At 34.9% G+C, this 72,089-nt stretch overlaps 1 protein-coding gene and 1 long non-coding RNA gene across 2 annotated transcripts; both read right to left on the minus strand.

The window, feature by feature from the left end:
- Positions 1-2,805: 2,805 nt before the first annotated feature.
- On the minus strand, positions 2,806-27,406 carry LOC149577957 (ACT domain-containing protein ACR10-like). Its single transcript, XM_089826795.1, has 6 exons — positions 27,048-27,406; positions 19,940-20,158; positions 19,743-19,848; positions 4,324-4,675; positions 3,934-4,218; positions 2,806-3,567 (listed from the first exon to the last, which is right to left on the minus strand). The coding sequence occupies exons 1-6, from the start codon at positions 27,199-27,201 to the stop codon at positions 3,424-3,426; spliced, it is 1,260 nt and encodes a 419-aa protein (XP_089682921.1). The 5' UTR covers positions 27,202-27,406; the 3' UTR covers positions 2,806-3,423.
- LOC149577958 (uncharacterized) lies at positions 22,203-23,374 on the minus strand. The gene is made up of 2 exons (XR_016364105.1): positions 22,770-23,374; positions 22,203-22,615 (listed from the first exon to the last, which is right to left on the minus strand). It is a non-coding gene; the product is annotated as an uncharacterized LOC149577958 (long non-coding RNA).
- Positions 27,407-72,089: the final 44,683 nt, after the last annotated feature.

Raw genomic sequence — 72,089 nt, forward strand, 5'->3', positions numbered from 1 at the left:
ACATAAGTTTCTACAATTTATAATTTCCTTTCAATAGACTTTATAAAGTTATAAATTATGTTTTAGATTGCACTAAGTTTAATATAGAGGAAAGACTTCAAATGTAACGTATTATTATGTTATTTATAATGCTAATTGCATCATTTAATAAAAAGTCAAGTCAAATCAAAGGAAGAAGAATTTAAAAAATAGGTGATATAATTTTAACATTATTTTTTAAAAATATAATTATTCTTAATAAATTTAATTATCTATTAAATATTTTAATATTTTAATAATTAATAATTAATAATTAATATAATAAAATAATAGTAAAAGTATATTTTAATAAATAATAATTAATATAGTAAAATAATATTATGAATAAGGTAGAAGTCTACAACATAAAGGTAATTTGTGAGCTTTCATGTGGAAGGTCTTGGGTTTGAATTCGCTTAAGTCGTTTACCGATATATATATATTAACAATATTGATGCACTGACTAAATAGCTGAATAAGCTATGGGAATAGCTGAAAAAAAAAGACAGAGGCAAAAAGCTTGTGAGCTACCAACCAAAGGCCACCACAAACATTTTAGGGACCCAATACAGACCCACTCATGCTGGAAATCTCTTCAGCTTAGACCCAAGGACTAAGGGGCATTCACATGTCAAAATCATCCTGACCTCATCCCTTATGATGTCAGATCAATAGACCAAGGGCCCATTGATAGTATTATTATTTTGAATAACTCATATTTCAAATTCCCACCCTATCATAAGACCAATAGACAAAGGGCCCATTTATAGTATTATTATTTTGAATAACTCATATTTCAAATTCCCACTAGTTCCACAAATGATTTTCTAGAAATATTGAGAAGCCATTGCTAGCCAAAATAAGCTAAGCAAATATGCTTAAATATTTAAACTTTATTTCATCATTTTTTTTACTTTGTGATATATTTTGAGATTATTTTAAACTAGGAGATTCTATGAATTTTTTTGTGAATATATGTTTAATTGAGCCTCACAATATTTACCATATTTTATTTGACTCCCACTTGTTAATCATATGAATATGCTAAAATAAGTCATAAAAATCTCAACCCCTCCATAGGACTGCACCCTTACTGAGGTTCCATGTAATGGGCCTCTTTAAAATCAAATTATGGTGTTTAGAAATGAATCAAGAAAATATATTTTCTTTCTTTAAAAATTGACTTCCACTTGCCTCCAGAATTTGTTGGAGGGAATCTTTTATTTTTAATGGAAACTAAAGAGCAATAAAAACTCCTATGTTGGTGGATCAATTTCTATCCTTGCCTCCTATTTACTAGCTTAAATTCGGAAATATAAAAAGTAGTAGCTCCTTTCTTAGCAAAATATTTTAAATAATTATGTAGCCAAAAAATAAGCTCATAATAAATAAGCTCAAGCCCCCTCCATCGGACCCCTGCCTTATTGGACAGAATTTTTCCAAGTGCACATTTGGGAGCATTTGTATAAAATTCATTGATGCACTGACTAAATAGCTGAATAAGCTATGCAAATAGCTGAAAAAAATAACTAACTATTTATTGCCAAAAATATAACATGGTTCCACACAAACAAACAAACAAAAATCTTCTTTTAAAATATTTTATTTCTAATTTTTGTGTAAGAGTACTAATATTTTTTTCTTGATGGAGGTTTCAAACCTGCAAGACAGAGGCAGAAAGCCAACGAGCTACCAACCAAGGGCCACCACATAGACATTTTAGGGACCCAATACAGGCCCACTCATGCCTGAAACCTCTTAAGCTTAGAGCCAAGAACTGAGGGGCATCCACGCCGTCAAAATCATCCCGACCTCATCCCTTATGATGTCTGACCAGTAGACCAAGGACCCATTGATAGTATTATTATTTTGGATAACTCATATTTCAAATTCCCATTAGCTCCACAAATGATTTTTTAGAAATATTGAGTTGTCATTGCTAGCCAAAATAAGCTAAGCAAATATGCTTAAATATTTAAACTTTATTTCATCATATTTTTACTTTGTGATATATTTTGAGATCATTTTAAACTAGGAGATTCTATGAATTTTTTTGTGAATATATGTTTAATTAAGCCTCACAATATTTACCATATTTTATTTATGTGACTGTCACTTGTTAATCATATGAATATGCTAAAATAAGCCATAAAAATCCCAAACCCTCCATAGGACTGCACCCTTACTGAGATTCCATGTAATGGGCCTCCTTAAAATCAAGTTATGGTGTTTAGAAATGAATCAAGAAAATATATTTTCTCTTCTTTAAAAATTGACTTCCACCTGCCTCTAGAATATGTTGGAGGGAATCTTTTATTTTTTATGGAAACTAAAAAGCAATAAAAACTCCTATGCTGGTGGATCAATTTCTATCCTCGCCTCCTATTTACTAGCTTAAATTCAGAAATATAAAAAGTAGGAGCTCCTGTTTTTTAGCAAAATATTTTAAATAATTATGTAGCCAAAACATAAGCTCATAATAAATAAGCTCAAGCCCCCTCCATGGGACCCCTGCCTTCCTGGACAGAATGTTTCCAAGTACACATTTGGGAGCATTTGTATAAAATTCCAAGGGTTCTGAAATCAAAAGTTTGTACATATTATCTGCATTTCTGAGCAGTGTTATTCCCTGGCTGTGCATAAATCCATAATAGTGCTTAGGTAGGCGTTTAAAGAGGATTTTTTGCCTCTAGCTGATCTTGTCAGCCTCGTTAGATGTATGTCATTGATTTTATTTGTTTTTGTTTTTGTGTCCAGGTGCACCAAAAAATTAGCTTGGTTGCGAGCTTTGGTTTTTAATTTTGGCATATGCCTTATTTGATAGCTCCAGTTTATGCAGAACACCATTGTAAAGAAGGATTTCTGTTTCTGAAAGATTAGCCCTATTGAACCCTCAATTGACCTATCCTAAAGCATTTGTATCTAAGAACAACATGAAGTAGCCAACAACTTCAAGGTTAAACTTATACTTCTCAGTACAAGCAACAAATCTGAATTTTGGAGTACAATTTCAATATGTGTTGAAACTTGCAAGGTCTGCCTTAATCTGAATAATAACCAATATATTCAGAAAAAGATGAAACACTTGCAAGTTTGACGTTATCATCAACTACACCATCATCAACTGCATTCCTATATCCAATACCTGCTCCTCCCCATGCGGAAAGCTTCTTTTTGCTGACAGATCCCATTTGGTGAACTAAGTGTGATTAATTTTTTCTAGGAATGACATCATATCACAACGCAATGCATCCCTTCAAGAACAAAAGGTCAAAGATGCCATTCTGCTGATAAGAATAGAAATTTGTACACAGCCTTTCACGTTGATCATATGGAATGAAGTAAGAGAGAAAAACCAAGCACATGTAATCATCCTGTAAAACATCTTCAAAGATTTCCCAGATTTCAACCTACTAGCATTTTCCAGACATTCTCTGCCACTTGTTTCCTCGTGTGACTATTCCCTAGGGAAAGATCATGTCTGTCATTCAGAAGAAATCTATAAACTTCCCACTGGTAACCACCAATAATATTCCTCCCAATATCCGCCTGCCAAAACAATCAGATCAGACTTAATGCACACACAAAAAGTGGAATTTTCTATGGCCCATTATGCTACAGAAAATAATGCCACAATGACTAGAACGGATACCATCACTTTTAAAATAAAGCAGCTGCAAAAAAAATACCATTCAAGTAACAATAGAGTAAAGTTAAAGAAATAACCATATGACTATGCCTACTATTACTCTGACTAGTAGTACATTAGATATCAATGCAGATTCAAGAGAAATCTTTTCCCTATCAAACTGCACTCTTCCATGTTATGAATGAGAGACTTCTGGAGAAGGAAATGAGAACAGGTAGTCTAAAAAATAAGCACCATTAAAGAAAATTATGGGAATAAAGACACACCGTAAAAATGCAGATGTCGAGCATTTTCAAAGCTAGTGTTACATCATACAGAACCCGTGGTCTACCCCTTCCAGAGAGTTCTATGGGTGTAGCAACCAGAAGCTCAGTATCTGGGCCTCGGTTTGTCAGCATCACTCGTACTGGATTGGAAATTTCCATTTCAAGACGAGAACAGAAAGCATTTTGTTTATCATGGTCCAAAATCTTTTTCCCATCTGCTTGCAAGACAAACAAATCCATCTCACAGATTCCTTTTGCATTTGTTGATAATCGCACATAAGACCCCTGAAAATATTATGAAACCAAAACAAACAAGCCAAGGAAATGAGGTTTCAGCTAGAATTAAGTGGAAGGAAAAAAACACTCCAAAATGAACTACTTAGAACAAACCTGGATATTATAGTCCTTCAATGTTCTCATCACATCATAAAGAAGGCCCTTTTGACTCTTGCATGATATTTGGAGCAAAGTATGTGCAGGACTCAAGGAATTGTCAAGGGACACAGAAGCACCAGTTTTTCTCCCATAACCTACTCCACTTTTCAAATCTGTCGCAAGATCAGATAGACAATGACTAAACATATTCTCTGCCACTGATGGGGAAAGTGATGTAGTTGTACACTCCAAGCCTCCAAATTCAGGACTGCTTAACCGAAGCTCACAGTAAGTACTAGTTTCACCTAGCATCTTCTTCAAATAGTTGCAAGTAGCTTCCTGTCTCTTTTCAGTGTGCAAGAGTTCCCTGCAATTGTCAAGGTAATGCTTGTGATTATTAGCACTAGCAGGATTTCAAGTCAGAGATTTGAATCTCAAGTTAGCTATTCTCTATAATTATAGATAACGTCTTATTCTTCTCCTAGACATTAAGCAATGTACACTCCAGTGCATAATTATTATCCTTGAGTGAATCTATCATGCTACTTTGACAATTATGACCCAGCGTTAACCATCAACCTGTTCCTATGCTCTTAAATACTAAGTAGGTACACACTAGTGAATAACTAGAAAACTTATGTGGATCTTTTTGTTACTTTGACAATCACATGCCTTGCCAGAAAAATACAACCAGAAAGGCTCTTAACATAGTAAGCATAGTGCAGGTATTTAATAGGGAACTGGACAATTGAGGCTGATTTTAGCTCTAGTTTCAAATTCCATGAATATCAAAGTTGCCACAACCTCTAAAATACATGTGTTAAAGCTCTTGCAAGCATCACTAATCATATCAATGCTGATTATGTTATGTTGAGACTATGAAATAGCTGATCAATGTCAAGCCATCTACAATATTTACGATATTGCTGGGATGAGACTCTATTTGTTTCATGTATTTTCAAGTAGAGAGAGAGAGAGAGCAGATCAAGCTTTTCTGCATGGGGAGGGGGCGGGTGCGGGGGGGCAAGTGGCACATGTAAGACATCACAGATAAGCAATGACAGGAATTCCTCTACAGTAACATTAATAGGTAATTAAATATTTTCCTGAAACAATGTAATGAAAGGCAGTTAATTTTCAGTATCTTGATTAAAGGAGTGTAGAGGTAAGTAGAGCATGCAATTAAAGATAGTGAATTTTGATGCCTTCAAACTAGAAAGCTATGAAATCTTGGTGGAGACATTCCAAGCCAAAGCCTGCACCTAGAAAGGGCAACAGCTAACTCGGGCAATCTGCATCCAACTTCTTCAAGTGACTTTCCAAAGTCCTCCAATTTATCCAATGTCAATTCTGAAATTGCTATCAAACATTCAGTAACAGATCAATGGAATACAAAGAATACTCCTGTGGTCAGAGCCGTAGAGACAAGTAAACTGCAGCCATATAAATAGTGCCCGACCCAAAGTACTATGGATGTGCAGCCCTTAAAGCAAATACTAACTGAAAAATCAATGAAGCTTTGGGAGTTAGCTTGTAGGCCTTACATTCAAATTAGTGTCTGGGAGTAAAAACCACAAATATCACTGCTGGTATATAGGTATCTCAGTTGTAGTTTGGAATAGAAGAAAGCGTGGATTTCTGGTATAAATCATGGTTGACAAATTGAAATAAATCAAGTGTCAGGAAACTTCAGAACATAAGCATATACCAGGTTGAAGATTACAATAAAAATCACCCCTTAACCGGCCAATCCATCTTTATCTTAGATCTAGGCAGATTTGACAATGTTATTGAGAAACTGAATCTTCTCATTACTGTCTTGAATATCTTTGTCTTAACTCAACATAACTGACTTATATGCACTTCAGTTAACGAAAAAGGTGTACTGTCAGAGAAGAATACAGATTTTTTCTGGAAATAAATTTCAATAAAATAGGAGCTTCCAGAAAATAAATATTTTACAATTGTTTGCAGGGAAAAACAAGATTCAAACACAAGGAAATATTTTCAACAGGGAATTTATAGGGACCCCAGTGCATTCAATGTAAAATGCATGAAAATTGATCATCTGCTATCCACCACCACCCCAGTCTAAAGTTTCTGCAATTCCTAAGACTGAATATAGATTAGATTTGATCTTCTTCTTCTCCTTGTGATTTGCTGAGAATAACTTCAAAGTATTGCTTTCAATTGAATTACAAATGTAATTCAGAATTCTGTCTTTTACTTCTGCAATTCAAATGTGGGCAGTAATGACTAAGGAGCAGACTTGTCTTTGTTCTTGTGTGCTCTTAGACTTCATCCTTACCCTCTATAAGTATAGGAACCAAGGGACATGTCCTTAGAAAGGACATGTCTCTTCCAAAGTTATTTGCCTGACCTCTAGAAGTCAGCGACTTTCTAAGAATGATAAAGTTTAATCATAAACATAAACAATGAAGTTTAGTTTAGTGTTAAATCAAAATCCTAAGGATAGACACCAATCTTATAAAGGAAACAAAGCAAAAACTTAGTCCTTTAATTATCATGCCATATCAGATCGGAATGATCAGATCAATATGATAGCAAGTTACAAAATTAACACTCCCTCTTAACTTGATAATCATGCTGAGAGATATCATATATAGCAACATCAAAAAAGATGAACGAGCAAGAATTGATATTCTATATCTACCTGAATCTCCTTGACATGTGGTATCATAGAACACGTGATACAATGTCATATTACTAAACTTGTAGTATGACAAATCACTACTACTAGTGAAAACAGTATTGCAAAGAATACAATCTACAGGATAAATCTGAAGAGTAATTTAATTTCTTCATTTATCCAAGTTGTGACTCATAGATACTGGTATTTCTATATCACAACATGATCTTGAGTTTAAGATCTACCAAAATACAGGATAAATCCGAAGAAAAATAAAATTCTTCCTTTATCCAAATTGTGACTTATTGACATAGCAATGTCAACATCACAATATAATTTTGAACTCATCTAGATCTTACAATAGAACTCTATTGTTTAGCACATTATCTAAGAGATCGTCATCTCTCATAATGTCTTTTATACAAGTGTTCATTATCTCAGAGATCGTCACCTCTTAAATAATGAATACAAATGGTGGAGCCCATAATAGTCGATAGCCTGACAAATAAAATTATTTTATTAATAATTTAAAGAATACAAATGGATTACAATTCAACCATATCAAGTTTCTCCTGAAGTGGTCTATCTTTGCTCTAGATAGAGGTTTGGTGAGTATGTTGTTTGATCTATAGTGCAAATGTATTCTAATTTTACAGAATTCCTGTCTACCATTTCTCTTACATAATGGTAAGGAATTTTAATATGCTTGGACCTGTCATGAAAACTGGATTCACTGAAAGCTTGATGGAACTCTAATTATCACAATGAATAATTGTAGACAGTCACACAAGTAACTTTCTAAGCCAAACTGCTTCTCGAGAAGCCATCGCTGCTGCAATGTATTTGACTCCTGTGGAACTTTGTGTTACTGAAGACTGCTTTCTGCATATCCAAGATATCATTGCTGATCCTAGACTGAAACAACATCCTAAAGTTTTTTAGTTTTTTTTAACACTTCCACCCCAATCTGAGTCAATGAATCCATGTAGGTTTAAGTCAATTCTCTCATACTTGAGCCTGCAAACAAATATTTTAGGGTTATGAGTTTCAAATCCTTCAGGTTGTTTCAAATATACCTCTTCTGTAATCTTTCCATCTGATGTACTTTACATCCCTTCGAAGCTGCAATAGCTAGGATTGTTCTTACAGAGGTGTATCTAGCAACTAGAGCAAAGGTTTCTTCATAATCAATTCCCTCCTAAGAGAATCCTCTGGCTATGAATTTGGCTTTAAAATTTTCAATGCTACTGACAATAGCATGCTTGATTTTAAATATCCATTTAGAAAAAACAACAGATTTTTCCTTCAGGTATTGAAACAATTTCCAAACATCATCTCATGATGTAAAACTCATATATAGATCTCAAAGTTATCATCATATGCTCTTAAGTATTAGTCTCTTGAGTCTAACTAACTCAATAGATATCAAATCCATTATATTAAAAAACACTGGCCGAATATCAAGTTCATGATATTCACTAAATGCTACAAGTAATGGCTTCTCAACATCAAGTCCATGATGTCACCATGTACTTAACTTGTGCATTAAAGATCCACGAGTCACAAGACTCAATTGATATCAAGTTTATGATGTCACCCTTACTAGTATCCGAATATCAAATACATGATATTCACTAAATGCTTCTAGTACTAGTATCCGGACATTAAGTCCATCAAGTACTCAATCCTTGAGTCGAGAAGACTCGAACCATGGATTATCCACAAACCATAAAAGTATAATCACAGAGGAATTTAGCCACATATGCATACAAATAATATAGTCTATGCTATATTCACATATCAAAGAAATGATCATGCAAAATATCCATATATCTCAATTATAGACAACTATATAAAAGAGGTTAGTCTTTGCTATAACATAGCCAATGATTATAACAAACACAACCAATAATGTAGCCTAGGCTAAATATAGTCTTTGAAAAGAAATGCTAATACATATGAATCCCCAAAGGAAGACTTTATAATGCAAAACTAGGTGAAAGTAGGCCCATATATAAACTACCTCTTAGGTTCGATCATCTCTAAAGGTTGAGTCAATCCATGTATGCAAGTTCTCGATTTATCCATGACTGTATTTGAACCAAATTGAAGTAACTGAAGTCCATGACACTTAAAGTGATCTACTCTCTTAGTGAAGTGTTCACAAGTTTCCTATCTGCTTCCTCTGAAGTTTAGGTTAACTACTTTTGGTAGGACTCCCTCTCAATGTGTACATTGTAAGATCCCCTCCCATTATCTAGCCAAAGTTTACGGATAACTCCTCAAGGGGTTACATGTCATTATCAAACCATGAGAATTTCTGTTTATGTCACTTAGTCCAGATTTATCTCAGAATTAGTGGTTTAACCAATTTTAATTCTTTAACTCAGACTCGGAAATGAATATAATGTAATATCCCTATTGACATTCAACCTTAAAAAAAATATTCTACAATGTTTAGAATGCACCTGGAAATGTTCAAATGCTCTTGGAAATAATTCCCTTTGACATTTGGCGGCTTCCTCTATGCACTTTGATTTAACAATTCCATAACAAACCATGGCAGCTAATCAAAAAATTATTTTGAGATGCTGATTCAACTTAGTTGAATAAAATCATGATGATGGCTTGGTTTAGGACACATGATATCCTATGTTATCAATTAACTCAAATTATGGCTTGGGCAGCCTCCATGTCCCAGTCACGTCAACAAATAGTACTAGCCAGAACAATGGTCTGAACTGTTGTCCCACAAATCATTCTTGTCCATATCCACAGTCATATACATCTTCTTTAAACCTCAGTTGTATCACTCTTAATGGGAGAGTGGCTTATAAAAATAAAAATGAACACCGCCAAATACAATTAACTTCCAATATAAACTCAATAACAGTAATCACCCACGCTCAAGAAAGAACTGTCTGATTCAAGACGACAGTAATATAATATATATGAATCATCTTCGATAACACCCTCTATGTGAGCTCTGTCGATGCACCTTCTCAAATAAATGATTGAATATTTAATCCCTCGCCCCACTAAATAAGAGGATTCTCAAATATATCATCATTACACAGCTTCTGGTGATGGATCTGCATTCCCAATACAGCCACAATTCCAAAGAACTCCACCCACATGCCTCAATAATACTGACGCCGGTATTAGATAATGCTCATGCTAGGACCAGGATGCCCGCCGATGCTGCTATTGGCATCCATTAAAGACACACAGGGCTCAATAATGCCCAATTCACAGGGCCAACAGCAGCAAGTTGGTGGGCTCTAATCCCACATTGAACGGCCAATAGTGACGCCTAGAACTCAGCGACGTTGGCTTGAATATGTAGAGGAAAGAAACGCCAAGGAAGAAACAATGAATACGAATAGTTCGTGAGCAGTGAGCCTCAACATTTGACAATAAATTTCAGACGCCCACCAATACATTTATCCAGTTGTAACTTCTCACAATTTGCAGACGAACAAATAACCAGCCACAATGTCTTCCAACCACAGTAAATACGGCCACAATGTCTTCCAACCACAGTAAATTCTCAGCACCCAAATCCACAATACCTCATCTTTGGATTTAAATACGCTTCTCAGTCCAAGCAGTTGAGCACGCAAAGGAGGAAGGACAGTTGCCTCTTAACGGTTTCTACAACCCCAAGGACATTGTGCTGTCGATCCAGCAGCTCCATGCTATTGTATACAGAAATTGGGAATCCCTTCTCAGCAATATTGAGCGCCAGATTCTGACCCATGACCGGGAATCCGGCCAGGCCGATCTTGGAAATGGTTGTCGCCTCCATTGCTCTCTGCTTCTGCTGCCCTACTTCTGCTCTTTCGATCTACAGGGGGGTCTCTTATCTCTTGCCTCAGCAGCAGTATTAGATTCAGCACCTCATAAATGTCACCAATGAATCTGAATGGATCTACCTTCAAGCAGTTAAGCTTCCCACGAAGGAACTAGGCTCTGATAACATGTAAAGTTTCTGAAATTCCTAAGACTGAATATAGATTAGATTCGATCTTCTTCTTCTCCTTGTGATTTGCTGAGAATAACTTCAATGTATTGCTTTCAATTGAATTACAAATGTAATTCAGAATTCTGTCTTTTACTTCTGGAATTCGAATGTGGGCAGTAATGACTAAGGAGCAGACTTGTCTTTGTTCTTGTGTGCTCTTAGACTTCATCCTTACACTCTATAAGTATAGGAACCAAAGGACATGTCTCTTCCAAAGTTTATTTGCCTGACCTCTAGAAGTTGGCGACTTTCTAAGAATGATCAAGTTTAATCGTAAACATAAACAATGAAGTTTAGTTTAGTGTTAAATCAAAATCCTAAGGATAGATGCCGATCTTATAAAGGAAACAAAGCAAAGACTTAGTCCTTTAATTATCATGCCATATCAGATTGGAATGATCAAATCAATATGATAGCAAGTTACAGAATTAACACCCGGGTCAGAAGAGCTATGGAGATAGTTCATCTCATTATTCCATCCCACAACATGGATTATGGAAGCAAGGTTGCATCATACCATGAATATCAGATAAAATTTAGGAAATCTGGAAAGCCTATCTGGGTATATGAGCTGGAACATTGGTCAGATAATTAATAAGAGAATTTTCCAAAGCCACTCTTCCTAACTGGTAGTATTATAAAATTTGGATGTAAGCAAGCTTAGAGAGTCTCTCCAGACATGGCCTTCAAAGAAAACCAATGTGGTGCTTGGATGAACATCTGCTACATGCAGATGGGATGCCAAAGTGCTACAGCCTCACATCCTATTTAAACTCTATAAAATTTTGGAGAATAAGCAGGATGCACAAATGATGATCCTTCCGAGCTGTGTCACTTCTATAGAGTCATCAAGCTTCTTCCTCTTCTATTTCTATTTCCTCAACCTCAACAGAATCACAACCAGACTGGAACCTTGTAATCTTCCATTTCTCAGTGGAAAAACCCTCTAAGGGAGCTGGTTTCACTCTTGAAGCAAGATTGTAAATCTAAAACCCCTTCGTCATTTAGCTCTCTGTTACCTCAGTTTCCACCTGCAAAACATTCCTCTTTGGAATATGAATCTAATGATTCTTTTAATGATACTACCTATTTACTTACTGCCAAGCTCTTAAACCTGTTATGCAGTTCCAGTCTTTATTTCTAGTAGGCAACAAATTGTTTGTTGTATAATGGACAACTTTGGCTACTATTAACCAGCCTCAACCCCATAATGCAACACAGGCCTTAAAAGCAACGACCACAGAATTCAAAAAAGGGTTTGAATTCAAATGATTAACTTTTGATCCATTAAGATACCCAACACTTACATACGGTATTAATTTTCTCCCACCAATTGGAAGGTTGGCAACCAAATAGTGTGCTTCCGAACACTCTTCCAAGTCTCCTCTAGAAGTACATTCAAGCCAGATCCATTGTCAACAATGTTATTTGTAAGTTTGCTCCATACCATTTTCATATGCACAACTATATGTATAAACCATTGAGATAAGTTCATCACAATGAGCATATTGCCAACTACTTGATCACCTAAGAGCTCCGATTCCACTATAGATTGCTCCTTTTTCTAAAATCCTCCCCCTCTCCTGATTATTTGTCATCTGATACCACGCATGCATGTGTAGCCTTCATGTCTAGGCTAGTGCCTTCTACATTAGAAGTCATACAAACCTTCAACTCTGTAATGCCATGCAATAAATACATACCATTTATAGGTATAGTGGAATGCAATACTTGCCTTTTAACAGCCTTACCAAAAGTAAGCTTGCTTGTTGCTACACTTGCATGTGATTTTCATTGCCCTTGCATTATTTCTGTCCTAACTTCATCTCTAGCTTCAACCAATATTTGTTTCCTGATGGGTGGAACTAGTCACTCAACTTGCTTTGCTTGCAATGTGGTAATGACCATTACCTAGTCCTGAACCACGTCAATCAGTCCACACCATTGACAGGAGTCCCATACCTTGACTGATAGGGCAACCCTTACAAAATGGCCCCATTTCTGCATAGGACAATTGGTCACTCTTGACCATCATACTAGATCCAACCTCTACTTCCACTGATTTCTAACATCCATTATATTTTTGATCTGGGTAACCATCTATTGACATACTTGCAGATTTAGTAAATGATACAATTTTCTTATTTGGTATCTTTGTCAGGGTGTTAGGTGGGATTGAGGCTGCCATTGAGCAAAGAGAGCTTGGGCAATACCATTTTTTATATTGCATGGGCAATCTCTAATTGTAGGGCCCACAACTTGGCAACATCTTCAAAAAATTGACCTTGATACAACCTTCTATCTTATAGTCCATGACCCAAAGATCTCTTTCCTCTTCTTTAGCTCTTTCATCATCCATGTGTATCCCTCAAAAGAAATTGAATCATCACTTGCCTCCTCATATGATGAAGGTGGTTGAACATCCATTTTTATCCGAGGACGGCAGGGACAGTTATGTAAATATCTTGACAGCTAGCTCTTGGGATAATTTATTCAGCAAGGAGACTGTTAAGAAGTTTGGGGCACTCATGATCACATTGCATACGAAAGGGTTGAAACATAGAAATCGGCCTGTGAGGTGCAATGTCCCCTAGGCTATTTCCAGCCTCATGGATGTTAAAATAATTTCTTCCTTCTTCTACTCAATAATGATGGTGTGAGATCTTTGATAAACCAGCATTTCCTCAACCGATTTGTTGGTTCTTTCACTAGTTTCCAAGGTAGTTCTTTAGTTCTTTAAGAATGCAGTTGAATACTCTTACATTCTCTCGCTTCCATTGTGTTTTATATTATACAAAAATTACATTGTGCTGATGTCAGTTTTTGTACCACTACATAACATATTAGCAATTGAATATCTGATACAGAGTATCAAACACACAATTCCTCTCTTGAAAAGTTAATACTTATGAAGACATAAGCAAGAACTCCAATGTTCCTTACACCTGTGGATACTAACTCAGTTATCGATGTGATTTGCTGGTAATCACGTAGGCGGCCTTACGCTATTCATTCGAGTATGACTTGGGTTTTTGGTGAGATGGTGATGATTTTGAATGAGTGTCAGGTGATGTTGATGGTGATAGTGATGGTGGAGGGTGTAGCGCCAGATAATGTTGATTGCGCAAGGAGGCAATAATGCCTCTAATGACTTCTACCTTCCTAACTTTCTTAGAATGAAATCCGACTACTCGACTACTTGCTATTCTACTCCTACTCCTCTGAATGGAAAGATTAGCAAATGGACAAGGATCGAATCTAATGAACGCTAACCAGTGGCTCCACCTCCATAGATGCAATGATTCAAAAGAAAAGAGAACTAGTTTACCACACAAAGCTCCCTAATCGACAGCTAAGATGCTAGTGGCCTAGTTGTAGATCCTTATCAAACATTCACTAATCATCACCATACAATTAGCCATCTACTTCTACTCTAACAACATGAAATAAAATCCTACTTTAATTTGAGAGATAAGAAAAACCATGCAATACACCAAAATGATCATGTATATCCACCATGCAAGCCACAACAATGAATAGAGAACAATTTTGATAGTATCTTCGCAACAATTATCCAACATAACTCTTTTACAAATGAGTGCAAAATGGCCTTATATAGAGGCCAAAATGTACAACCGACGATAGAGATAAAGAGGCAAAACCGATGATCCAGATTGAATCCTAGAAACCCTAATTAGGATTGCCACCCCATCGGCCAATGAGAAGATGCCACCTCATCAATGGACCAATGAAAAAAGTGGAAAAGTGGCAACCAATGAGAAGGCACCAAAATGGTGGCCAATCAGAATTAGACACTTGTCCTATTCTAGAAGAAAGAGAAATTGTCGCTTGAGCTTACATCAAATGATCTTCTAATATAACTCTCCCTTTTTCTTTCATTCTCTTAGCTAAGGCAATGAACCTAGCTAGCCTTTCATTGACTTCTTCCATGGGAGGACAAGGTGTATGCTTTATCTTGAGCTTAGCTGATTTCATCATGCTGCTTACTGCCTGTAGTGTCTTCTCGTGATCCTTCTCATATTCTTTTGCAAATCTGATAAAGGCATTGAGGGTGGAAAGGGTGTTCAAATGTTTCTTCTTGATCACAACCTTTCCTAACTCATCCAATCTTGATCCAAGTCTTGTCTCATTGATATCCTCTTCTCTGATGTCTTCAAAATCAAGTGCCACCCCAACACCGCTCATCATGGTTGAAATGGAAGTGTCAACGCTTGGACTATGATGTGCAACCACCTTCTGTATCTCCTCTTTGCCAAAGGTGATTGTCCTTCCTTTAGTCTGTCATTTACCTGTATCATGTTTACTGTACCGACATTGGTATCGGTTATTTGCCTCATTTTCGAGAAGAAAGTTGTTTTGGGCATCCTATTCTCTTTGTCTTTCTTAGTGTTTGTTCCCTTAAGGTTCTTGCTTGCACTAACATCTACCATCTTGTCAACCTATGATAGGATGGTAAAGTGGTGGATGATGAATGCGAGAAGAACCAAGGGAGACAATATCTAGAGAAGAACCAAAGAAGGAAATCAAAGTTACCTTTACCAATAGCCGAATCTTCCTTTTAGAATTTAGGATCAAACTTAAAGAATTTCAAATCCCTTGCAAATCTTGAGGCTCTAGCTGGAAAAAATCAGAATTTAGTGCTCTCGGAATTGTCCACCATTTGCCCGAAAAAATCAGACCTTTGATCACAATCACCTCCTCCAAATAAAATCGCCCAAATTAGGGCAGAAATCGTAGCTCCTTGGCAAAATCAGACTTTGCAAAAAAAAATCGCCTAGCAATGGAAAGTTTCAGATCTGCCCTAGAGAAGATTGCCAATCATGAGAACTTTGCCTTTTAATCATGAAAAATCGCCAATATAAAGTGCAGATCTGCCCTCAACCATGGAAAATCACCAAACATAGAGATCTCTACCATGAAGAAATTTGCCAACAATAATGCCAATCTGCCCTAGCTGGAAAAATCACCCAAAGAAGATGCCAATCTGCCTTAGGAAAATCGCTCAAGGAAGAGAAAATCTGCTCCTAGCCAAAAATCGCCTAAGCACCAAAGAGTGTTTCCTCTTATACCCTACTTGCTCATCCTCCCTAGCTGGCCGACTGGGACCCTAGGGGCAAAAAAATATCAATTAGAATACAAGACACGGCCACCAATTAAATGCTTAGCTAAAATTTAACTTTGCCAAGATGAAATTTATTTTTAAAAATTGCCAATTAGACCAAAATTGCAAAAAAAAAGTAAATAGTACCTTGGAGATGTTAAATGTTTCCATTTAATGATGATTTAGCAATTAATATATCGTTAAAATCGGATTTTGGCTAGCCAAAAGCCATTTTTCAATATTAAATTACCAATTTCATTAAAGGCTTAAAAATTTTCAAGACAATTTAATCCATTTAATGCCAATTTTTTGCAATTCAATTCAAATCGATTTTGCCAAGCAATTTAATTTTTTGACGAAAATAAAATCATTTCTAGAGTCTAAAATTGATTTTGCAATTTAATTTTATCTTCACAAAAGAAAAATTTTCTCACCAAAGAAATTCAAGATTTCCCAAAACAACTCAAATCTAACAAAATTTCACCTTTTGAAAATTATCCAAATTTATAAAAGTACATCCAAATTTTCAAACAAATCGTCTAAGTACGATATTTACAATTTTATCCAACCAACTGTTACTCTTTGAATTTTGTCTGGCCTAAGGATGAAATTGGTGGTTCTGGAAAATCAAGTTGAAACCGGGTGAAAATAAACCTAGCCCTCTCCCCACTGGCCCTGAAGGTGTGTCCAAGGCTCAAAAGTTTAAAAAATCGAATTAAAATTTTTTGGACAACTCAAAAATTTGCCAAGGCGATCAAAAAAGGGGGTCCCCAAAAATTTTGGGGCGATGGTGTGAAATCCTCACAACACATTGTCATCATAGAAAAACCTAAACTCTTTCTCAAAGGGTTTCCTTAGCTTATCACTGGTACTTCAATTAGCTAGATGGAATTTGGCATACCAATCAATTATCACTACTTGTGAGGGTGGCTGGAAATGATGCGACCAATCAGATCTAGTTATCCCATTGGCAACCCAGATGGTTCCAAAGGTTTTGCAATGTTGTGTTGGATCTTAAAATCCATCTCTAATAAATTTTGACAAATTGGCTCCTCAAGAGATATATTACATGCATTAACTCTAGCATTTCTTTGAGGCAACCCTCTAAATTTGATCCTCCAAAAGGTTTCTGTTGGACATTCCTCACCACTATCAATATTCCCATACAATCTAAATAGTCTCTTATTTATTTTTCATTCTTTTTTATTAATCCTTCCCTAATTCATGTGCTCCTTTCTTTATTCCTTCCTCCATCCATTAAATCTTTCTTGATTCACATCTTCTAACTATGTCTTTTCTTAACAAATTATCCTTTAGGCCTGTATATACTTTCCTTCTCAGTTTGCTTCAGTATATTCTTTTATATCTACATATATTCCTCTTTTATGTGTATACTCTTCTTACAATTTTGATATAAACTCTTCTTACACTTATGCCTTCAACCTTTCCTTGATAGTCTTCCCTTTTATCTTCTCATTTGCAGATCTGCAAATGTAAGTCTATCAAACTCTTGCTCCCTGAAATGCTTCTTAATATATCTTCCCCTTTGTGATGTCTCTTCCACTTTCTTAATTGCTCTTTAAATAATTTCAACTGCTGTTCTTTATTGCTAATTCAAGTTTATTTCTGAATTCTTCTCCAATTCCACCCTCAATATTCCATCTTTCATTTTCCAATTTGCCTTGCTCCATCCATGCCTCCTTTCAAATGAACTCTTCTCCCTTTTCTATCTTATGTTGAGCGAGTGACAGTTCTTCATTATTTGCATCTTGACCTTTTATTAAACTTAATTAAAAAGTAACTATATTTTATTTTATTTTTTATTTTTTATTTTTTTTTATTGTATTAATTGTTATCTATTATAAAATCCTACTTCAGATAGGGAACATTACACTCTACAGAAAAACTTTCCTTCAATTGTGGTGCACACATTTTCTTTGTCCACTTCAAGTTCTTTGTAAATATCACTTCCTCCTATTGGTTCAGCCTACCACCAGATGTGGATCTTCCAGTAAGAATCCTTCTATCCCTTATATATTTGTTTGATAACTAAATTGTTCCCCCTTTCAAAGAAATTTGTGTTTCGAAGTTGAGCTTTGCTTCAAAATTAGGTCTTCTCTCTAAAAGGTAGGTCTCCGTTGAATTTTTTATGGAGTTCATAGATTCAGTGGTGCTTCTCAATCTTACCTAAACTGCATAATCAACGCTTTCTTTCTTTGGAAGTGGAAATTACAGTGCAATCTCCACCCAATCAGCACTAGTAGGTACTGTGCAATGTTCCAATACCATCTGAACCGTTCCTTGTTCTTTTATTTTGACTCTAGCTTCTACTCATGCTTTGGCTTTGGCTTTGGCTTCAGCTTTCACGTCTACTCCACTTTCCACTCACCATGTATGCAGGCAGCCCTGGTTTCCTACGAGAATCTATATCTTTGACAGCCTTTGTCTTATTTCTTGTTGTTTGAGTAATCAAATAGACCTTCAAATTGCTTGATCAACCCCTTCACCAATTTGTATATTATTCATGCCTTTGTTTGGAATAAAAGGCATATAAATTCTTAGGTACATCAATCTTCTAACCTTTCTTCTTCCTCGTGGTGACCCCTTTCCATCTACCATTGTAGGATTTGTTGTTGTACTTGACATTCACAATCAACAAAAGCTCTTGCAATATAATATAGGGTAGATGATCAAGAAGTGTGCCATGCCTTCTGTTACCAACTTACCACCAAATTGTTACAAATCATATTTTGTGGTACTTGACTACTTTCACATTCTTCATAAATGTGCACTTGTATAGAGTATTTCTACAAATACCTGAATCTGTTCTGAGATCATTTTCAAATTTTTCTTTTATGTCAATGAATTACTCAATTGGCCATTCCATTTATTTCTCCATCTTTCTATCTCTGTCAATAGTTGTTGACATTTTAATTACACAGGTTTACAAAGGCAATGGCACCAAAATCTTTTCTACTAAAATCACACTACCAGACTGGAGTGGTGTAGATGATAGCAGAAGGAAGAACGAACACGACAAATATCAGATAATTTATCTTTTCATACAACAGTGTCTTATAAAATTGTTCAGTACAGTATGGACCCAAAACAGTGCACCTTCCCTTATAGAAGACTTCTTCTTAAAATGATAATGCTGAAAGTTATCAGTTTTGCAACCTTCAGCAACCAAACACACGTCACATCACTACACGTTGCTGACAATACATAAGAATTTGGCTACAAAACATCATTAAACAAAGCCCACATTACTAAGAGATGCAAATACTCTATAATATCAATAATCACAACTACAAGCTGCATTACTTAATGGAATTAAGGGAAACAAAACAACAAATGGTTTGAATATTATAACCTAAAAGTCAGTTCAAACAGAAGTCCCTAAATACATTTTTCCAAAATGAAAATGCTTGACAAAATTATCTTATTCAAGATATATCACATATATGCAAATCCAAACAATTACAAAAATAGTACACATAGGTACTGCTGACTTACTTATCGTCATGGCCTGGAATGAAATAGCAACTAATATGAGAAAGGAAAGGAAAAAACTACAAACTTGTTACCAAATCCATCATCCTCCATTGAGAACTAAAACAAAGGACTCAAACTCTAACCTGTTATCTGTTATGTAGAAGAGGTCCATGCAATTGTCATCAGGCATTGTCCAAACCTTAACCTTATGTATGGTGAGTTCCAACTCCCAAAGTGCCTGCGAAACATCTGCATCACCATACTACAAATCATTTAGGGTTTCCAAACATGTCATACACATTAAGAAAGAATTCAACTGAAATAATTAAGATTTTCTCACCATTTAACAGCCCTATCCTGTCAACCGAACCTATCTGCAAAACATATAGCTGCTTTGGCTTTGGCTCTGGATTTAAGACATAGTAAAACATAAGGGAGCTCGGTGGGCAAGATTCTACGAGACGGTTTTTTAGCATGACCCAATCTGTTGGTCGAGAAGAGCGAGCATCAGGCACGACCCAGAATATCACAAGACACCATTTGCAATCAGTTGAAACATCTGCTCCAAACCAAACACTTAGTCACTGAAACATAACAGTATTCACAACCACTTGAATTACTAACACAAAACATGAAATTAGAAGACAAAGTTCATCATTTGAGCATCCACTGTATGCAGTAACATAAGACTTTCTTCAACTTGAATAAAAAAATGATCACTTGTGATAATTCAGCTACTAAAAGTCTAACTGGTTATAACTTTATCCTTATTTGACACCACAGCAATCCATATCCAAAATCTAAATAAGTCTTCCATAAAACCCAAATAATCATTTTTGGTATCCATACTCCAGATTTCATACCATTAAAACCCTCTACAATCTTTAGCGATGCTAGACTGGATTATGAAGAAATAAGAAATTTTGAGATGACAATCATTAATAGCAACAAATAAAATGACCATATGTGAAAAATTCACTCATAAAACTGCAATTTGTTAACCACTATTCTATCTTTTATAGTCTACACCGAAAAGCTTACCCATCCAGTTATTTCTCTGTTAAAAACACAAAAAATGTCTTCTCTTTTTAATTTTGATTCTTAAGTTTATTGATTTATCCGTTTTGAGGGCCAAAATATCAGAATTATGGCACCCCATTATACCCATGTTATCAATTTCAAAGGCTGCTAAAAATAACCCAAAAAAGGTGGAAATTTGACTATAATCACATCTTAAAACCTTAATTAACCAACCCTTGCCTGATTGTTCAACAACCTGCAACATAAATTCCAGTAAAATTCTTTGAGACCCCAAAAATTTTCACATTAAAATTCACAGTACTACAATGTAATCTTGGTATTAAGAACATCATTTTAACACCATGTATCCCTAGTATGGATTGGCAAGAGTCAAGACTTCATGTATTAGCTGACTTTATCATGAAGTCAAGCCCAAGAAATAGAAAAAAAATCAATCACACCCTTGTGCCAATATGTAATGTCCATGGTAGCTGGGCTGTGACATAGCCATCATCCAAACCCAGAAACGTTTTTTAACTCACATTACATCACTCATCAACAATTTTAAGAAGCCAAGAAAACAGAGATCTTTAACACCATTAAAACCTCATTTTATATCATATTGTCCAACAATAAAACTAACTAAATAAGGCAATTTAGTGCTAGATTTCATTAGAATTCTTCATAATACCTCATGTAATCATTTACAGCACCTAAAAAAACAGAAAATTCTCTCATAAAATGAATATCCATGAAAACAACATTTGGCAGTTTACAATGCCCTAAAACCAATGCTCAATCAGTGTTAAAACTTTCCATTTCAATCTTTAAAGATACCACCAAGAAAAGGTCATCTCCAAAAAGCATTGTTACTAAAAGTAAAACAAAATCCGGTTGTTCATGAAAAATCTACTCAGCTCAATTAAATAACCTTTCTTTAGGCCCATGCACATTGCTAGTACAATCTACCAGAAACCTTTGCAAAGCATCAACTGATATTTTTGCTTTTCACTATGGAAACAAAATTAAAATGTTAACAGGAAATTTCCATACAAAAATTAGTATACTTCCATTTCAATGTCTAACCTTTGAAAATGTTAAATTTGAACCAGATATATATGAATGAAACCAAAAAAAACTCAAAGAACAAAACACAGGATTTTAATCCTGGGAAAAACCCTCCTCATTGAGGAAAACAAACCAGCCCACCAAAATATTTCCTTTGTTAGATTTACAAAAACATTTGCAGAACTCTGCTCTCTTCAATGTCTGCTATACATACTGATTGCTTAATGATCAGAAACAAAATAAAGTCAACAAGGTATCATTCTCAGAAAGACACCACTAATAGACAGTTTTTATCTCAAAAAATACACATCCGAAAAACCATCTGCTCATACACTAAGCTTATCATCAAAAACAGCAAGACAAACACAAAAATGATCTTCTAAATAGGCACCACCTCAACACTGCACATGGCATGAATTGAATAAGCAAGAGACCACCGTACACAATAAACATGGAATAAATGCTACTAAAAAATCATTCACAGCTGTAAAAGGTTTTCACGATAGCCACCATAATAATCATCAAGCACAAGCAATAATATTGATCGATATGGAAAATTTGGAACAGGCAGATGCTGTATGACACCAAGCAGTGATGGTCATTAATAACACCAGGCAGTGGTAGCATATGCAACAATAACAATATACGGAGAACCAACAATCTTAGAGGGAAGACAGTGGTGAGCATAACTGAAGCATGATTCATTAGCCAAAGGTGCAAATGACTGGATAGAAGTAACTTATGCCAAGTCAGCAACCATGGCACAATCACATGACATCCACAATATCAGACATCACATGTAAGGTGAAGAATTAACCAGGAAGCTGAGTCAACCATCTTCAGCGGTAATTTAGCTCTCTCGCAGCTACATAACATTAACACTCCCTCTTACCAAGAGAGAGATCTTCAGTAAGGCAGGCACGCATAGCTGCAACCAAAAAGATGTTCACAGATTTTCTCAATATAACATGTTATCTCAGCATCACTAGAGGGTGAATCAGAAAAAATAGATAAATAAAGTCATGGAGTCACACACGACTTATGCCATGGCTACTCCCAGAGGGTGGAACAAGGGATTTCACCTCGAACTTCTCGTGCTGAGAAGAACTCATTGACAAGGAATTTCATCTCGAACTTCTCTTGCAAAGAACCCATTAACAAGGGAAGTCACCTTGAACTTCTCACAAAGAAGAACTCATTAACAAGGGATTTCACCTCGAACTTCTCCCTCACAGAGAAGAACTCATTAACAAGGGATTGCACCTCAAAAGAACTCACTAACAAGTCTTCATGATGATGAGACTCTTTTCTGGACAGAGATCAACATTTGGACTTCCCAAATTAGACTCTCTCAGAATCTGATATCAACCTTCTAACATCCTCGTCCAAGGTTGCCTATAATGAATAGACTCCCTCCGAATGGAGCCTCCCTCTCATAAAAAAATAGATCTGATTCCAATGTTTAACCAACAAGGAGCTTTTGCAATCACACAGCTACACAAGCTTGTTGATCCTCTGCAAAGGACTTGGCAATCTCCCTCTGCCACATAATTTCCCTCTGAATCTTATTTTTTCCTTTGAATGCAAATACAATCTGTATAGGTTATCCCTCATTAATGAGGTTATGTGCCATCAACCCAGTCCCACGACTGCAAACAGAGTCCTCATGTTTGATTATTTCTTCAGCCTGCATGACTTGCATGAAATCTCTCATCATCCTAATGCTTCTCAATCTGTCTTGCAACTAAGAGAGATTACTAATAATTTATAGAATCAACCTATCATGCAAAGAAATATTCAGATCAATATTCAAATTATATTCATAAAGTACTTCTCTTTGTTGTCTAATCTTTCCTCAAGCAAGATACCAGCACACAAATATGGATCAATACAGAGATATCTCTTTTAACAATATGATGATCATAGCACCGGATATACCAACAAACATCTCCTTTAAGAATACCTCTCATAAACATGAACAATCCTCAATCTTGAATGATCACAACTCAACCAAGAAGCCTTGTCCATAATTTGTGATGGTCCAAGAATTTCCACCATAAATAGAATATCTTCAAGGCTTAAGAGTTCTAGTTATGCATCTTTTCTTTAAACCTGGCTCTGATACCATGTTAAATTTGAACCAAAAATATATGAATGCAACCAAAAACAAAAACTCAAATAACAAAACACGGGATTTTTTATCCTGGGAAAAACCCAGCTCATCGAGGGAAATAACCCAGACCACCAAAATATTTCCTTCATTAAATTTACAAAACCATTTACAGAACTCTGCTCTCTTCAATGTCTACTACACATATTGATCACATCGTGATCAGAGCCAAAAGAAAGTCAACAATGTATTGTACTCAGAAAGAAACCATGCATATAGAGTTTTTATCTCAAAAAATACACATCCGAAAAACCTTCAGCTCATACACTGAGCTTGTCATCATAAACGGCAAGATGAATACAAAAATGATCTTCTAAAGAGGCACTACCTCAACACTCCACATGGCATGAATCGAATAAGCAAGAGAAACACTCTAAACAATAAACATGGAATATACATGCTACTTAGAAAGCGTTTGCAGCTGTAAAAGGCTTCCAGAATGACCACTGTAATAATCATCAAGCACGAGCAATAATATTGATCGATATGAAAAATATAAAACAGATGCTCCAAGCCACCAAGCAGCCACAGTTACTAATAACACCTGGTAGCAGTAGCATATGTAGCAATAACATTATACGGAGAACCAACAATCTCAGAGAGAAGACAATGGTGAGCATAACTGAAGCATGATTCATTAGCCAATGGTGCAAACAACTGGATAGAAGTAACTGATGCCAAGTCAGCAACCACACAGCACAATTACATGACATCCACAATGTCAGACATCACATGTAAGGTGCCAAATTAAATCACGAAGCTGAGTCAACCATCTTCAGCAGTAATTTATCTCTCTCGCAGCTACATAAAATTTAACAGAAAACACCAAAATAAAAACAAAGTCCTCCACTAACAAAATACTAATTAATGAGCCAAATATTGACTTACTAATAACTGAAGCATGATTCATTAGCCAACGGTGCAAACAACTGGATAGAAGTAACTGATGCCAAGTCAGCAACCACACAGCACAATTACATGACATCCACAATGTCAGACATCACACATAAGGTGCCAAATTAAATCACGAAGCTGAGTCAACCATCTTCAGCAGTAATTTATCTCTCTCGCAGCTACATAACATTAACAGAAAACACCAAAATAAAAACGAAGTCCTCCACTAACAAAATACTAATTAATGAGCCAAATATTGACTTACTAAAGACTCAGCCAAATTCTTCATACAAATCTAGCCAATCATTCCATGCATCAAAATAAAAAAGATGTTTCTACTCGCTTTTAGTAGAAACTCTAGAAATCATATTGATTGGTGATTTCTGAAAGACAAAAACCAGTCCTGTAACAAATTTAATCAATATGCTCAAAGCAAAAAAAAATTAAGAGTGAAAGCACAAGAAAGTTTGTGAGTTATTTGATCCTAAAACCTAACCTCACTTGACCATAAGACAAACCACTGACGCAAATTCAACAATAAATAACTATTAATATTAAGAAATACTTGTTTACTGCAACCGAAAACCTGGAAATCACAACTATGCAGTAGGAGAAGAGCCAATCATCAATTTGTGGCATCAAAAATAGAAGATTTCTATCATTAACCATTCCTGAATGCAACAAGACTACAAATGCATTGCCATAAAATCATCCTTTTCAAACATTTAGTGTAGCAAAAGAAATTGGGTATTGACAGTTTTTAAGAGCGGATTAATTATAGAAATTTTGAGCCAACACAATGAGCTTATCTTAATTGAAAATCCACATCCTAAAGCATTAATTATTCACAAATAATTGAGAGTGTGACAATCTACTTGTAGGTTATGTCAATAATTTATAAAAATATAATTCGCTCTTGCAATAGCCACAAAAAATTCATAATTGTACTAATAACATAAAATTGCATAGAAATGTAGTCAAGAGCCTACAACACAACGCTCAATTGTGAGCCTCTTAAACTGGGAGGTCTTGGGTTCGAGTCTGCTCGAGCTTAACACATAAGCATAAATAATTTCAAAAAATAATAAGAATTATTCTAGGCTTCAGCCCATTACCTATCAAAATAAAATTGCATACAAATGCTGAGAAATGATTTCTGGCAGCAGAACATCATGAATGTTCGCACCAAGGGGTAAAATAAAAAAAGTTAACAAGAATTACTAATGGTGTAGTACCAAATTGTTGAATGAGGTAAGCTCAAGTGCCAAAGCATGCAGCCCACATAACTATATATACACAAAAGCTGTAAAGCATTTTATGTCAAAAGCTTGATGTTACAAAAAACATTCATCTGTCACTGGACTAATTAGGACGGAACAAACCTGAAAGCTTCTGGAAGTTCAATACTTAAGAAAGAATGTGTATAAATAATGACTGAGGTGTAACTAAACTAATATTATAATGCTTTCACAATGAAACAAAAAACATGGACCAATAGGCATATAAATTGACAGTCCGTGTAGATGGAAAATCTCAAGCAGCTTCAAAGCAAAGCAAGCGATGCATATGTCTCGCAGATGCGATGAAACAATTAAAAAACTGTTTCTAACTAGTTTGGTTTGGCATGCCCTAGCAGCTAGAGGTGACATGTAGCAGCCCAGTGGACAATACTGATTGCAACTCTGAATAAATCATGTCATAACGTGTCCTGCCACAGTTGACAATGCCAACTAAAATTCCAGGATGATTTTAAATAAGGAGAAAATCATGCGCACTGAGAGAAAGGTTAACCGCAAGGAAATCATACCAAATAAAATTGAAAAATTCTCATCTTAAAGTGGAGGACCACAAAGAGTGCCCCAAAACATGAATTTAAACAATCATTCCCTTGACCATTTTACAACTATTACCATGGCCAATGTTCTCTGAAAATGAAATCCAATACCAAATCCCTGGAAAGAATATCTGAGAAAAAACTATCATTCCCTGATGATTGGGCCCAACAAATCAATCTAAACAAGTAAGAAAATTACAGTGGTTTGTTTCTGGATTTGATTTTGTTAAGATTTTTGCCATCAAAGAGTGTCGAAAACAACAATCTAAATATCCTTGGACGCAATTGTATCCAAAACTCTCTTATTACTTACTATGGCTTGGAGAAGCTTGAAATCTCTAAATAGCCTCGAATGAAACTTAATACTTAAACTCTACTTCCAATTATTATGAATCGCGAAGCTCGAATCCTCTTGAGCAAAACTCTAATACAGAGCCCAAGTGGCATTTCAAAGTCACTTACCGGCTTTGACAACACACAAGCCAAATTCGTAAACGATACGCGAGAGATCACAGCCGAGGCCAACTTTATCCGGGCAATTCACAGTAATCTCAACAGGATCCCCATTATTCTTTCCCTGCCTAATCACCACAACCTCCTCGCTCAACAACCCCATCGCGAGGCCAAAAAACAGGAACAAAATCCCAAAACAGAATCTACAAACCCCAAAAACCCTAACCGATCAACCCGAGGGGCAGCGATCGCTCCATCTGCAGAAAAAACAGATCGGCAGCGCACTCCATGTCGATTCCATCGCCCTAATTTCTAGGATTGGGTTCGAGACCGCTCCCACAGTCACAGCAGAATTTATCGTTGAACACGAGTCCAACAACGTTGATTCTTCCATATTTATTCCACGGAACAGCGCGGTCTTACGGGGTTCTAGTTGAATTAGCTCCTTGTTCCATTTGTTGTCTTCGCTGGGAAGAATTGAGTGGATAAGACAGTTGCCACCCTGGCAGGCTTGCATGACGTGGCAGTGAGCTGGTGGATAACAGACAGCCGCCAATGGGAATAGAGATACCTTAAACCCATGTTTTAAGGGTGCGTGGATGCTAGTTTTGGAAGTCAAAAGAGTGTTTAAGAAAGGTCACGTGCGGAAATTCCTAGTTTCCACGAGTGGAGCCCACGGAGAATATGCTGTCGGAAATTAAGAGGGATGCGTAAGCGACTTTTTGTGCGCTTGTCGTTTTGCTAAAAGCGATTTTCGTGGAACTACTCATTTCTATTAAGAATAAGAACAAGAACAGTTGACGCACGTGAGGGTTAAGTGTTGTCATGAAAAACGAAAGAAAAAATGAAGTATGTTACGGTGTCTACCTAGGTCATGGTAAAATATCTTGGGTAGTCAAATTGTTGGGTTGGGTTGTTCTTACATTGGTTTAACAAGTGTTATATAATGACTTAGTACTACAACAATAAATTTAGTTTTCATTTAATAAATTTATTATAGTATATAGAATATTTAAACTAGCACTTGTACCTGTGAAAGGTTCAAGGGAAGAGTCGATTTTAGAAAAGTATCATTGTATGAAATTTCATAGTATAGTAAAGGGTTAAACATAATTTTTTCGATGATATATAATATTATTTATCAAGAAAGTATGATGTTTAGTGTGGTCCAATAGTGCATTACAACAATGGCATTTTAGAAGCAGAAGAGTAGTATACAATAAAATTGAAACTTGTTATTTGAAGCATGCATAATGTTTGATACAAATGTTTACCAAGAAATGTATTTGTGGACCTAAATAGTAGTTAATAATATAATTGTAAACTGTCATTTGAAACATACATGATATTTGATAGAAGCAATGTTTGTAAGTAAAAGTATGTGTGCCAAATTTGATAATACAACGTATTTGTATGGGTATTACTTGTAGGATATCCCATAAAATTTGAGCAATGCATTTATTTGGATTACATTTATATATCATCAACATGACAAGTCAAACTAAGTTTTGTCATCTCTTTGCTACATATAGTGAACCTGTAAAAGAGAAGTAGACAAAAATGTCATCAAACAAATGAAATTCTTAGATAAGGTAATTGAAAAAAAAGGAAAAGTGTATAGAAGGGAGGAAGTGAATATGAAATAGTACCTTGTCAAAGTGTGAGCAAGGACAATCGAGCTTCTTCTTTCTTTGTAATAATATTGTAGGGGTTTTTTTTCATTTTGCAAAAGCGCTCAAATGAAAAGGTAGGTTCAATTCGAAGGCCTTGTAGGGATTTGACCCTTGATATGGCTGTAAAGGTGAGGCCTTGTCTTTCAGTCTTACCTATATCAATTGTAGCCTATTCTAAAGTAAGGCCTTGTGATTTGTGTATAGTGATAGCCCAAGCAATGGTTAGTGGTAGTTAGGCACAGTTGCCTCGAGTAATTGGATAGATTGGTATGGTTTTTGGGTTGTTGACATCCCATGGAGGCCCATTGTAGCTATCAAATGTGACAGTAACGTATGTTGGCAACTGAGGAGGCTTAGAGGATGGGGCATATACAATGTCCTTAACTTCACCAAGCGATCCATTGATAAGGCCACCTTTTATCCATAGATTTGTGGTAAGCATGACACGTTGGAATTTATATATGTGAACTTCTTGTGAGAGTTGGTCATCTATATATGTTTTAGCATTATTATGTTGAGTATTTACAGCTACACATAGTGCAATAGGTGCATTTAGTTGTTTGAGTTTTTGTTTGTTATGTATAGCAACTAGTTCATTTGTGGCAAACAAATGTATTGCTTGGTTGAAATTTGCTTGCTCAGTTGGTGGAAGGTGTTTGTTTCTGTGTGTCATTAGTAATTTTCAATCATCCTTAGATGTTTCAACATTGCGCACATTTTGTAGTGCATGACGAAACTTTACTTGTGTTGGGTCACCGTCGTCTTGTCTAAATATTGTTTGTAATGTTACAATGATATTAAACTTGTGCCAAAGATTTTGAGCTACTGTATGTGCTACATAAATAGGTTTGTTCATAACAAGAGGAAGTTGTGCAAAATCGCCAATTAGAATTATAGATAGACCCCCAAAAGGAATGTGTTGTCAGTGGGGAAATGCCTCACATAACCTCGAATCAATTTTAAGTAATAATTTTGGGCCTATGAAACTCATTTCATCGATCAAAATATATTTGATGTTTTTCATTTCTTCTTGGTAAGTTGTTAATGTTTGTCCTTGTAGTGGTTTCATTTCTCTAATTGGTATCTTAAGGGCTACATGTATAGTTGTTGCATGTATATTAAATGCAGCAATTCCAGTTGGTGCAAGAACAAGGATAGGAGTTAAGCCATGTGGGGATTTATTTTGAAGAGACGTGCATATGCAATTGATTAGACATGACTTTCTTGTTCCTATTATTCTTTGCAAGAGCAATGTACAAAGGTTCAATATTGCTATTCGCAATGGAATGGTCTAAAATTAGTTGAAGGGCCAATTGTTGTTTAGGTGACAACTCATAGTGGCAATTGAACTCATGTGTTGGTGGGTGAATATCTTGTTGAGATATCTTAGTTCTATGAACAAATTGGTTTGCATCTTCATGCAATTGTGAAAGAACATCGTGACCTTCCCAGTTGTGGTTTTTGTCAAAATCATGTTTACCCAACAAGTCAAGTTCATTAAAGTTGAAATTATTGGAATGAGACATATTTGAAATAAGTTCCCACGCATGCAATTGGGGTGGGTCTTGTAGAGATGGCTCATCCTCACTCTAATTATCTTCTCCCAAGTCATTTTTAGTTTGTTCTTTGTGATCAATATGCCAAACATGTATTTTTGCAATGACATGGCCTTCTAATGAGAAATGATTTCTTCTTTTGAAAGACCTATATCTATTGTGAGTGAACGAAAATGTTTGTACAAAAGAAGCTCACTCCAACAAAATAGTTCAAAATTGTCAGAGTCTTCGAGTGGAACAATATAAAAGTTTTGGTAGACTTGAACAATTGCTTTGTCATCTCTAGGATGCCATTTGCACCCTTTACAATTGGCTAAATATGTATATGATCTAGCAGAATCAATGAGGGAAATTTGCTCTAAGTGTGATGGGCGCTTTATGTAGGCTTTTATGTAGGTAGATTGTATGTCATGTCCATCTGCAGTTGGTTTAATGCGATGAAATTTTTTTTCCAACATTAAGTGATATGAAATGTTGGTTGCAAATGACAAGAGGAAGTTTTTGTAGCATGTGGCATGTTTCTTGTGCATCGGTATCACACTTCGAAACAATTTTGGCCATGAATTTTTGGTATGCTTTGACGGCATTATCTTGTTCGTTAGCATCTAAACATATCCTTGATAGCATATTTACATAACTCTCAAATTTCTTCTCTACTTTAGATGCGTATTTGGCAATGTATTTGAGAACAAGAAGTCATGACATGACTGGTTGGCAATCAATGTTTGCCCTCCAAATAAAGCATTGGATTATGTGTGTTAACCCTATCATCATTGTGTTCGGGCACATATGACTTGCGACCTGAGTCAACACATATCAATTATGACTCATCACATTCTTTTCAAGGCACTTTATACCTGCATTCTAGTTGGTAGCCTTTTTTTCATAGGCAAGTCCATTCGGTGCATTTGGTGTGTCGTTGTACATGATTAACCAATTCCTCATAGTCAACGTGTGGATTAGTGGCATTTATTGCATATGTGTTGTGGAAGCACAGATCGTCAGTTGGGGCCCTATGAATAACATTTTCAATATCACATTTGCCTCGAGGGTTCCAAGCAGTGACTATTGGTTGAAAAATTCTTTGGCCTTTTTTACTTCATCTGGATTACCCCAATCCAATGTATCCATATTGGGTGCATTTTTTATCCAAATGAACCCATGAATGTGAGCACACCCATGATTTTGCCACTCATATCGGTACCAATAATTGACTACCCCCCATTAGTTTCTTGATGACCTCTTCACAAAAGATTGTGAAACATTGATGTAGGTATAATGTTGTTGAATGGGGGTTCCTAATGACATTATGTATGCGATGTTTTTTGTTTAGGTCAGTAAATGCTATGTCTAGAGATAAGACAATGTGTAGGTTAGGCCATTTGGTGTCATTTGCGCTTAAAGTGAAGAACAATGCGGGAGATCCTATTTGGGTAATAAGATATGTTAGATTTGTGTGGTGTTTATTCTAGCATGAGCATGTACCTTTCAAGGTGGATCCAAAATGCATTAGTTCTTTAGCTAATTGACAATCAGCCAAGTTTGTTAAGTGGGACCAAAGATTTTCTATAGTGGAAGGTATATTATCATCAATTTTGTATTTAACAAACATTGATGCTATAGCTTGGCTACGATGGTGCATCATAAGGTTAAGGAGGAAGTATGTAAACCGTGGGTGTTGACCAAACCTATTGTCATGATAACACATAAGGTGCAGAGCATATTCATGAAGTTGCACATCTCTTGCTTGTGGTTGCATGGGTTGTGTTTTGTTCCATTTGGGAATAGAGTTGGAAATGCCATGTCAAACAATCCCTTAGTGGTGTACTCATTAATTGGTGTTGAACTGATGTGGGGCCAATCGAGTTTGGTGTTAGGATCATGATCGAGGTGCAATGATTTGCATCTCACATTGTTTGTTTGGTAGACTGACCATAAATGAAGTAGAATTTTGTGTGTTTTGTTCATGTTCAATTGGTACACTTTCAAGGTCATTGTTGGTTGAATGTGGCTCTTCATGTTCGCTATGTAACGAGCGAAGCATTTCAAAGACGTCAATAGTAGTATTTGGAAGTAGTGATAATGTGCTCTCATCGATTATCACGTTATTGTAATAAGGGTCATATTTGATTTTGTATTGGAGTGCATCGTGGACATGACTTTTATTGACATAACAATCATAGGCCTTCCCATGTGAATTCAACTTACGTACTATTAAAACATCCAATTCGTGAAGCCTATGTGGCAATGTTTTTGCAATGAGTTTTATATCTCGGGGGAAGCTAATTCTATGACCACTATATTTGTATTGTCTGCCATGGGCATGTGTTACTTGTAAGATTGGATTAACACGTGAAATGAGCATTTCTTCTAATTGTGTGAGAATTTTAAGAACATTTGGTTGTTCAAGTGGGTCCATATTGTTTGCAGGTAAGAAGCAATGAAGACCTTTGTGAGCAATGCATCTTCTACAAGCTATGTCTTTGTGTGAGGAGCACACAAGCATACCCAAGTAGCACTCATTACATAGATGACATGTGTGTAAGTTGGACAATGCATCTAGCCTAGTTCTAAATGATTTAGTCGCATCTAAGAAGGAAGATGACACATTGTAATCCATATTGGTATGTGGGAGTGGATGGCGAGCCCTATGTTGTGGAGGGTGTGTCTAAAAGGGGGTACATGAAAAGATGGCATGGTTGGTTGGAAGAGCTTCTGTAGACAGACAATGTGGCTGATTTGATGTATGGTGGAGTTGTTGCATGTGCTGGAGTTTTCAGTGAGATCTTATTTCCTCTCTATGACGACATAATACAAGCAGCTTCTCTTACGTGTATGTAGTTGAATGGGGCTATTGAAGTGTGAAAGGCTTTTAGAAGTTTGCACATTTGAAAGTGGAGGTGGAGGGGTTTGTGATGGAAGTTGTGTTGAAATGGTTGGATTGGCTAATTGATGTGGGGTGGTAGTGGAAGGATGGGAGTAGTATTGGAGTGTATGAACAAGAGAGGCGGTGGAGGAAGATGCATGATGGATCCTATGTCGTGCACTAATCTCAGCTCTATGGCTAGCATAATATAATTGGCTTCTTTCACGTGATCGAAAATCAATAGAGCTAGTTAAATTTGGCCGTCCATTGGAATCATGTACATTTAAGTCCATTTTTTTTAGTCCATGAAAGATACAAAACAAGTGAACAATAACTCTAATCTGTAATACTATATACAACTGTAGGAGCATGTATGGTAGCAACAAACTTAGTTGTTAATTTCATAGCGAGGTATAATGTGTTACAATTAATCATGTGTAGTTAACTAATTAAAATGACTAAAAATTATACTAAGAATTGTAGGATAAAGGTTATAGTGGTAATATATGTGAATGTAGAATGAATTGGTTTGTATACAACATTATATAATTGTAAGCCTAAAAAAAAACCAAAATCATAAATTTAAACATAACAAGTATGAATATTAAGTATTCCAAAGTGTGTGGACATAAAAGTTCAAATATTTTTTAAAAAGGACTCATAGATATGTATACAAGTGAAGTAGTAGCTACACTTGATGCTTTAATATAACCATATATAAAGTGTTATCTATATGTCTAGTGTATGTAACAAGTTTTGAAGGGGCCTTGAAATCCTGTACATAGTTACTACACAAAGAAGTAAAAGAAATAATGTGAGTATGGAATCAAAAATAAGTAAAGAGGTACATGTAAAGGTATGTAGGATTGAGGTGTTAGGCATCACTCGGAAGACAAAATGAAGAAATAACTTGTAACGAAAAGTTGATTTCATCAGTAAAACCAAATTTTGTCACATCATCAATAGTTGATTTCAAACGTGTTTCATTGTTGTATGTTTCCATGTGGTTTGAAAGGGTAAAATGGAATTGACGTTACTGCAAATTTTTAATGACAAACTCAACAAAATGTTCATTTTTGTGATTAAATTGTACCATATATAGTTCCTTTGTAGGCATCCCAACGAGTTTAGTTGCAACCTCATCAAAAGTTGTCACCCAAAGACCACCTGTGGAGTCTTCAATCTTTACTTGAAGAACATATCTATAGTTACATTCTGGAAAAGTAAGTAGACACTTTGAACAAGAACAATGTCCATCAACATTTTGATCTACTCTTTTATAGCATTGTTTACCCCCAATCTCACTGGGACAAGCTAGATAGCAATTAGTTTTGGTCTTAATAAAAACCAAGGTTGCTCTAACAATGCAATGTAGTGGTTGTAATGTCCTTGAAGGATCTTCAATGATAGATGAGATAGTATTTTGTTTTATGTTGGTGGATGGCCCTACAAAGTCTCTTTGGGGAAGGAGGAGATCTGAACCATTTGATGTGAACCCAGTTTGTAGTTGCTTTACCTCATTGATATCAAGACCGATAAACAATTGTGATGTTGCCAACATATTCACCACCTTACCATTGTATTTAGCAATGCGGCCATTTTTTATGGCAAGAACAATAACCTTTTGTAGATGATACATTTCTTGCAGTTGACTACCTTCAATTTGGGTTGTTTTACCCCACAAAGTTACAATTATTGTGGATGAAGACATATCTATAAGTTTGAGACTCCGCCAAGGACTTTAGTTGCATCATTTTTTTGTTTTATTGTAACGGAAGGATCAACACATATAACTATACCAATAATATCTAATGAAGTATTAACATTATGAGACAAGATATCTAGAATGTCTGTAAATGAGAAATGTAGTGTTGGAATTAATCAGTCACCTTCATAATTATTTGCCCCTAGAATCATCATTCAACATGATTTCTATATCACTATTAAGCTTATTATGAAATTTTTTCTCAAACTTGATAGTACCACAAGACAATGTATACACACTTCCAAGTTGAATCTATTGGAAATGAAGGTCTACTAGTTCATTGAAGCAAGTTACACAAACTTCAGTTCTTTCTTTATCTATCATATCAAAACTAAACGTGTGCCCATTTCCTTTGTTGTTTTTTAAGTGGTGGATCTCCTTCTTTGCAGTAACATGACCTTGTATCGTCCACTGTGGTTGGAATGGATTCAAGCTTTGGATAGGAGAAATAATAGTGGGGGGATATTTTTTCATTAGGGATGCATGCAATCCAAACATCAATTTTGGAGGAGTACATGGAACGGATGTTGGAAATTCTTTTGCATTTGTGAATGTAACTAAAGAAGGTTGTTCCTTTTCTACAAGTTTCTCAGGTTCTTTGAAGTACAAGGTGGGGTCACCAATTATTGCATGTGTCATCAAGGAGACCAATAATTTGGAAACTACAATCCACCTACAGAAAAGAGAAGAAAAGTATATTAAGTATAATTTGTACTTGGATGGAACAACAAAAATGGTTTATTGTAAGAAAGTTTAGACAATAGGTGTTTTACCTTGATGAACAAATGGTAGGAATAGTATATGAAGTAAGTTGGATAATAGTGCCCTTTTGAATCTGTCCTGTTGTGACAAGGCTAGTATACTTGCTTGGCAAGGTTGCTTTTTGTAAGTGGATCCCATTTGAGAGCTCTACCTTGTATCTAGTTGTTGATTGAGTTGTATGACCAATTGGTGCAAGAGAAAACACTTGAAGAAATGGATGCACATCTAAGTTATCACTATTGGGAAGTTTAATAGCATCTTTTGTGAGAGATGAAGCCATAACTAAATGATTTCATAATGTACATATTATTAGTCGAGAGGTGTTAAGCATTGTTTAGAATAAAAAGAAAAAAAAAATCTATATTAAAGAGCATGAAAGCAAAGAATGGTATACAAGGAAAAGATGTTTGTTTGAACATAGAACCACAAGCAATAGTATTGTATAAGTAGAAGACTACAAAGAAAAAGGCAATAGAAAAATTGTAGGTTGTCATATATTTAATAACATGTTTAAAAATTGTTGGAAAATTATTCCTTGTGCAAATAGGTATAATAAATAAGTATTAAGTTGGGCTAACGTAATTTGCAAGGAAAAACATAGCAAAGATAGAAAGAGGCACCTTCAAGCAACAAGTAGATGAAAGTATGATGTAGAACTTGTAAATGATAGGTACAGTAAATCCTACAATATAAAATGAGGGAAAACAAAGTTAGATAATAGATATAAATGGAAAAAATTTGCAGAACATGGGCTATGATAGTTTAGCTTAATAGTATTAGTTTGTAAAAAATAATTTAAAAGCAAAGATATTGTCATACCATCAATAAAAATGCTTAATAAATATCCAAAATTTGCATGGAATAAATGTACTTTTACCTATAACTAATGTAGTGGTGTAATTATTTTTAAAAATAATGAAGACTTCAATGAAACGAATTATAAAATAACTATAAAGAGCAACATATTATGAAAAAATAAACGATAGACTAATTAATTTGAATGGTCCAAAAAAATTAGGTGTAAAGAGTATTATTTTGAATGTTCTAATAAGTAATAGTAATGCTTGTAGTTTTTTGAGTAGACCAATTTTATTATGGAGTATTTACAATGAAGGATAGATAAAAATGTAACTTCTTGCAAATATGAGAATTCTATAAAAAAAAATATGAAAATTTGAAAATACTATTTTGTAATAAATAAAAACTATAGTATTAAATGAAGAGTAACATGTATTTAATAGTTTTCAAAGTTTAGAAATCTAAAATAATATAATATATTATTACAATTTATTTAAATACAATAAGTAGCAACAACCAACCATATTCACCTATATTGATAGGGCGTACTCATTTAGGTTGTTTAGGTAATGAAATTTTGTTCCAAAATATCGTAATGTTAAAAAAAACAATGTATAAATATAAATAGAGCATTTGACAGAGGAGGAATTTTTGTAAAAATATTTAGAAATAAATTATTTATGACACACTTGACGAAGATTCTCTAGTAATCAAAATACAAAGTTTGTGTTCAGTGAGTACACATAGATTTTATAGAAGATGTAAGAAGAGAAATAGGACCATCTACTAGATCAAAAAAATTACAACATTTAGAATTGAATAACCAAACAATGTTATGAGTTCTACAATGTCCAACGTCAATTTCAAGGCTGCATAGGGTATTAAATCCATAACAAATAGCTAAGTGCAGTTGAGGTATTCCTGAAATGCACGATGAATGAGTGGAGCATTGCCTTGTTGATAGTATTCATCAGCATGCATTTCCCTCAGGAAAGTATAGAATCCAATAAATATATCATAATGGGCAAAAAAAATTTCAAGCATCTCGTGTATAGCCAAAACTTCACTTTCTTTGACATCACATGTATTTCGACATATTACTTTCAGTTGTTGAATATTGATTTTAGAAGCCAGATTAATTGAACTTGTGTAATGCTCAATCCTTGTTTCTAGATACCCTTCACAGTTAATGGATGAGTTTGGGGTAGATGATGAAAGTGGAATACTTATATCAGACACACTACTTGATATATCTATAATTTGGTCTTGAAGTGGATTATGTGCCATGACCTATAAAATATTTGCAATGTTAAATATATGATGGAATAGAAATTGTACAATATTTTGGGTTGATGGAGTGCAATATATACATAATTATAATTTTTTTAAAACTATGTGTGTGTGTGTGCGCGCGCGCGCGCATGTGGATATGAAAAAGAAAATTTAAAAGTGTAAAAACAACATTTTGAGATAGCTTCTTGTAATTCATATAATCAAATATTGTAATGAAAAGAACTTATTGAACATAGGATATGAAGATCAACATGCGTAACCAACCTTTCTTCCTATCAAAACATCATTTACCTATATCTAAATAATCTGTATTTCTAATCACACCCCAACAATGGCAATAATATATTTATTAACTAAATAGAAGGTAATTTTTTTCATACGGTATATAAGTATGATCTTAAATGAGTAATTTTAGATAACAATTGTGTCCTATTAATAAGGCACAAAATTATCACATATGATTATTATAATGTCCATAAAACATGGAAAAAATAAGATGTACTACCTTCCTAACCTTCGATTTTATGATGACAAGCCTACAAGGATACCCAATCAACATCTATGCATCTTTAGATCATAATTGTAAATGATAACCATAACTATGATGCTAAACGTAATGGAAATATAATGGTTAATCATAACCCAAATTATATTAATTAATTTAACACAAAAATATAAACCCTAACTATAATCATAATTGTAAAACATACCCTAACCATATGTATAAATGCAAACACAAGTCTAACTATAATGGTAATCAAAACCTTGACCCCAACTTGACCCTAACCATAACTATCGGCCTAAGTTTTCTATCTTCAACTCTAATCAATCAAGTATAGACATCTAAAAGAAATCTAACTAAACCTATCAATTAATAGAATATTTAAGATTAATATTACTATGCAATTCATTATTCATCTATTTAATTAGAAATGTATTTTTTAATGTATATTATGTTTTAAATATATACATAGAGTGAAGAATTAAATAAGTCATTAATTACAATAAATATTTTAGATTTTAATTTTACTACTTAAAATATTAGCCTTTGATTTTTAACTTTGATATTTTAGATTAGAATAAAGTTTTACATTTTTAAAACTAAAAAATAATTACTTTAGAAGTATGAAAAAGATAGTATGCTAGTAATTTTTAAATATTTTGGTGAGGATGTTTTAACAGTCATTTATAATTATCATTATATACATTAATGAGTTAGTCAAAATATTATATATTTTTCCACATCTAAAACTTATAAATTATCTTTAGCTTTATTATTATAATAAAAATTTGCATTAGTACTAAGTGATGTTATTTAGTTATATTTTAACTAAAAACAAAAATTATGAAGTATAATTTATTCTAATTACTAATTTGAAATATGAACTATAATTACTTCTCATTTCTACTTTTTGTAGGTTCCTCTAAATAATAAATTTAAATTGATTAATTATGATTTTAAAGAAGTATTATTATTATTATTATTTTTATCGGTAAAACGGCCAAGGCCATTATGATATATATATATATATATATATTAAAATAGTTACAATAGCGTTCCTCCGTTCAAACGGGCACTGGTAGGAAAGAACGAGGAAAGAAAACCTCCAGTCTAGCCCGGGACCTCAGTCCTATATTATTACATATACAATGGGGCATACCCCAATCAGAATAACCTAATTAAATTTCACATTTGATAATTATTTTACATTGAAAATACTATAAAGTGCTTTGAGAAACCAACAACTCCATTTAGTGAAATTTCGGTAATCTAGACGAAGTGATCACAAGCTTGCATCTTGCATCCTTGTTTTAATAGCCTTGCCATTGAAGTGGTTAGTAGTAATGCTAATATCATTTTCAAGCATTTCTATCGATTACTAAATCAAATAATTTTGAAAAAGGAGGCCCATTACAAACAATAGAATTCTCTTGTCAGGGTATGAAATCTCTAAACAGAACTCACATGTCAAAAAGGATCCAAGGATGGAAAGCGAAAGAATAAAAAACAAACTGAAGCCAAATAGGTCCAAAGATTGAGCCTCAACCCAACTAATAAAACACATAAATAGAAGAAGGAAAACTATGAAAATGAAAAACAAGATCTAGACCAAGGAAACTCGGAAAGGGTCAGGACCACCAAATCCTGAAAAGACCAGAGCAGAAAGGAAAAGAAACCACAAAGGAGAAACAGAAAGATGACGGAGACACACTAAACAAACAAAACCACCAAAAACCAAGAGCACACGAAAAAACACCGATTAGGGAAAAGGGGAAAAGCAAGAATAAGCCAGACCTTGAACATACTAAGGCTAACAGGACTTAGAACATCTAGAAGCAACTACTCGACCACCTCTTGAGAATTTGAAGAGAAAGAAACTACACCTAGCTCAAGGCAGAGCAAGAAGAGAACCTACACTAAGGCTAGCAACACACAAGGATCAAAAGGGGAGAAGGAAAGCCAGAGGACAGAGGACAAAGAAAACCAAGGAGAAGAAACCAAAGATGCAAGAAGAGAGAATCCCGGGGAGGGAAGAATGCAGATAGCAGGGAGGATCAAAACATGACTAAAAGTTCGCTCCAAACCCCTACTACCAAGGGAAACACAACCATACTATGAGAGATCAGGCCAGAATCGAATGAGAACCAAGCTAAAGTGTCATATAGTAGCATCATGGAATATCCTGAAAAGACAATATTCCTAACCCAGAATCTAGTAGCTATTAAGAAGAAGAGAGAAGATCAAAGGACCAGACTGAGAATCCTTACTTAACAAAGAGCTATTAACGATACGAGGAGTTCAATTGGATAACCCTCTCCTTAAATATAAAAACTTAATCCAATGGAGGAATCCATGCAATCCGAAAATTACGAGAAAAGAACCTTCTGAATTACATTTGTTAAGCTAAGGAAATTCTAACGTCTAATACCATAACAACACAGAAGAAAGTAAATATAAAGTAACGAGCTAAAGACTACATAAATTATCAGCAAAAAGAATACTTTCATCCCTAATTATGGACCATGTATTAATTCATAATAAATTATCTAAACGAAATGTAAACAGAGACCAATTAAGAGAATAGATCTATAGCAGGAAAAGTAACTATTCAATCAAAGAGGGAAATCGTGATCAGAGGGCATGCCATAGTCTTATCAACACAATTTCAAAGCAAGAAATTGATAAGAAACCCATATACAGAAAATGACCTAAATTAAGAGGCGTGAGTTAACCTGATCATGTCTCAAGCATAATAATTCAAACTACCCACATTTAGAGTACGCAAAAAAATGGATTCTTAAATTAAAGCAAGATCTCCACAACCTTGACATAAGATTATCCTAAATAGTAGCCATATATTATATATGAAACCGAGAGTTCTTATATACAAATCTAAGAGAGCGAAGTTTTGGTATACCATCTATACATATGTATCATACTAAGATATTTAACTAGAGAGTCGAAAGCATACTAACAAAATGGCTTTCTCTGTATAATAACCTTACTTATATGAACCTAGTCTTAAGAGAAAATCATATTTCAAGTGGACCTCTACCTTCCTTCCACTGGACCGTGATTACATTCTCGATGTCGCTAAACTGTTCCACCTGGTAGTTCAATGGGATCTCAAACTCAACTTTCCTTCTGCTCGTTCTTTTTGCATTTGGTGTGTTGAAGTCTAAATTGTTCAGATTCTCGAATGTCACCCCGGGCTGGATGTAGGCATTGAAGAGATGGAGATAATTAATTAGCCAATCCACATTATCTTCAGGAATGATGTCCCTCCAATAAAGAAGAAAATTCAGATTGGCCTCCATTTTTGTCCACTCACGATAAAATGTAAAGTTCTCTCTTATGAGCAAAGATTGGTGACAGGGAGCTGTGTCAAGATCTGGATGGCCAAGTGGAAGATTCATATATTTCTCAAGAAAAGGAATTCAAAAATTGTTGTCTATACTATATACTACTTGTTCAAGCCCCTTTCTCCAAGAAGGGACGAATAGGTCATGACAAAGCCTAACTATGTTATCAGCTTGAGCTTTGGCTCTTACCAGACAGCCAATGAACGAGCCAATGATATCGCTATTTGTTCTCCAGGTGTATTCATAATCAAAAATCCCTTCACCCAGGGCTTTGTTGATGGCAAACCGTGTCATGTCATCCACTGGTTGTAGAATTCGATTCCATCTTTCTAGTTTTATTGCTCCACAAAAAGCCATGGTGCGCTTCTCTAAAGTATGGAAGAGAGCTATATTGGATTCCATACTTAACAATGTTAGAGAGAAGCCAGGTTTGACTGATAACACTTATGAGATGCGAAGGCAAATTCTGGAAGGCCAAAGTTAAAATACAGGGGCAAATGTGAAGAAGAAGAAACACAATGATAAATAAATGCTAAGCCAGAGCTTGTGATCAGTCATGAGGAGGATAATTACATGATTCTCTTGACGATCGCACATATGAAGCTAGAGCTGAGATGATGTGAATGGTACCGCAAACATCCATCTCAACTAATGATTATTAATGCTAAGCCAATGAATCTAATAAATAAAATAGATTAAGATGGAAAAAGTAAATATATATAGAAGTACTCAATCTGTTGGGACAACGTTTAGAGGAGGATTTTAGAGATAGTTAAAAAGGGTCAGATAAAAATAAAATGGGCTCAACGAAAAGACTACCTAAAAAATGGATTAAATGGAAAAATAGAATGCTAAGGAGCCAGGGATAAACCGTCGTTTATAAGCAGGGAGTTATTTCCATTTTCTCCTAAGTTAGCAAGATGATCTGCAAGTTGATTACCTTCCCTATAGATATGACCAATCCTAAAGTCAACGAGCTTGTCTATAAGGGACATAGCCACTTCTAGTTGAGAATTGAGTGCCCAATTGGGAGTGGACCGTTTCCTAATAGCATTCACAATAATCTGAGAATCGCGTTCGATAAAAATTTTAGGTAACTTAAGCTAAAGACATAATTGGATTCCTTGGAGGAGGGCCTCAAGTTTAGCTATATTATTGGATGTTGACAAAATCGACTAAGCTTTTTTGGCTAACCATAGCCCATTCTCATTATGAATAATACATCCTATCCCGGCTGTGCCCGAATTTCCCCGAGATGCCCCATCAAAATTAAGTTTAACCCATCTAGGGGGAGGTGGCTCCCAAATACAATTCTTCCTGGCCTCTTTATTAGCCTTAGAGTAATACAAAGGGGGATTAATCAGATTTGGCCAGGTTTTCTTCATGAGGCCATCCTAGTTGGAGAATGATCCTTCTTCTAGATTCACTTTTCTTAAGTATGCATTAATAGTTTCTACTATGCAAGCTTCTATTTTGGATATAAGAATCTTAGGTTTGAGTTCCAAATTGTGAAAGATGCACTAATTCCTTTCCTTCCAGATTTCCCAAATCAAGATGGAAGGTTAAATGTTCCAAAGTTTACTATAGACACCTATGCCACAAAGAGAAGGCCATCCCTGAATCAAATCAGTAAATGATTTAGGAAGGGGGGCTGACCACCCTAGCATTTGCTTGAGCCATTCCCAACATTTTTGGGAATAGGGGCAAAGATACAGAAGATGATCCACATTCTCTGAACTTTGGAGGCAGAGAGCACATCTTGAAGGGCCATGAATACCTACAACATATAATCTGTCCATGGTGAGGATCCTATTTTGGATTGCAAGCCAAAGAAAGAATCCGGCTTTCGAAAGGCAGGAGGAATCCTAACAAAGCTTAAGTGGGATGTCCATGGATACAGGTTTATAAGCTTCTAGAATGGCCTTGTATCTGTCTTTGACATTGTATTTCCCATTATTGGACGTTGCCCATATAAGGGAGTCTCTTTTATTAGGCTGTATAGGTTTCTTGCCTTCCACACACTTCTCCAATTGATAGATTGATTCTTCATCAAAATCTAGGCCTCTGAGAGATTTCCAATTCCACGATGGAAAGCCTTCAGAGTCCACTAGGCAACAATAGTTTCTCACTTTGTTGCCCCAAAGCTCAGTTAGCCTATTCTTAAGATTCAGAGGAATTTTGTAGGAGGAAAGTGGAGGTTTACCTCCCTAGGAATCTTCCCAGAATAATGCTTCTTCCCTAGATCCAACATCCCAAGTTAGGCATTTATTGATCGAATGGCGACACTTTAACATGAAGTTCCAACATTCGAACCCTTTAGGAGGGGAGCTAATCCTAAAAAATTGAGAGCGGGTCCTCACCGATAAGATATTTATTATAAAGGATCTTAGCCCATTTACGGTTGTGTTCGTGGTATAGCCTCTAAATGAGTTTTGCCCCCAAGGCTTCGTTTTGCCACTGTAGGTTTTTGATCCCTAAACCACCTAGGGTCTTAGGTTTGCAAATATTTTCCCATTTGATAAGAGCTAATTTATCGTCATTGTCCCAATCATTCCAAAGAAAGTTCCTCATCTTGGAACTAAGTTTTTTAAGATTTTGATTTGATAAAGGGAGGCAAGACAGAGGGTAGGTCGGGATGGTTGAAAGCACTGCCCAGATTTTAGTGCATTTTCCAGCTTTGGTGAGCCATCTATCTTTCTAGGAGCATAACTTTGAATACAGTTTTATGAGAGTGTTATCCCAAACTTTTCTTGATTTTGTTAAAGAAGTATAATAATGATTATAAAACTAAATAATTTAATTAGCATTTTAATAATTCTTCAAAATATTATATATATATTTTAACAATTTTCAATCTTTAACAATTGTAATGTCTATATAGATGGACTAAGTTATAGATTTTACATTTCAATTGTTTTTGAAAATAGTATAAGTTCTATAAAATTTTGAAACAACCTATCTAAGGCTAGGAGCTGTAACTTATAAATAAACTTATTTAGAAACCATCTTCACACTAAAACCCCTTTACATTAAATTTTCTATGTAATTTGAACTTAGGTCACCACAATGATAACTCAATACTTTAACAAATTAATCTCAACCCTTGGATCTAAACTGGTTTAAAATAATGAAGAATAAAACTTGTTTTGGAGTAATGTGTGCATGTTTTATGCATGTATTTGCACTGTCGACCATTGTCTCCAAACCCTTCCTCCAGCTAACATTCCAAAACTCCACAAAGTGATACAAAAAATTTGAATTATGGTTCACGAATTTTATTTAGTGATTTTTTGGTATCTATACAAACTATATAGTTGGTAATGAGTCCATAAATGATTACTCCTTAAGCTCTTTCTATGTATTGAACCAACATGCACATTGATTGTCATAAAATTGGAGAATGTAATATACTGTGGAACTGTTGTTATATTTGAGCTAAGGATAATTTCTCAGAAATTTTTAACCTTCTTAAATGTTACATGTTAGAGAATCTATCACATATTTCTTGAAAGCACGTCTTAGGATTAACAGATTTAAATCGCGTACTTCTAAAACTAAATGAATGAGCAGGGAAGTGAGCTTTAAAACAAAATATTAGATAAATGGTCTAAAACATGTAGTCAAAAATACCTACACAATAAAGTATTAAACAATAAGTAATAAAAAAGGATACACATAAGGGTAGCATACCTTTCTCCTTCACTCAAGGCCTAAAATGTCCCTCTATTTACTTCATAAATTGTCTCTTCAAATATAGTGCTCACACGTATCTGGTCTCCACAAGTCTGATACATATTTCATAGTACAAACATCATGAAGACGTAGTTAAAGTCTGAAACAAATAAACTGTCAAGGCAAGGGAAAATATTAAGCTGAAAGTAGAAGTTATTGGAAAAAATAATTCAAGTATAATTAATTGAACTTGAGAATGTATACACTTTAGTAAAAGACAATGAATAGTTTGTGATCCAGCATGATAAAAAAAATGGTGTGTCTCGATCCATAGTAAGGTTGGGCTTTTTATATTGCCGCTCTGTAGACATCCACTGTTGACATGTCATACATTCCTTTATATTTGAATGTAGACTACAAGTGTCAAGACATCTGTAGCATAAATGATGTTAACATGTACACCTTAGATAATAGAGTTAAAGTTGAACCCAACTACACGACATTAAAGATGAGAAGTTTAATTATGCACCATGTAAAGCGGAGGAGTAAAAAAAAATGTCACTTATGGTGCGACTCAATGTTTATAACCAAATACATCATAAATGTTTAGAAATAGTCAGCTACAATGGTGAGCTGCCCAATGAAATGCCATAGATTTCTGCAATGGTGGGCTACTCAATTTATGTGATGAAATGGGTATCCCCCTTAGAGAGGGTAAAGAGGAGAGTGGCTTGTTTCAAAGACCTACTATCCTCTATCTCTGCTCTACACCCACATATCCTAATTAAAACAAAGATCTGGTTGAAGATTTCTCTATTTAGACAGATTCAACAGTTAAAATTTATTCGTTTGAGACTATGATTGAGTATTACTGGCAGGTGATAAATTCAATAGTCAACTGGGTCTTAGTAACAATATCAATCTGGAACAAGCCTAAGTTTATAACCAATTACATCATAAATGTTTAGAAATAGTCAGCTGTAATGGTGGGTTGTTCAGTCAAAATGCCACAGATGTTTGTAATGGTGGGTTACTCAATTTACGTGATGAAATGGGAGAGATCGGGACCCAAATTTATATGACTCTTTATAGTATGGTCAGGTTTGTGGATGGATCCATTGCTAAGGCTACTATCTTTACTTATGATGGTTCTATTGTGGATGGAATAAGCATTGGAGACGTCAAATATAGCGCCTTCTCCATTCACGCGTATTTTATGTGGCATCGTTATTATGAATATGATCACGTGGCAAGCCTCTTTACTTGAATGAGGAATTCAGGTGTAGCACAATGCGACAATATCAATGTCAACTAGCTTTTGTAGACCATATAGCTCCCAAAGACATGGAAGTCAAGATAAATTTAATATAATAAAAAGTTGGAGACATTTAACAACACGTAGTGACTTAGTTGCCTATTAATTGCGTGAGACAAATGAGTGTACATGAGACACACAAAAAACTATTTTAGAGCTATCGCTCCATAGGAGAAGCCTATCGACTTAATTAATAAAAATATTATATAGTATTTTTATAATAGTAATATATATAATAGTATTTCTTATAAGATTGTATAATATAAGTATATATAATATTTTTAATTGAATGAAAAAAATGTAAAATATAGTATTAAAAATCTTTAAAAGTATCAAAGCATAATATTTTACAATCCGAGTTAAAATGATATAAATTACATAATTAAAAATACAACTTTCAAAAAAACTATCATGTGATGAAATCCGACCTATATAAGAGTTAAAATTATTCATCCAACTAAATTATAGAAAAATATTTTATAGAAATTATTAAGTAGAAAATCTTGCATCTAACTATGCACAACATATTGATTTTATAGTTAAATTTATAAATGATAAATTTAAACTACTTGAAAGGAAAACTATTAATCACAACACTACGTAGCCTACAACAAATACTAATAAGAAAGTTCTTGATTTTTTTTCCCTCTTGGAGTTATAGATTGTGTAATAATTGCTTTAAGTAAAAAATTTCACATCAATTTTGAGTAGAATCTATTTATATAAATAAATATTATTAATGCTTGAATTTAAAGGTGTAACAACTAGTGATAGTAAAATATGGTTAAGTAATTTATAGAAGAGTAAAGTACATAGTGTGATAATTTCATTTCATAATCACAATTATTTGTAATAGACATGATTTAATGTTCAACATTTCTCATACTTTAGTTTAGATTTATTCATCGTGCTTTGAAGGATGTTCATACCTTGTACACGTTGGGAGTGACAAGAAGTATATATTGAAAGAGACTTGTAAAAGTAGTGTGCTCACATGAGTTAATGCAAGCCACCAAACAAACATGCATATAAAATGGTTACAAAGCATCTTCATGTAATATAAACTATAAGGTATAATTTTAGATTTGAGACATTGATTCTTCCCTTTTAGCTTTCTTAGATATTGAATGTTCAACTAAAATATAACTAAGGATATATATATATATATATATATATATATATATATATATATATATATATATATAAGACTAGAATGTGTATTACTATATTATGGATTGTTTTTAATTATGTAGGTAGGGAGAGGACCCTGGTCCCACATAAAGAGTCACAATGCATCATCACAACATAGTAAAGACTAAGCACAATAGTAGGCCAAAATAGTCTGAAGCCCACCACTACTACAAAATATTAGAAACAACAAAAAGAGTATTACATCTATACATCTTAGAGGAAGAAAACCACTTTAAGTTATCGCTATACCTTATACTATTAACAACAGGAGAGTTCAAATCCAAATTATGAATTTAGAAAATCCTACTACTATTGCTAACCACAACATTAGTCCCCTATGTGACAACTGTGGGAAACCAAAACAATAAAGTATACATAACATTGTTAGTTCTTAAAGTTTTAAACAAGGAACAACAAAAAATTTAGAGCATTGAAACACAACTAATCATTTAAATTTGGTAAAAGCCTCCCAACTCTTAGTAAGGTTGCTTAGGTCCTTTTTCCAACTTTCCTTCTCCATTGTTTCCTTTTCAGAGTCATCTAGGTCAGCCAACTCTTTTTTTTTGTGTCTCTTGATTTTGCTTATGCCCCTGGTGATGTTCACAACTAAATTTTGCATCAAACCATTGAAGAGTTTGCACGAGGAGGACATCGCCATGTTCAAGTTGTCAACAGAGACAAATAAGGGGACCATCGCCTCTAATGTAGAGATCCTCTATAGTGCCTAACCCTAGTTTACTTTTCATGTTATATTGTTGAACTCTTTTAGGCTAGTTTTATGGTTATGTGTTATGATTTAATGGTATTTGGTTGCCTAATTTGATTGATGTTATTTCATAATTAGTTTATATATTTGATGAGCTACTTGATGCTCTGTTATTTCATGTGTTCATGTTTATTCTTTTGATGATGATGCTTTGTATGTTCATATAGTGATTTCAGTTGTTTCAAGATGATAGTTAGATGGATGATTTATATACGGTTTTCTATGGTTACTTACCCCATACTTGCATGTGTATGGTGTACATGTATATTTTACATTATGTTTGACATTACTGATGTGGTTGAGGGAGGGAGCCATAGTCACCTACTAGTCAGGATCTACACAATGTACCACTCCCTGTCATTACATGTTTTGTTTAGAAATTTATGTATATGTACATGTACATATTTGACTTTTATGTGGATTGCAGGTATCGGGCATCGACTTCCCTGAATTGCGAGGATGAGTGTGCCCTATTGTAGTATCTCAATGGTAAATAGGGGAGATAGTTCTCAAGTACAACTCCTAACCCTGAGCCAATTGTCCTAGAATATAGGACAAATATATGAGTATTCACCCTTCCAAATTCGTCAAGTGACGTGAATTCGAGATTTTGACCCTTAAGTTTGAATATGTACTTTGTCTTATATATAGGTTTTCTTATTCAGATTTGTGGGTCTATTGTGATTTTCAATTATAATTAAATCAAATAAAGATTTTATTAAATGATTAAATTTAACAAAATTTTATAAAGAAAAATCAATTTTAATTATATTTAATTAATTGAGAAATTAATTAAATAGAAGAATTAAATTTAAAAGACTTAATTAAAGTTCCAAATTTGGCATAATTATATTTATTTAATTTCAATAATAATTAATTTAAGAGTTTCATTTTAATAATGATCTCTAAATATAATTACTAGTTAAATTAATAAATATACTTTTAAATATGTCTTATTATTTTATAAAAGCAAGTGAGAATAAATTGAATAAATCTTATTTTAATTAAAATGTAAAAAGTTTGCACATGAAATTAAAATAAATTGAAATAGTTAAACAAAAGGCTTTTGCATGTTCATAAAAACTGAAATCCTAGAGGATAAAGTTCTTTATTAGGAAATTAGAGCTCATTTCTCCACACATAGGTTTGGAGGAGCAAATTTCGAAAAGGGTTTCGAGAGACAAGAATTCTTGTGATCTCTGAGTGTGCATCTGTTTTAGCATTAGATCAAGGTAGGAATTTTGTTGAGATTTTCATGATAATCCCCTTTGAATTTCCTTTGTCTTCTTTGTGTTTGGCTATGAATTTTGTTTCAAAAATCATATTGGAATTGAAACCCTTATTTTCTTTTGAAAACCTTTGTTCTTCATTATTGAAATGTCAATGAACGAAAAAAACTAAATCGAAACCCTCGTGTTACAAATGGTTGTTTGAGATTAGATCTATATTAAATTTAATAATTTGATTGGAAAAAACATTGTTTTTTTTATTTTTATTTTTCAAAGGCTTATACTAGCAAATCAATAAAAAAAATTTTAAAAAAAAATTATTAGTTAGATTCTTATTTTAAAATGTAATTTATTATAAATAAATAATTTTTTTGTAAAAAAAGTATGTTTGAAGGGGGGCAAGGACCACCACGTCCCCAACCCCACCCTATGGCTGCTTATGCAGATTGTGTGGCAACCTGCTACCATAGCAATAGGTACTATCATAAGGCAGTACGCTGATGCTACATGCAACAACGTTGCCGCGACTTTTGAAAGCCTACGAGCTCTAAATCGTAGGTTAGGTTTAGTTTAGTTTTTTTAATATATTTAATTTATTAAATATGTTTTATTTTTAATTAGTTTAAAATTTATTATTAAAAGATAATTATATATATATATATATATATATATATATGTAGTTAAATTTAATTTAATTAATGGTAATTTGAATTAGATTTCTAATTTCTAGTTTAATGATATTAAATTTGAATTTCGTGTTAATGAAAATTTAATAATTAATTAGGATTGAGCTAAACATATATTTATTTGAAAAAATAACACGGACAATTAGGATACGAACTTGAGATTGTTAGCTTGATCAACCCATTTTGGAAACCTTTATTGAATTTGACAATTTAGAAAGTGAAAGCTTGAAACTTTATTTTTAATCTATTTGGTTATGAGATTTTATCAAAAAAAATTAATGGTTGTATAATTACTCTCTTGTTATATGTCCTTTGAGATTTGTGTTTTACCTTGCGATGGTATTGGGAAGGCTTAGTATGTTGACCAGTTAGGAAGTTTACCAAAGGCTTTGGAGATTTTTTTTTATGTTGTTTGAATGTCATGATTAATGTGGTTTGACCTTTGAGGTATCAATCTATGTATATATTGTGATTTCTAGTTGCTTGTATAGGATTGATGTGGTCATTGTGACTTGATGAGACTTTTTGTTATGAGCTTAGGGTAGGTTACCTTTATGTATGTTGGAAAGTGGCTTGTGATGGAGGTAAGAGCCCTAAAGAGGTTGCCTAGGTAACGTATTGTAGGTTGTATTAATAAGTGATAACATTTCATTAAATGGGTTTAAAATGAATTAACAAGAGTTAGTGGATTACCTCACCCATACCTCCAATGCTAGTATATGCTAGTATAGGCTAGGATGGGAGTACAGGGAATGCTTGGTTGCAACCTTGCTTTGTTAGTATGTCTTGTTTGTAAGAAAGGATACTAATGTCATATAGAGTCACTAGGGGGTCAGAGTCCAAAGAGACTACCAAGGTAACCTTAGAGTTGGCTCATGCAATGACACTTGCCCATTTAAATATTAGGTTTCCTACATGTCTTTGTTTCCTTTGAGATTAGATGTTATGTGTGTACTTAGTACCTTTGAGATAGATTTCTATCAGGATTTCCTTGACCTAGATTATGGTTATGACTCTTAGATTGTTATTCATATGGGACTTGAGATCATCTCCTCAACGTGGTGGGAGTGGGTCATTTAGGCACCACAAGGTCATGTGGTAGTGTTTCTTATACCATTGAGATCTTGCAACAAGATGTCATTTCTGGATGTACTTGTGCAATTGTTCTATTCGTCTAATCTTGTGATTTTGTTCTTTATTCATACTCTGATGTATTGTGCGATTATTGGAGATCTTATGAGATGTTGTATCTATTCATGATGTATATTGTTTTAGCATTTCATACCTTGTGACTTGTACAGAGGATGATTATGCATTTGGGTTATGCCATGTGACATCTTATGTATTTGTATATTATTTCATTTGATTTGTACTTATGGTTATTCTATGGTGTGGATTTTGTTATTTATCAAATTTAATCTTACTAAAAATTTGTATGTGATTCAATGTCATGGAATATGTGATTCAACGTCATGGAACCCTTAAGAGATGTAATCGTTAATGTATTACTTTGTATGTTTGTGAGCTATTGTTTCTGCTATGTTATCTCTCAATGTTTTAATCTTTTAAAAAAAATGTTTAGCAAACTTAGTGACATAATAGATTAATTTCTTTTGGGCTCCCTACTGGGGCATTACATCCTCTTATGAAGGGCACCCAAATACCCTTTGATGGTTTCCATGTTAACCTAACCTTCATAAGAAAGTGGTAGTTGTGGAATGTAGTGTACCTACCTTCAAGGTTTAAAAAAATCATAACAAAGAAGAAGACTTGCGAAAATGGAGAAGGAAGGTAGGTATGAGCATACCCATTACAAAAAGCCAAACAACCAGCGTTGCCCCTTTCTTAAAAAATTGTTTTTGGTAATCTCTATAATTTTTCATGCTCTTTTTCTCCACCCTTTCCCCAGAACAATCAAACCCCATCCTCTTAGCAATCAATTCTGGCATAACCATGAATTTCCCACTTCTAATAATCAACTAGTCATCTTGCCAGGAGCTCACAAACTTCATTGGCAACATGTTATTAAAGTTCTTCAAAGCCTCTATTTTAAGGCATCAAGACAACCTTCTCGAAGATATCCAAAATATACCTATTATTACAAAGTTCCTCATAATAGGTTCAACTTTCTTTAAAGGGCCACTCATTTTCCTCACCTAACTAAATGGTAGCTCCTAGCCAAATTTAACATAAGTAGCCCAAGAATCACAAACCTTAACACCCCCAAAGTAATGACAAACAAAATTGTCCCAAAACTTCTCATTTAGATGTCAGAAATGAATAAATGTGTGGGTTCAAATGCCTTCAACATGGATTTAAGATAAACTACAAAGTGTTAATTAATACTTGTCCTGTGAAAGACAAGACAATTAACACCCATACTATCGTATTGTGATATGCTCAAAATCTTAACATTTTCATTCACCAAGTTTGAAGTGAACTTACACTCAAAAATCCTCTTAATAGTTGTTATTGTAGACACCTAAAAACCTTTAGAAAATAAAGTATTTTTATTTTCTGAAAAATTCCTGATGACATCATCATTTATTAGTTAATTTATTTATTTTTATGCCATTAAATACCTTTATCTTAATTAAAAATATTTAATTAAGGAATCCCTCCCAAAAATGTTTAAATCTTATTTAAACATTATTTCTTTATTTAGTAATTATTTAATTAATAAATTGACCAAAAACACCCAAAAAAAATAAAAATTTTATTTTTTGCCCAAAACTTGGCCAATTTCCTTAAGACCACTAACCTCTTCCAAAATCTTCTAATCCTTCTTTAATTTTGATTAAAGGCTAATCCCATCATTTCCTACCCCTAATCCCAACTCAAAATATTTAATTAAGATTAAATATTAATCCTCATGTTTATTAAAAAAGTTTTAATAAATATCTCCTCAACCCAAACCCTTGAAATAAATAAAATTTTATTTATTTCCTAAAAATCTAATTTATCCTCATCCTAAGAAGTTCTAGACTCTTCTAGAAAGTCTTCATCCTCATCCTAGGAAATTCTAGACTATTCTAGAAAGTCTTTATCCTCATCCAAAGTCTAGACTCTTCTAGAAGATGTCTTTAAACCTAATCCTAATCCCCTCCTAACCTTGTCACATTCCCTAAAAATGGGTTAAGACTTACTAACCCAAGCCAAAGTTAACAAATATCTCCTCCTTCACCCACCCTCATTAAATGCCATCCACTTGCCTATCCCTAAGCTAATCCTAAACCATCCTAATCCATCCTCTAATCATTTGCACAAACCTGAGCAAGCTTAAAACCTTCCTAATCAAGCCCAAGTCGAAATTGCTCTCATCTCCCTCAAAATATCTCAACCATAAAACTTTATGAAGCCCACTAGGCCATAAATGACTCTTCCAAGCCCTTTTATTGCTCTTACAAGCCATTATGAGGGTCTTTATGAAGATTTTATCCCTTGAGCCTCCTTTGTTGACTCATCCTTCCCCTTTCTTCCATCCTCTCACCATGTGACATGTGTCACTCCTTGATTGGCTATAAGGAAGCACAATCCATGTGCTCTCTTCTCATGCAACCTGAGCCCTCCATGAGCTTTTTCCTATCCTTGCATCTTAGCCCTCAATCCCTCAAGCCTCTTGCCTATAAATTGGATCCTTCCCCTTTGCAAAAAAACACAATCCATAAAGTAAAGTCATAATGCCATTTTAAGAAGCCATACACTCACACCCAAATTCCAACTCCATTTGAAGCCCTTTTTGAAGCATAAGCTTGAGCATACATCCTATCTATTTAGACAAAGCCACTCAACAAGAGATCTTCTTATTGAGAGAGCCCATTAATGGCTCATATTCTCAATTGAGAGCTCATCTTAGTCTATCTTAAAGTTTATGAATTTTGTTTAGTTTGTAGAAGCTTTATTTAAATTTGGTTTCTATTAGCATACTAACATTGCTCATATACATTTTGGCACGCCCGGTGGGACCCTGCATGGGTCATCTTCATTAGCTTTTTTAGTCAAGTTTTGTATGTCATTTGCTAATTTTGGCTAATTTTGCTTGTTTTTGTGATTGGTAGGATTGTATAAATTGGTTTTGTAGGTCCACATGAGCATGAAAAAGACAAAGGAACTCATAATCTATCTCATAGTGTTTGCAAATTTTTCAAGCTTATAGGTGGACAAAGAACTTGGAATTTTTCTTCCTCTTCTTGTCTATATTCTTCTAATTCCATCTACTTCTTCTTCTTCTTCTTGTGGGAGATCTTGGCCATTTTTTTTTTAAGGAAGAAAAATCATACACACTTCTTTTAGGTGCTTAAAATGAACCCCCAAATCATACTTAAATCCATTAAAAAATTAAAAATTTGCAAAAAAGAAAAAATCTTTTAACAAGTGAAACTAAACCAATCCAATCATTTGCATCCTTGCAACATCAAGGTTTTAGATGCATTCATGCAAAGTTAGGAACACTTCATTTTTGGGAATTTAAAAAGAACTTCAGGTTTCCATTTCAAAAGGTTCAAAATCAACACTAAGTGCACACTAAAATCTAAATCAAACTCAAAGCATCAATGAAGGATAAAATGAATCTCATTTGCAAATATTTTAAAGTTATTTTTAAAAAAATCTCATGAAAACTAAGAGTCCTAAATAGTTGCCAAAAATTGTCCTAAAAGCTTTGTTATTTGTTCCAAACAAATGTCTTGTTGCAAAATCTTGAATGTTTCTTAGGTTTTTCATGCATCAAAACAATCTAGGAATATCATTTTTGGGCTTAAAATATGCAAACTAGAACACAAAATCTTGAATGAAAACCAAAGTCCAAAGAGTCATTTTCATTTTTGAGTCCAAAACAATCTTGAATGATCTAAGGTTAAAACAAAGCACTTCAAAGTTCTTAAAACAACACACAAAATCTTAATCTTGAATGCTCAAAGGAAAAAACTTGAATTTTTAATCACTTGTCTTTGAATGCATGTTGCTAAAATCACTCTTGAGTGCCATGGATTAAAATCAAGTTTTTTTTTTTTTATGAATGCATGATTAAAACAACAAATCCAATCTTGAATGCCATAGATCAAATAATCATCTTTTGGGGCATAAAAAGAATCCACATTTTTGAAATCTTCTAAGATATAAAAACTAATAAAGACGCTTTGAGTAAGTTTGTAGTTGGACTCACCCTCTTTAATCACCCATCAATTTAACCATTGGGCATAAAAATTGGACAAATCTTGACGTGGAGAGCCTCCGGGTGCGCGCTTGGCAATCGAGTTTCACACATCTTTGTTTTGGGCTTAAAACAAACTCACACTCAATCTTGAATGCCTAACAATCAATGAACATTGCATGGTTTGGACACATTTTCAATGGCGCTTGCATTTCTTATGTTGACAATCTCTCGACTTTCATTATGCTGACGATGCTGTCAAATTGGAATGAACATTGTATGCCATAATCACAAGTGTCTTCAATCATAGCTTACAAAATCTAAATCATCAATTGGAATAAACACGTGTCTTTTAAAGCCCAAGATCATGTATGTGGTCTTGTTTTACACTTTTTAGGAGGCCTGCTTGGGGATTTCATCACCCCTTGGACGACCTCAACTCCAGCGTTCCAGTAGAGTATAAGAACTGGGAGGTGAATCAAAAGACACCTCTCTTGGGATCAAGATTTTGTCACTCGGGCTAAGCCTCAAGGAACTTTATACCCTTGAGAAGTGAAAGAGGAGAAGTGGGTTACCGCTCCTCTCGGCTGTGTGACATCTTTTTGGTTTCATCTACGGATTTGGGCCTCACATACCTTGTGTATATCGAGGACTCCCTAGCTTAACAAATTTCATCCTTGTAGAAAGCTTCCTAGGATGTTGGTGTGTTTGACGTGCTTGCTCCAAAATTTTGTCTGCCTGTTTGCCAACTTTGGTCAAAATCCCAAAAAAGCAGAAATCTCCCAGCTCAAGGCATACTTAGCATAGTCACTGCCTCATCAGAAAATCATCCAAGCTCCCCCGCTGCAACCGAATCTATCTAGTTCCTTGCTTTAGAACAATCCCAAATCCAAAGTCTCTCCAAATCATCCCCCCCATCCAGGTAGCAACCCAATCCAAAATCACACCCAAGCCTTTAGAGAGTTGTTGTCATTCTGCTAGAATTTGCTATCCAATCAATCCGACCAATCCACCAGCCTCACCAAGGTTATCCCTTTGACAGAGCTTTGTCTAGGGTAATCTAGCTTTGTCACTTGTTATCCCTCATCACCTTGAGCTAAAGGTTGGGATCCACAAGTGGTCAATCTCGTGTCATGCCCATAGGATCATTAGTCTATCCTTAAGTTGACAGAATCTCCACCAATCCAGTGCATAGGAAAGCAAAACTCTCACTTTTTGATAGCATGCCCTTGAAGTCTTCCATCCACAGGAAAGCCAAAAATCTCCAGCCAATCCTCCTTAGGTCTGTCATACAGCTTTGACTCTCCCTAGGAAATCTTTCATCAGCCAATCCAAAATCTGTGCTTAATCCAAATCCAACCATGAGCTTCCGTGTTCATCCATATGCAAGACCCCATCCCCATCCGACTCATCATCAAAACATGAAATCCCAAACCTATCATGATGTGTTCGGTCATATTGTCCTTGCTCCCACCACCTCTTATTCCAATGATGATGAAAATCTTGTTGACTATGACAGGTATATTGAAAGCCTTAGAGGCCTTCCACCAACCATCCCCCAAAATCCAAGAGTTATTCCAAACTATCTAGTCATGCCATCTGATATCCCAGCTTCTCCTCCATCACCCAATCAACCTAGCTTCCAATCTTCCACCCTCATCACACCAGCTATTCCTATCAATCCACCACCTCCACCTCCGACACACGAGTCTCCAAGGAATCTCCTAGAGGAAATACAAGAAAAGCCGCCTCCAACAGTCGATAAGCCATGTCATCTAATCCAACCATGTGAAGTAGTCAGTGATGAAGCTTCCCCATCTATAATATCACCCCCATCTCCCATAGCTATCATCCCCATACCATCCATCAAATTGCTTAAAATCCTTCCACTTCTCGCAAGCATCAAATTGCCACCACCCATCGAATCGCTCCAAATCCCATCCACATCTCCTCCCCCAAGCATTATCCAAATCCCATATAATGAACCTCATGCATCCACTCCCATCCATTCCAGTCAAAATCTTGTCCAAAAGCATGTTGAAATATCCTCTGATAGAACAACAGATCTTGCCATCCCACTTATTCCCCTACATGATCCACTTTTACCATCCCCTCCATATCTAAATCCTACCATCTTAATTACTCCATCTCAAGATCCCTTTCCCTCAGCCCACCCAACTCAAGATCCTATCCTCCCATCTCCTCTGCTTCATGATCATACATCTCCCATAATCCATGATGATAGATCCATCAAAGAAGAACTAATTATCATATCCGAAGCTCCAACTCCTTCAGCTAGTAATGGACTCACATCTTGTGTTCCAAATAATGAACATCATATTGAAAAAAGAAATGAAAATGTATTTCTAGATGTTGGTATCCCCGCTATTCCTGCGTGGTCCCAAGTCCTTCCATCTCCACCCCAAAGTTCCCATCCATCTTATTCCCTATTTCCATCTATTTTGGGCCCTCATCCTACTCCTTATCTCCAATCCTCCATTTTGGGTCCATATATCCCTTATCTAAATCCCACACCCTTTCCATCCATTTTGGGTCCTTACATACCTAATATGAATCCTTTATCCCCTCCATCTATTTTGGGACCTACACCTTCCCCGTTTCCATCTATTTTGGGCCCATATCCTTCCTTCCCTCCATCCATTTTGGGCAATTATATCCATCCATATCCTATGTTCCAATCTATCCTTCCATCCCCTCAAATTCACCAGCTAGATCATCAAAGGCACTCACCCTTGAATCCCTTCCAACCTTTAAACCCTATCACTCCATCAATTATCCCTCCATATCCTCCATGCTCTTGTTCCCATCCCATGGCTAATAGAAGCATATTGGATGCCAAAATACAAAAGCATAAATCCAAAAATCCACAAAAATCCAAGTCTCAACATGTCCCTTCTAAAATACATGTTCAAAACAAGAAACATTTAATCCCAATCAAAGAAAAAGTCAAGTGGCCACAAAAGCCCAAGCTAAAAAAGTAAAAAATCATGTGGATACCCAAGATGCTCATAAAAGAAATGCATCTCAAAGAAAAATCTCAATTGGCATCCATTCATGCTACTCAAAAAGCCTCATCCATCCATCCTTCATCCAAATCCCCATATAAGCATCCTTCATCCCCCCAATCCACTTTTAGTCCATATGATTCTTATCCTAAATTTCCCATCCTCCATCTTCCAACTCTACTTTTAGTCCTTATCTTTCTCTTCCTCCATTTTCTCCTCAACCTCGCTCAAAACCATCTTTCCCACTACTTTACCACCTCTCAGGGTGTGTGCCAATGATGATCTTTCCATTTTCCTCATCCATTTACCCACAAGCCTTATGTCTTCACATCCATTATCTGTCAAACTCCCACCCACCATTCCACTTGTTCAATCCAATCCTTTTTCATCCATCCTACCAACATCTATGAGACAAAAATAGTTGAAGAAAGCCAAAATCATTCCAGCTAAGTCCAAAGTCAAAAAGTCAAAAAATAAGTAAAGAAAAATAAAGCGTCCACTGGTGAAAACTTGGAAATTCAAGCGCCTTGGACAAGTACCATGATGAAAACTTGGCAAACAAGCATCATGCGTAATCCCGCCATCCCCAGCTTAGCCTATCACCCTCATGCTTTTGGTCATCTCTTGACATCCAACTCCATCTTCCAATCTATCCACCTATCCTCCACCCTCCATCTTCCATCTCACACCATCCACTTATCTCCTACAGCTTCAGCCAACCATCCCAGCTATCATCCATCTCCCTAGCCCCTTTAGCTTTTTCCATCCTAGCTTCAATCCTATCACATCCATCATAAGACCTCCTTCCACATGTTATCTTTTGATTGGGGGCACTATATTCCTTGGAGATCTTGTCTTGTCCATCCTCCCTTGTCATTGGTATCTAGCTCTAGGCTATCCTCATGCAAACCCAATGTCATCTCTTTATATCCATCATAATCCTAGCTATCTACCATCCTATCCAACCATCTCATCCTGCTCCTCTAGCTATCCTTGGTCACAAAATCTCTCCTCATCATTGGATGCATCCTGCCAAATCCATATCTTTCACTATCACCCCACCCTTAGCTTTCACATCTTGCACAACATCAAACCATCCCGCTATCCTCTCATCCTGAGCTTTTTATCCATCTGTATCATACCTATCATTGGTCCATTAGCTTGTACCATATCTTGATTAGCCCACTTGTAAATATCTTGGTCCGTCAGCTTGTACATCCTCTTTAGCTTAGTACCATTGTATCTATCCAGCATTCGTGTCAGTTCATCCTTGATCAACATCTTGCACCCATCGCACATCTTGGTTAGCTATTCTAATGCATCCTTTAGCTAGATTTCCTATCACCAAAGTGTTATCTTTCTTAGTTCAACTTGCCAGACGCATCAGTCATCCAAATCCACCAGCTTAGGTGCTCTTCGATAGGTCCTTGCAGGATATAGCATTCCTCATGTCTGATCTTGGTCCATTAGTACCTCATCCTACCCATCTCGTTGGCAAACGGTTCTCTTTTGGATTTTCGCTTTCTTTTGATTTGGACTCTTCCCTGTTGGGTCTTGAAATATCTTTTCCCAGCAATCTCCTTGTTGCCTCCTCAAGGTTGCCACGATCTTCCATATCATGGTATACTGCGAATGGGGCAATCAGAGCGTAAGGTCTTGATCATGTCTTTTGCTTGTTTTTTTTTCTACTTGTGGGTTACCTAATGTTGTTTCCACACTGCTTCCTCTGGGATTCATGTGTGATACTGGGGCAATCCTTGCGTGTTTGTTTTGAGTCAGTTTGTCAGTCCTCTGGACAGTTGGTGAAAAGGCCTTGATGTTCTTGGTAACCTTGGCAATTAACCAACAGTCCTATAGCAAATCTAGTGCTCAACTACATGGTGGTACTTCTCTTTGAAGTATCCCCCCGCTCAAAAAGCTTTAATGGTTTTCCTTCATCTCCATTATCCCCCATCCATATCCAGCATCCATCTCTCCTACCCCAGCTTATGCATTAGTATCTCTTTGAATCACTCCTCACCTTTAGCTTTAGGGATCCACAATCCTAGTCTTAGGGATCCACCAATCCAAATCAATCCACCAAGCCTCATCTTTCGAGATCCACAATCCTAGTCCTAGGGATCTCCGAAACCCATCTTCCACCAATCTGACTCTTTGAAATCCTATTGCATCAGCTTTATAATCCCCTCATCCATCTCCCTATCCTGGATTCCTTTTTATAGCGCTCTGCTCCTTCATCCTCTACAATCCTTGAGATCTTAAGCTTGCTTCCTCTTGTGCCTCTAATTCTCCCTTTATCATTCTCTCGTAGTAAGAGTTTGAGCTAACTAAACCTCTTCTCTTAAGCCAATCTGAGTCTTCTTGCTCATCTCGGATTCTTGTACTTTTCAAGAAGTCGTCGAGCCTCACTTTCTCTCCCTGCCGCCTTCTTGAGGGGGCATCTCACAGTCCATTCTCTCCTCTTTTGCTCTAGCCTTGGGCATCTTATTTTCTTATCTTTGATGCCATGCCACTTGTGGCATCACATCAAAGAGGGGCAAAATGTAGACACCTAAAAACCTTTAGAAAATAAAGTATTTTTATTTTCTGAAAAATTCCTGATGACATCATCATTTATTAATTAATTAATTTATTTTTATGCCATTAAATCCCTTTATCTTAATTAAAAATATTTAATTAAGGAATCCCTCCCAAAAATGTTTAAATCTTATTTAAACATTATTTCCTTATTTATTAATTATTTAATTAATAAATTGACCAAAAAAACCCAAAATAAATAAAAAAATTATTTTTTGCCCAAAACTTGGCCAATTTCCTTAAGACCACTAACCTCTTCCAAAATCTTCTAATCCTTCTTTAATTTTGATTAAAGGCTAATCCCATCATTTCCTACCCCTAATCCCAACTCAAAATATTTAATTAAGATTAAATATTAAGATGGTAAAAAATCTCTACACAATCAAATCCAAAAACAAATATATATTATTAATCCTCATGTTTATTAAAAAAGTTTTAATAAATATCTCCTCAACCCAAACCCTTTAAATAAATAAAACTTTATTTATTTCCTAAAAATCTAATTTATCCTCATCCTAAGAAGTTCTAGACTCTTCTAGAAAGTCTTCATCCTCATCCTAGGAAATTCTAGACTATTCTAGAAAGTCTTTATCCTCATCCAAAGTTTAGACTCTTCTAGAAGATGTCTTTAAACCTAATCCTAATCCCCTCCTAACCTTGTCACATTCCCTAAAAATGGGTTAAGACTTACTAACCCAAGCCAAAGTTAACAAATATCTCCTCCTTCACCCACCCTCATTAAATGCCATCCACTTGCCTATCCCTAAGCTAATCCTAAACCATCCTAATCCATCCTCTAATCATTTGCACAAGCCTAAGCAAGCTTAAAACCTTCCTAATCAAGCCCAAGCTGAAATTGCTCTCATCTCCCTCAAAATATTTCAACCATAAAACTTTATGAAGCCCACTAGGCCATAAATGACTCTTCCAAGCCCTTTTATTGCTCTTACAAGCCATTATGAGGGTCTTTATGAAGATTTTATCCCTTGAGCCTCCTTTGTTGACTCATCCTTCCCCTTTCCTCCATCCTCTCACCATGTGACATGTGTCACTCCTTGATTGGCTATAAGGAAGCACAATCCATGTGCTCTCTTCTCATGCAATCTGAGCCCTCCATGAGCTTTTTCCTATCCTTGCATCTTAGCCCTCAATCCCTCAAGCCTCTTTCCTATAAATTGGATCCTTCCCCTTTGCAAAAAAACACAATCCATGAAGTAAAGTCATAATGCCATTTTACATCAAAGCCATACACTCACACCCAAATTCCAACTCCATTTGAAGCCCTTTTTGAAGCATAAGCTTGAGCATACATCCTATCTATTTAGATGAAGCCACTCAACAAGAGAGCTTCTTATTGAGAGAGCCCATTAATGGCTCATATTCTCAATTGAGAGCTCATCTTAGTCTATCTTGAAGTTTATGAATTTTGTTTAGTTTGTAGAAGCTTTATTTAAATTTGGTTTCTATTAGCATACTAACATTGCTCATATATAGTTATATCATGATTAATCCATAACTCATCATTAATAGTCCAACTAAGAGATATGAGGTTAGTTGTACGACCCTTAATAATAATAGTTTCATCTTTAAATTTTTTTTTACTAGTGGTATCTGCGAGAAGATGGTGGAAAGTTTTCTTTTTGATAAATTTAACGAAGTTATTGTCATACCAACTTACAAAGAGCCTAAAATTATCCTTAGCCATGTTGGAGACTCTCCAAATTGAATCTTGCCTTTTAATATACTTTATTTCAATGTTTTCATCAATTTACTTTCTTCTGCCAAAATTAGCTTGAGTTAGGAGAAACCACACTAAAACAAGGAAGGGCCTTCTATTCCACATATTATCCTTATAAAGTTTTCTTATCATTGTTCATTAATTTTTTTAGGTCTTGAGGACTATCTTTGAAATCAACCTTATTCCTGACATGGTACTTTAATTCCTAGTTAGCTATAAAATTAGTAGATTTATTATTGTTATGGTTCACCAATACACACCCCATTTGCAAATTCTCAAATAGGGGATCCTCACTTTTCTCTCTTTGCACTTTTTCCTTCTTGATGCATCCAATGATGACCACTTATGATTTTCGTCGATAGTCAAGAAGCCCCCTCAACCTACTTGGTAGGCACTTAGATCAGTGGTCTTGTGTTCACTTTTTGAATTTGAGTTTTTTAAAGATTTGTGCACTTGGACATGTGAACAAGTGCACATTCCCAATTTTTTGTCATTTCACTTTTTCTTTTCATTTATCCCACTTGTGGAGGTACACACTTGCACACATATGTAGGCTTGCAGAATTGAGTTGTAAAAGAAGTAAGTTTGTCTTGATCTATGGACTTGTGTATTTTCACTTACCCTATAGGTTTATAGAGAGTTTGGAAAGCATCATTTTTTTCTACCAAAGCATATTTTCTAGTTGCACACTTGCGAAACTTTGTACTCTAGCCAGAGAGTAAGGGCACAAACCCTGAGACTAACATCGACCTACCTCATTATCCATATGAGGGATCTGATGCTCCTTTTTTCTTCATTATGCTTGTTTCTTCTCCATGTTTTGAGTGACCTAGTCAGTATCTTCTTTGCTCCAACTACATTTAGAGTTTCTTCATCTCATCAAGTGAGTCTTGGTCTCTTTCTTCAGCATTATTTTTTTCCCTTTCTATTTTTTTGTTTCATTTTCACCTAGGTTGTGTAGGCTTTAGTGGGTTGTAATTACAAGTGGGGTTTTGCAAACCTAGGCATTAATTAGGTCTTCACATACTCACATACTTGTCAATGTGCGTATGTGCACATGCACTTGGTTTTTTTCAAAAAAAGTTAGGTCCACTTTTCTTATTTTCATTTATGGCCAACTCTAGGGTTTCCTCCACCCTTTTCTTTTTTTGTACTTGGTTGTTTCCATTTTTTTTGAAGCTCACTTTTATTCTTTTTATTTCTAGCTAAGTCATGTTGAGGTGTGAGGGTTATCACTCCCTCCACCCTTTTTATTTATTTGTCCAAGTCTTTGTAGAAATGCACGTGTGAATCTATGCAAGTGTTGTTGCTCACCTCTTTATCCTTTGAGTTTTTCCACCAAGTCTTGAGTCCTATGGAATTGCACAGGTGCACATTTCCACAACTGCAAATTTTTTCTAGCATCCTGGAGACTTCATCAAGAAAATTTCCTAACTCCACATTAATGTTACACTTGTGCAAGTGCGTATGTGTAAAAATATACCAAAGGAATTTTCAAAAGTGTGCTTTTTGTGCACTTGAGCAAGTGAGAAAATGCATTACTGTGCAACTCTAGGATTGCCAATTTCTATCAGTTTTATCATTTTGTCGTCTAGTCAGATGGTCCTATTTAAGTCTTAAAAAAAATTGTGCATAAATTTATGGAAAAGGTACTAACAATATTTTTGTGTGAAGGTAATCAATATTGGCATCTACTTCTGCAAAGAAATTCAAAGTGGCTTCTCTTAGGCCTCTATAGTACAAGTTTAAGGATGTGCCCTCAAATTTAAGTTTGTTGATGCTTGTTTTGATATCAAGATACAATGCTAGGGAATATTGATTAGGACCACTTCTTGGGTATCTATAATAAACCCAATGAGAGCTTAGACATGTTGAATTACATAGTGTTCATTATACTAGTGAATGCACCATTGCATTCAACTTTTATCCAGTCATCAAAATTAATAATGATATTCACACACTATTATGTGTCAAATGAACGAGTGGTTAAGAGTTTCACTCGAGAAGTTTTATTGGATATCAGGCTAGATTCCATTGAGAAAGTATTTCATATGTTTACCTTAGATACATATTATGTTGTATCCTTTGAGAGTGCCCATGATTTGTATATAGATCATAAGGAGGAGGCAGATTCCTTAGTTGACAAGAAGTATTTGATCATGCCTACTCCCCATGACAGGCTTGATAGGGTGGATATGAGTAGAGGGTACATGATTATGGATATTGGCTCTTGATTTGTATTATTGAGTAGAATCATGGGATTTCTCACATCAAGTCACTTGAAGACATGGATGATTCACTCCATTGAGTAGATAATGACGAGAAAGAATAGAATTGTCTGGGGCACAATCATCAATGATTCACTAGATAAACAATTATCTATAGTGAATGATGATCCTAGAACCTATATGGTATCCTATGCCATTTACTTGTTGGCAGTCAAGGTTGATTATCTTGGGTTTGTAAATAGAGGAACTTTTCAAGATGGAAGAGATTGGCCATACAAGTTCTATCCCCAATTAGTACAAAAGAATCTGGAGGACGTTATTTCAAAGTTCTACATCATTAACTATGCATTTGTGTTTGTTATTGATTCAGTTTATAGAAGGATATTGTGCTACAAGATTTTCAACTAAAGCATCTACTAAATTCATGCATCTTAGGGCATATTATATATATTTTAAGATATTTACATACATCAGAGCATTTGGATCAATGTCAAAGCCTAAGAAGCTCCCAAGGTATCCTTCAGATAGGCTGGTGATGTTTGAGATAAGTAGGTAGTTGATGACTATGTATGAGAGATGTAGGAAAAATCACAAGACTTGGTAGTGGCCTATTTATATTGGACCTTTCTCTATACCAGAATACAAGATCATTAAGACATTTGAGTCAGAGTCAGAATAATGCCCTTTGGAGGACTTTTCATTGGCCTGGCTAGAATTTGATCTAGTTGGAACTTACAAGATTGTAATGGGTCATAAGTTTGTCCATTATGTAGCATTAGAGAATCATTAGATAAATTATGCCGATGACTATGAGGCGAGGACTAAATATTATTATTGGATGGGTCTGCCACTAGAAAAAGAAGTTCTAGACATACAAATTCATCCTAAGTCCTTGAAGGAGAATTTGACAAACATATTGGATCTTATTTACAATCAGGATAATATATACAAAGGGAAATCACCAATGTCGAGGTAGATAAACTAGAGAATAATGGCATTCAATTCTAGGCCTAGTATGTGAAAGAGTTGACAATAAGGTGGATCTCCAAGCCTTTCCCTCTAGATTCAATCCTAGTTAAACAACCATGATCACACCTTCATAGCTTGAGAAAGGGAAAAGTATCAAAGGTACCATTTCAACATGGGGACCAATAACACTCATCAAGCCTAGGACAATATTTGGTCATGAAAGAGAGGTTTCTTATGAGTACCAAGTAGAGAAAGGAAAAGAAAAGAAAATGAAGTCTCGTACGATAGAAGAGTTTTCCACCTAAGAATAAGTCACTCCAAAGAATTTTTTACCATAGAGGAAATAGACAGTCCCAATATTAATGAGTCTCAAACCTTTTAAGAGGAGGTTATACACAATGAAGAAGGTTAGTGCCACTCCATCCTCTACTATGGAATAAATTCTAGAGGAGGAAGATCATGAGGACAATGTGCTCTAGTCAAAAGGAATCAAGCTAGCATAGATATAGAGGTTGAAAGAAGGAGAAAGAGCCAAACCCAAATGTCTTTGCTAACTCAAGAATATCCCATTCATATCAAGGAGTCTACAGACCAAGAGAAGGGTAAGACACCCAAAGAGTTGGGTTATAATATTTTTAGCTTGGTGGATTTTGACTTCACACCCAAGGAGCAGGTAGAAGTAGAGGGAGAAATCCCTATGGTGACCCCACTGGTGGAGTGGAAATGATGTTGTTGAAGAAGGAGGGATAGGGAAGATAATCCCATACAGGATCCTAAGGGCGATGACTCCTAGATCACTCGATATACTACAGAGACCTCACAACCTCCTCCTGAGAAATAAGTAGATGTACCTCCACCACCTCTAGGAAAATTGGATACTCCATCACCTCCTCCCCTAAATCAGGGATAGGTCAACATAGAGGAAAAAAATAGATTCTATCAAGTGCTCAGGTGTTGAGTGCATAGTTACCACCTTCTTCGTTGAAGAAGACAAGAAGTACATTAGTACCAACACTTGAAAAAATATAAGTTGAGGTTGGTAAATAACAGAGGGATAATAAAAAGGAAGTTTCTATAGTTATAATTGCTTCTCTTATGCAGCCATAATTATTGTCATGTACCTCTCGACCAATATGGTTATGTAATGATATCTAACCAATGAATAAAACCTATATCACAATTAAGGACATGGATATGATTTCAACCGGGGAATCATTTCAAATGTAGATAGAGATTAAGCAATCTCAAAAGATGTTATTCATGAAAAGGATTGACATGGTAATTAGAAAACACAAATAGTTATTCATACTATGTAAGGGGACACATCAAATTTTTTATCAAATTGAGGAAATTTATCTCAAAAGGTCCATTGGAGAGGTGGAAAAACATAGATAACACTCAGTGTGAAACACATATTCCAAGAGTTGGATAAAGATGAAGCTGCAATTTAGGCTTTGAGAAAAAAAAAGGAGGCATTGAAGGAGTTTATGAATAAGATAGTGGGTCCCATTGACCTTGCTAATCCAAAGATCACTTTAAATGTTACACCCAAAAAGAGATCCCCAACACTCATTCCTAATGATTCTTTCTTGGAGGTATACTATAGATGGAGGCACAATTTTAGAGTGTCTATAATAGATCAAACACATGATTGGCAATTTTTGAGGTCAACGTTGAGAAAGATGAAGAAACAAAGTTACAAGATTTGCTACTTGTTTTTATGGAGTAGAACTTGATAAGTTCAATGAACATATATTAAATATTGACACTAAAAGTAAGAAAATGGTAGAAATATTCTTTGAAATCCAGGACATTAGAGAAAAGTTAGCTAACAAGATTGCAAAGGTCAATAAGTTGTTTAGTAGAGAAAGATTGGAGATTTTCAGGGATGACTCCAAGAGAGACTTATGTCCAGTCACAGAGGTGGTACAATAATTACATGCCTCATTAGAGACTTTAGCAATGGAGGAGGAGCTTAGGAGATCATTCAGGGTTGAAGAAGCATTAAAGAAGCTTAGTGGAAAAAAAAAAGGGTTTGGAGGAGACAAGGAAGGAAATTTATGAATTCTACTAAAAGGAGTAAGAGTTGAAAGCATTAGACATGCCAAATTCCTCCGACATCATGGGAATAGTGGAGAGATTCAAATAAAAATATCCAAGGGTTATTCCAAAACAATGAGGAAGAAAATCCAAATCCTCTTTTTCCTAGATTTTGACTTAGAGGTTTTTTTCACAGTCTTGGTCCAGGAAGTTTCGCAGGTGTGCAACTTTGAAGGTTAGTTCACAAGTTGGAAACATTTTGTTTACTTCACAACTTTATAACTCTACCAAATTTTGGAAAACACAACATTAGCCTCTGATGATTCTAGTATCCTACATAAATTTGCATGTTTGTACTACCAACTATAAAAATAGAGGGGTTTTTGTTGTAATTGTGTGTTTAAGGAGCTAGTGGAAGTTAACTACATATTTTTGATGGAAGGATAAAGGGTTATATTTTTAGAGACTATCTCTTTGGGAGGTGCAATTTGGAGAGAAAGTTTGTAGTCTACTTCACCTAGAGCTTCAACTCTACTTCTCTTATCTTACTCTATAGATATCATGCCATGTAAAAGGCCATGCATATAAGATTAAAGGAAATGAAGAGCTCAGGCCTAGTTAACATCATGTTAGGGTATAATTTTACATATAATTAGATAAAAATACATTATTTTTCATGGTTTTTGTAGAGAAAAAAACCTACATTCAAAAATCAAATCTTTGAGGATGGTTGGCTATATAAACAACATTGTATTATGTATTATGAGTTGGTATTTTATGCAATTGGTGCTCCTTTTCTCTGTATAGTTAAGCCTACTTGAATTTGAATCTTTATGAATTTTGTTTGTGAGTGATGATAAAGTTGATTATCTTACTGAAACTGAATTCTTGTGTGAACATTAGAATTATTAGAGTTTGTCATGAATAGTTGCATAATATATCTATTGTGATGAATTAGAAAGGTAAATTTCTACGGTATGTTCATAGTGATTTGTCTCATGTATATGCACATCCAAAGTGGGCGTAGGATTGTGATGAATTATAAAAAATCATTTAGTCTTGAATATTTTCATTGAATATTGCATATGTGAGATTATGTTTGCACCACTCTGAATTATGTTGGCTTTCTATTATTTCCCTAGAAGGTTTAATTTGCAGATGCATTACCACTATGCCTTATGTCTATTAGGATTTACGATTTCATGCAATTTTCTTAAATTCTCATTACCCTACTCTTATTTGTGATTTACTTACTAAAATATGTTTAGCTTAAGAATTCATATTTATCTTCACAATTAAAATTGCATTCATTGAAAATAAGGAAATAACAAATATTGCTTTGCACATCATTTTCACAATTTTGTTATAGAATTATGAATTATATCAAACATGAAACAAAAAAGGCCTCATTTTGAAGAGAAACATTAATCTTCAATTGAGCTACCGAGACAGTTGACAAATAGCCTAAAGGAACCTTGGAGTTGATATTAATTGACTTTTCAAGAGAGAGAGTCATTTGAATTTTTGTCATTGTTATCAAATAAAAATGACACTCAACAATTACTTTCCCTAAGGGTGTAACCAATCTTGACATTATCAAAAAAAATTATCAGTCGTCTACATTCATCCATTAGGTTAATGATTTCCCAAGAGTAGACCACGTTATCAATAATGATGTCAATAATAAGCCTTGGATCACCCTCAATAACAACATATCTCACACCCAACCTCGCTATAGATTGAATACCATACCATATAGCATTAGCATCAAAAAAATTATTAACTTAGATCTCAATCCCTTTCCATAAGTCATTATCATAGTCTCTTGTCAATATTTAATAATCTCCCCAACATCAAACAACCTTGGGTTTCCTTTAGAATAACCATCACCATAACATTTTAGCCATTCAAAGCCTAGAGGAATCCAAATGGTGTTTTCCCCTTTTCATATTCCATTCTAGTCTATATCACAAAGGCTTTACATTATGGCCCAAACATGTCTAACTCTAATATCCTTAAGGTTTGAGAAGATTTTCACCTTTTTAAAGGTAGAAACATTTGGATTTTCTCTCAACTATTTTTTTTTAATAATTTAAGGAGACCTTGCTTCCTCCTTAAAGATTTTATTCTTTCTCTCCTTCCATGAATTCCATGGTAAGAATGGAAGGACTAGATTACATAAGTCTTTGAGGATTGGGTGGTTCAAGGGGTTGTAGTTCCATTAGTATATTAACATTTTAGTAGATAGTACCATAACCTAGTCCACCTACAAAGAGGAAAATATTAGGGACCACACATCATTAGTATACTTACAGTGAAAGAAGAGGTAGCCAATTGATTCGCTCTAGTCCTTGCAAAGAAGGAAACTATTCACCATTTCAAAGCCTTTCTTATTGATATTATCCACTGATCATCATAGTCAGTGAGGTTCTCAATTGTCCAAAAAGTTAAGCTAAAATAGCCTAGAGCAACAAAGAATTTAGACATGTCCATCTCTTCTATTCCTCTTGAAGAGTTTACAGGAAAGAATTGTATCCATAAGTCTTTTCACTTCCTTAATTCTAACTTGCCCCCTTATTTAGGCTTCAACCTTCCCATTAAGCATTGTCTCAAAGTCTTTCCAAGTAACATTATCATTCTCCCCTTGTATGTAATCCTCCACCTTATTGCCTAGCTCTTGGGAAAGACGAATTTTGATATAAGGAGAGGGGCAAAGATCCTAAAGAGGTGACTCCTCATCTGAAGCTCAAACCACAAGTCAGTAGAACTATCATTCCAAATAAAATTCATCAGGAATTTCTTAGATTTTTGGATACATTTCTATAGGGGAGAAATATAGTGTGTCTCATGTTTGCAATCTATACCTTGTTTATTTTTTATTCAAGAGATACTTGATACTATTATATTTATGTACTTTGAGATGACTTGGGGGTTGAATGTTATACTTTGATTTAGTTCCATAGATGAAATACTGCTATGTTGTTCAATTTATCACATTTACATTGCCATTTTGAGATGATAGTAGGTCTATGATAATATCTAATTATCTGGTATTTGGACACATTTTCTGATTATGTCATGTGATGGATTTTATGCTATGGTTATCTACTTCATTCTTGTCTCTTTATGCTTTGTGTGAACGTGAGTGATATAAATGTATCTTTAGGTATAATTGAATAAAGGGTTAAATATGTTATTTAATGCATTTATTGCTTAGACTATGTTATTATATGCAATTACACTTGATCATGTGTTTTAGTGTATAGGAATTATATCCTTGGCAGTGGCTTATGGAGTTAGTGATTCAAGTGATTCATATTTTACCAATGTTGTCCCTATATGGTTAACATATCCTTATTTTAAGTGTTTAAATTAAACCTTTTGGTGATTATTAAATCCAAACGCATCTGCATTATGTGATTACACCAGTAAGTGTGTCTATGCATTTAGAGGTTCGCATTGTCATGAAAATTGTTAAGTGATTTTGTGTGATTTTGGGTTTTCAGGCTTTAAATCTTATTGGGTTTAATTTCTAGTAGCTTTGCCTTAGGTGAATTCTCGTTATGAGGAATAACCTATTTTTGTTTGGGTTGATTCGGAGTCTAGCTAGTCTAACTGGCTATTTGCCCTAATCAACTATTCACTTGAAAAGTGAATAAGTATTGAAAAAGGGATTTGTTTTCTCACTTTTCAATTTTACAATTTGGAAATTGGAGAGCTTTTTTGAAATCCTCTTTCTAAAGGATTGGATTTCTGTTCATTCTAAGAGCTGTGAGCATGGGATTTTCATGAGATCAATCTCATTGGATCCAACTTGGGTAGACCTTACTTTGCCGCAATCTTTGGTAGATTTATTACACGATTTGTTTTATTGAGCTATTTTAG

Source organism: Cupressus sempervirens, chromosome 1 (genome assembly GCF_028749045.1).
Source record: "Cupressus sempervirens isolate cs-2001-9-10 chromosome 1, ASM2874904v1, whole genome shotgun sequence".
In the NCBI taxonomy this organism is placed as follows: Eukaryota; Viridiplantae; Streptophyta; class Pinopsida; order Cupressales; family Cupressaceae; genus Cupressus; species Cupressus sempervirens.

Bases quoted from the DNA above. Each gene is read 5' to 3' on its own strand.
- LOC149577957 (XM_089826795.1), bottom strand. From the start codon at position 27,201: ATGGGGTTGTTGAGCGAGGAGGTTGTGGTGATTAGGCAGGGAAAGAAT. The intron at 20,159-27,047 runs GTAAGTGACTTT...GGTTTGGAGCAG, and splicing joins CTTGTGTGTTGTCAAAGCCG to ATGTTTCAACTGATTGCAAA. The intron at 3,568-3,933 runs GTGTGTCTTTAT...TTGTTTTGGCAG, and splicing joins TCGACATCTGCATTTTTACG to GCGGATATTGGGAGGAATAT.